Raw genomic sequence first — 72,089 nt, forward strand, 5'->3', positions numbered from 1 at the left:
AGTTGAAGTCTCGTGAAGGTTTGCTTAGAACGTACCTACAAAGTTCTAGGTCAAAATATAAGCTCATATTCCATCAAACGTGACATGTGCAAAACAGTTTAAGCTCACAGCAAAATGGAGATGTCAATCTAGCTATCGAAGGCACAATCCTAGCACTGATAACAAAAAGACATGTGATAAGAGTGTAAAGTGTATCTACACATGTGTAAAGAAAGATCTGAAGTCATGACTACTAATCACCAAGAGATAGTTTCTCAGGCTAAGAACTGAGGTCGAAATCTAGCTAGCTGTCCGGACTTTACGAGAATTGTGAATGAGTTGGAGGTATTTCACAATTACTCGCGTTGTACATCAATGGCATACACCCTCCTTGCTTATTACAACAAAACAAAAAGATGACTATTTACATGACTCTTATTTACATTGACAATCTCTTTTTATTTTTGGAACAAGAGATGATGGAATTGATAAATACTTGATTTTTTTTTTTGTATTTTTCTGATTTTTTTTTTTTTTTTTTTTTTTTTTTTTTTTTTTTAACTGAAGGAAACACTTTTGATAATTACAAAAGGAAAAAAAATTACATGACACTTTGCAAGAGGTAGCCCTTTTTGATGCACCCAGTTAAATTCGATGGTTGTCTTTCTTAATGTAACCTCCACCTTCTATCCCAACCAACCAAAGAACAAGCTAGTCCAGTTTCGTTCAGTATTCTAAAGTGATTGGCAATCGTAACTTCCTATCAAACACCTTGAAGATCGAGGCCATACATGTATTGGTAGATCGTGCGCGTGCAAATTTCTTATCACTATGTGAATTGTGCTAGAATCAGGGTGCCTAAATATCTAGACTAAGACTCCTAAAAATACATATTTGCACAAGAGTCAACATTTCAAGGTAAATGAGCTCCATTTTTATGATTTTTCATTTTTTAATTTTTTTTAATTTTGATTTTTCAATTTTTTTGGAATTTTTCAATTTTTTTCAAAAAGAAGAAGGAGTTCGTTTTCAATTATAGCAAATTATCATGGTATCTACTCTATACCCCCAAACCTAAACTAAACATTGTCCTCAATGTTTCAAATATGGAAAGAATTATAAAACAATATATGAAGAGGAACATGCTGAGTAGAGTAAAAGGAGAGAGAATACCCGATTGTACGGTGGCAGCTCGATTAAAACTCCGTTATTCAAGGCAAAAATCCATCATATTAGCAGTCACAATGGATGAGCACAAAATATACAAAAGGAAATTTAACTAACACATTATCTACAAGAAAATTTTGGTTTTTAATGGGATTGGACTTTGGAAAAATTTGGTTTTGATGGGAAAACGAAAAATTTTGGTTTTTAGGGAAACATTTGGAAAACTGTTTGGTTATTTAGGGAAAGAGTGGACCAGTTTAGTCCACATAGACTGGGTCCTCCAGGTGGTTGTTTCAATGTCGGGTGGAAATGGCTCAAGGAATGGCTTTAATCTCTGCCCGTTGACTTTGAAAACGTTCTTGTTGGAGACATCCTCCAACTCTACAGCTCCATGAGGAAAAACTGTGCGTACTAGGTACGGACCCTTCCATCTGGAACGCAGTTTTCCTGGAAAAAGATGTAATCGGGAGTCATACAGCAAGACTTTCTGACCAGGAGTGAAGGATTTGCGCAGAATACGCTTGTCATGAAATATCTTCATCTTCTGCTTGTACAGCTTGGCACTGTCATAAGCCTCATTTCTCAATTCTTCCAACTCGTTGAGTTGAAGTTTCCTTTGAATTCCAGCTTCGTCCAGAGAAAAGTTCAGCTCTTTGATTGCCCAGTAGGCACGATGTTCTAATTCCACAGGTAGATGGCACGGCTTTCCATACACTAGACGATAGGGGGACATGCCAATTGGTGTCTTATAAGCTGTTCTATAGGCCCACAAAGCATCATTCAATCTCAATGACCAATCTTTCCTGGACGGGTTGACCGTCTTCTCCAGAATGTGCTTAATTTCCCTATTAGACACTTCCACTTGTCCACTAGTCTGAGGGTGGTACGGAGTAGCAACCTTGTGAGTTATGCCATACTTGCGTACTAAAGACTCAAAGTACTTGTTACGAAAATGTGAACCGCCGTCACTGATGATAGCTCTAGGGGTACCAAAACGTGAAAATATGTTCTTTTAGAAATGAAAGTACCACCTTGTGGTCATTTGTTCTGGTTGCTATGGCTTCTACCCACTTAGAAACGTAATCAACTGCGACTAGGATGTACAACTTGCTGTCAGACATGGGAAATGGACCCATGAAGTCTATCCCCCAAACATCAAAAATCTCCACAATCAAAATGGGGTTATAACCGGAAAAGCCATCTAGAAAACAGTAGTGACTGTGTCCAGACACACGTTCTAGCATTTGGTCAATGAAAGGGAGCGGGAAGTGATCCTTCCTTGTTACTGTGTTCAACTTCCTGTAGTCGATGCATACTCGCCATCCTGTGATTGTACGAGTAGGGACTAATTCATTCTTGTCGTTCTGAACAACAGTAATGCCTGACTTCTTAGGCACAACTTGAATGGGACTAACCCATTTGCTATCGGGAATTGGGTATATGATACCCGCATCAAGTAGTTTCAGGATCTCTCCTTTGACTACATCTCTCATGTTAGGATTAAGTCTCCTTTGCATTTCCCTCGATGGTTTGGCATTCTCTTCAAGGTTAATGTGGTGCATGCAAATGGTGGGACTAATTCCTTTGAGATCTGAGATGGTCCATCCTAAGGCCTCTTTGTGTTCCTTAAGTACTTCTAAAAGCTTACTTTCCTGTTCCGTGTCTAAACATGATGAAATAATGACAGGTAAAGTATCAGAAGAACCTAGGAATGCGTACTTCAACGTACTAGGCAATGTTTCAATTCAAGCTTGGGTGGCTCAACAATGGATGGAATAAGCTTGGAATCAGAGAATAGGGGTTGTTCCACTTCATATTTCCTTTCAGTGACGTCCATTTGAGGTACAGATTCGAGCAGAGATAGGACGTCACTACAGTATGCATCATCATAGAAATCAGGGTTAAAGTTCTCCATACATGCTTGAAAGGGGTCAACGGATAGAATGTTAGTCAACGAATCTTGCATTAATCCTTCAATCATATTAACTTCATGCACATCATCATCATCAAGATTCACAGGTTGTTGACTAATATCGAACACATTCAATTCTACCGTCATGTTACCAAAAGACAGTTTAACACTCCATTCCGACAGTTGATGATCGCGTTGGACGTAGCCAAGAAAGGACGTCCTAAGATGACAGGAATGTGACAGTCTGGGTTTTGTACAGGTTGAGTGTCTAAGACAATGAAGTCTACGGGAAAATAGAATTTGTCAACCTTGATCAAAACATCTTCACCACTCCACGAGGAATCTTGACAGATCGGTCTGCCAGTTGTAGAGTGATAGATGTTGGTTTCAACTCCCCAAGACCTAACTGCTCATAAACAGAATATGGCAGTAGGTTAACACTTGCACCTAGGTCTAATAACGCTTTATTGACCGTGTGTTCTCCTATAGTGCAAGAAATTGTTGGACATCCTGGATCCCTAAACTTGGGTGGAGTTTTGTTCAGAATGATGGAACTCACTGCTCAGCTAAGAAAGCACGTTTTTGCACATTGAGCTTGCGCTTTTGAGTACACAAGTCTTTGAGGAATTTGGCATAAGCAGGGATTTGCTTGATTGCTTCAAGAAAAGGAATGTTGATGTTGACTCTCTTGAACAGATCTAACATCTCATTGTAATGGGTACTTTTCTGTTGATAGATCAATCTTTGAGGGGGCAACAGGAAGATGAGTTGGCAAAGGGACATTCACAGCAGTAGAATTGTCAGATTTTCCAACTTGCTCAGATTCTTTGGTTTTCTGGGGTTGTGGAGACAACGTGGAATTTGTATCAGATTCATTAGGTTCGCCTACGTTGTTCTCGATGACTTTACCACTTCGGAGGGTGGTAATGGCATGGATTTGATCAGGTGAGGTTTCAGTGCAGGATGTTGTGCCTGTTTGAAATATCCTCTTTGGATTTTGTTGGGGTTGGCTCGGAAGTTTACCCTTTTCTCTCTCACATATTTGATCCATCTTTTGATCTAGATTTTTCTGACTTTGCATCAAACTCTGGAACATTTCCTCTAAGGTGGATAATCTCTTGTCGGTATTGTGTGAGGATATGATTGTTGTTGAGAGTTTGATTGTTGTTGAGGGTTTCTCGGGTGTTGATAACCTTGATTGTTCTGATATCCCTGATTGTTTTGATAGCTCTGATTGGGTTGAGATGGTCCTCCTTGAGTGGGTCCTTTTGACCATGAAAAGTTAGGGTGGTTTCTCCATCCTGGATTGTAGGTCTGTGAATAAGGGTTATGCTCTGGTTTTGAAACATGGCATGTGCCTGTTCAAGCCTAGACTCCTGGACTGCAAGCAAATCTGGACAATTTTGGAATTGATGGTTGGGGTCGTTACAAGCAGCACAAACAGATGAAGCGACATGTTCTCGGAGAGTAGTGGTGGAAGGTTTTGAATTTTTATGTAGTTCTAACTCTTCTAATCTCCTAACTATTGATGCCATGTTTGCTCTACCCTCAAAATCCGCTTCAATCCTAAAAGCCTTTGCTTCGGATGTAGTCTTTCTGGTTTCACGGATGGATTCCCACTGTTGCGTCTTTTCAGCTACTTCAATCAAGAAGTCCCAAGACGCGTCAGCAGTTTTATCTACGAATAGACCATTACACATCGACTCAACCGTTGTTCGGGTGGACACATCTAGACCTTCATACAAAATTTGCACAAGTCTCCATTTTTCAAAACCATGATGGGGACATTGGAGCAATAATTCATTGAATCTCTCCAGGTATCTAGCTAAGGTCTCACCTTCTAATTGCACAAAGCTATTCAGACTTTGACGAATTGTCGCAGTCTTGTGGTTCGGGAAAAACTTTTTGAAAAACTCCTTTATGAGGTCATCCCATGTCATGATGGATTGAGGCTGTAAAGCATAGAGCCAGGCCTTTGCCTTATCTTTCAGGGAGAAAGGAAAAAGCCTTAACTTCAGGGTTTCGTCGGTCATTTGAGTGAAACGCAGAGTTCCACAAATTTCCTCGAATTCTCTCACGTGGTGGTACGGGTTTTCATTCTCAACACCTCTAAAAATAGGAAGCATCTGTATTGTGCTTGATTTCAGCTCATAATGGCCATTAGCCTCGGGTAGCACAATACAAGAAGGTTGACTGGCTCTAGTTGGGTACATATAATCCTTGAGGGTACGTGGTTCTCCCATTGTTTCTGGTTGATCTGGACTGTCTCCCTCAGAACTTAGAATTTCGATAGGTTCGTCTGGGTTAATTCTAACAAGTCTGTTTGTCTGGTCTCTGTAGGTCACAATCATGTCCTAGTAGGTACCTTAACTAACATGTTGGTCAGACAGAGCAATCGGAAACAATTTGGCCACAAGGGTTATGAAGATTTGGTTTTGAATGGGTTTTGGTTTAAAGAAGGGGTTTTGTTTTTGGTTTAAAAATTTGGGCTTTGGAATTTTTGAACTAAACCTAGCATAAATTATCACAACTCATAAAAGAAAATAAAAACAATAATAATAATTAAAACAAACCCATAAAAGAAAAAAGAAAAATAAAAGAAAAATAAAGAAAACAAAAAATTATTACAATCCCAAATAAAAAAGAAAAAGAAAATAAAAATTATTACAATCCCCCAAATAAATAATTAAATTAATTATTACAAGCCCAAATTTGAATTTAAATGAGGCCCAAGTGGGTTAACTCATGGGTTAGGCTTACTTGTTTTTGGAGGGAAGCCCAAAATAGGCTTTTAGTCCCCTTTTAGTTGCAAGCCCAGTTGGGCTTTAGGATCGTCCTAGCAGCTCACGTCCAAGCCCAGCAGAAGCAGCGAAGCCCAAGAGCAAGCAGCAACGAAGCCCAGCAGCGAAGACCACGAGCCCAGCAACAAAAGGAGGCAGAGCCCAGCAGCACTTGGTGAAGCCCAATTCAGAAAAGTACAAGCCCACTAGAAGAGGGCAGAGCCCAGCAGCTTCACTTCAGTTGGCAGCCCAGCAGCTTCACTTGGCAGCAGCAGTTGCTTTGGTTCACCAGCAGCAGCAACAGCAACAGCAGCAGCAGACTTTGGCTTGGCAGCAACAGCACATCACAGCTTGGCAGAGAAGGCACCAGCACCCAGCAACAGCAGCAACAACAGCAACAGCATCAGCAACAGCAGCAGCAGGCTTTGCAGCAGGCTTTGCAGCAGGCTTGGCAGCAACAACAAATAATGCACAGCTCCAGCAGCAGTTAGCAAGTGAACAAGATAGCAATGAACACACACAACTATGCAAGCACAACAAGGCCACAACAGCTATGAAAACTTCAAAAATATGGCAGCCAGCTCCCCGGCAGCGGCGCCAAAAACTTGGTGTGATTCTAAGATGCACACAAAACACTTGCAAGTATACAAGGTCAAGATTTGTAATAAAAGGGGGTAGGGGTTTGTCCACAGGGAGGAGCATATAAGAAGTTTTCCTAGGCTAACAGAGTGGCAATGCACTATGGCAGGCAAGCTAAAGGCAACCAAGGTTTCAGGCAGAGAAAAAGAACACAAGGTAAAGCAATAGAGAAGCAGGCTAAGAAAGGCAACACAACCAAGGCTTGGAAGTAAAGCAGCAAAGAAACAGCTAAAGAAGCAGCAAATAACCAAGGCTTGGAAGCCAAGGGCAGGTTGAGTTCAGTGCACTGACTTCAGTGCACAATAGCTACAAATGCATGAAAATGAAAGGCAAGAAAAGTAACTGAAATACAAGCATACAGGACTGAAATTAAAGTGACTGAAATTAAGATTGACTGAAAGAGAAGTGGTGGTAAGCCAAGGCTTATGATCCACCTTGTGTCCTAATCAAGTGACATGGTCTAGGTTATGTTCAATCCTAAGCATACACTAGAAATGGAAGAACACCAACTTGCTCACTAGTCTACCCCTAGCATTGGCTGTCTTTTGACAGTACAGCCAATCACAGGCTCTATGAGCATTGGCCTCTCTCAAATACACATTCACAACACAGCAACAGGAAGTAACCAACTAGCTCATTCACACTTGACAGTGCACAAGGCTTCACTGAGCCTTGGCCTGAAGATGATTAGCTCATGCTAACCATGAAGTGACAACATGCATACACTAACATAGATAATTCATACATAACTAGCACATATCAGATAATTCAACACATAAGCAACTTGCACTGTTAACTGAGAAGAACACTGAAAAATAAAATTTGAGCCAATTCTCTACTGGCTAGTCCAGAGAGGTCAATAGTGTCTTTCTAATGCTTCCCCCAACACCAATTTATACCCATTACACAAAATTAGGTTTTCCCCCAATTTTCCCCAAAGTCAGTAAAATTAGGTTTTGCCAATTACCTACTGTTGATGAAATTCTCGCTCCATCTCGTCGACCCATCCTTCTATTTCTCTTCCTGAGTCATCTCCGCTCCAATTGCTGCTCTAACATCAACTTATATCTTCAATTTCTCACCTAGGGTTTCAGTCGGCAGAGATGAGAAATTGAGGAGATTAGTTGATGTAAAACGTGATAGTGATGATGGGTTAGGTAGAGTGATTTGGGGAGAAATAGTGGAGTGATTTGGGGTGAGGTGGTGGTGATGGAGACGGACATGGTGGTGGTACAGAGTATGGTGGTTCTGCAGAGGGGGTTGATGGAGGAGATGGTTCGATGGAGAAAGGGAAGGGTGCGTTTGTTTGAGGTGTAGGTGCTCGGTCGCTAGGGTGTGAGGCGAGTGTATCGAGTTTGATGATCTGCGACGCTGAGCCGTGGGATAGGGAGATGAAAGATTAATCTGACGGTGAGATGAAGTGAAGCTTGTAGCGACCGCTGGATTTTTTATACAACGAAGTTAACGGCTCTAGATGGGGTTAGGTGTTGTAGTGTAAGGCGGAGATATCAAACGTTGATGAACAGCAAGGGAGCGACCGTTGGATTCAACTACCATCTAATCTGAAGGCTTGGAATTTCAGCGCTGTGGTGCTCGGCAGAGACTTCAGATTTTGATGCTCTATGAAGGAGCGACCATCGGATGCTTCTGAGAACTGATCTGATGGCTGAGAACGGAGGCGCTTTTGTGTGTAGAAAATGAGGTTGTGCGCACCATTCTTCGCGGCTTCCTTGCGTAATTTCTCCCGGCTTTTCACTACTTTTCTGCTCTTTTCGCTCCGCGACTCATCCGAACTTTATTTATTACCTAAAAATGCAAAATTAATTAATAAAAATATTTATTCTTGAAAACAATGAAAATACAGAATATGGGATAAAATGTAGAATTAATGCATAAAAGATGAGTTAAAATGCCAACAAAAAGGGATAAAAATATACAATATTTGGCACTCATCATTATCCCATTTTTTTGAAATGGCTAAACTACCCTTAAATGATTAGCGTTAATGATTAGTTAAGTTAAGTTAATTAGTTTGTTTAAGTTAAAATCAGATTTAAGAGTTAAAATTTTTGGGGGAAAAAAAGTTAGTGTTTTTGTGTGTTGAGAAGAAGAAGAGGAGTTTTTGTGGAGAAAATTAGAGTTTTTATAAATGAGTGATTGTAGTGAAGGAAATGATGTTGGTGAAGCTTCAAATAACAAACATGATTGTGTTGAAGGTTAAATTGTCTCAACTATTGGATGTTTGATGAACAAATGTTAATAGAGGAAGCCATTAATATTGGTACAAATGAAGGAACCAACCCTCAAAATGAGGAATCCTAAACTCAAAATAATCAGGTAAACATCTTATACCCTTCGATTTGTGTGTTTGTTGCTCCAAGTGGTCAAATCATCCCCACTATGAAACAACTCAGTGTAATGGTCGTCAGAGTCGGGGGGTGTATACCCAAACAACTATGTGAGGTTGTCAATATATTGACACTACTAATAACGACTCAAAACCTGCAACTTTTCCATGTTATGAAAAATCGTTAGGGTAGTGTGATACAGATTGACGACCGTTTTTAGCTAGGTCACCCAGAGTCGTTATGTTTTTTGGTTAACACATGAACGACTCTAAAACCAAAACTCCATGTAAAATTTAACACTTAGGGTCGTCATACTTGTAGTCATACGGTCTGGATCAGACCAGGGACATACACAAAAAAGGAACATACACAAAAAAGGAACAAATCAGTTGAGTGTTTCATGCTATCAGAAAAAGGGTCGTCACCTTATTATTTAAAACAGAAACGACTCTAATAGAAAACATGACGACACTAACAAATAATGTGACGACCTATCAATATTTTGGACAGTGAGTATTTCTGTTTTGCAACTAGGGTCGTCAACTAAGAGTAACGACTCTAATCCAAACCATAAGAGTTCAATGATGACTCGAATATATATATTGACGACACTTCTAATTTTTAAGACAGAGAGACTGTTCTTAGCAGAATTAGGGTCGTCAATAGATTCGATTACAGAGGTAACGACCCAAATCTAGGGCAAAAAATTGTAGTAGCAGAATTAGGATCGTTAACTTAAACATCATATAGCTTAACGATTTTTCATAGAGTTAACATGCATATGAAGAATCGTTAGGGTTTAAGAAAATACAGAGTAACGACCCACTCACCGTAACTGAAAAAATCGGTCCCACACCTCAATTTCACAATCAAAACTCAAGAAAAAATCAAAATAAAGGAGGGTCTTAGTTCACTTACTTTCTAATCGGTGCCATTTCTTCTTCTAATTCTCTTCCCGGATTAAAGTTTTTCGTATCGACGATGATTTTTTTTTTTGTGTCGTTAATGGAGGAGAGAGGGAGAACTCGGGTGGGACTTGGGAGAGGAGGATAGATTTTTAAGTAGTAAGGGTAAAACAATATTTTCACCACCTTTTAGAATCCTCCTAAATTTTTTTGTGTGGGTATAAATTGATCGGTCCCCTAATTGTTTTTAAAGACCCCAATTATACGAGGTAAATTTAACTTTTCCCCAGATATCTGGCAATAATAACTCCCCCCATCTACCAACTAACAACACTCTGAGCAGCCACAGCTCAGTCTGGTCCCTAGTTAGCAATTCGGGATTCGGCAAACGTACGGAACGACAAACGTACGAGTATTATACGGTTTTGTAAAATCCAGATTCGGTCCAAAATTCGGTCAACGGGACGTGATTCATCAGTAATTCGGAACGGCATACGTACGTGTATAATTCGATTTATAAATATGAGTTCGGCTCTGAAAATTCGGTATCTATATATAACAAATAATTTGTATTTATAAGGTCATAGACCAATTTTTATGCATATGTGTGAGTTATTTAAAGAAAAAATAAACTTAATATGATGATATTAATAATATATACAACATTAGTTATCCAAGAGGACGTCGTATGGTGGTTTAGATGCTTGGTTAGTGAGTTTGAGATCTCTCTCACCTTCACCTTCAAATCTCTTCAGTCGTTTTTGTTTCATAAAAATTACAACACGTCTAATATTCGGAAGGCAGTAAAGCCCAAAAAGTGGAATCTTTGAAAAGTAAAAGCTAAAGAATTTATGGCGAATTAAGCAGACGTATCATTCGGAATACGTAAAATTTGTGAACGGTTCGCGAATAATCCGGGAATACCACATAATATACGACTTGTGTTCAGAATTACAAACGTACGCGAATAAAACGATAAAATTCGTGATACGGAAAAATTCGCGAACTTACTAACTAGGGTCTGGTCCATACATCTCTCTTCACTCCCTATTGGAACCCCACCGCCATTAAACTACTGTCCTTCCCTGGCTATCAAATGTAATGTAATCCTTGGACCTTGGCATTTTTAAGTGAAACTTATGATTAATTAAACAAGTAAATAAGCATTTTTAAACTTACAAATTACAAATTTTTTCGATGAAGACAAATTAGACAAGTTCTTGTGCAGAAATTATGAACCACTAGTCTGCGAAAATTCTTCCAAAGACTTTTAAAATCAAACAATCGCTTATCTACTCCTCATATCAACTTATCCACCAAATTTTCCACTTGCTTCTAAGAAATAGCACACGTAGTTTCTCAGTCCAATGATACCACCCTTCCAGAGTAGAAAGTCAAACCGGACGAAGAGGTTTTGGTCAGACATTTTTGCTGATAATGGGAGCAGTCTTTTGTCTGTGTAAAAGTCCAAACTCATCGACATCTCCCTCTTCTTGTCTCTATAATTCCTTAAAATTCATAAACCACTGTAAAATCCATTCATGATGTCATCGTAAACCAAGTAAAGATATTTTTTTTTTGAAGTCATTAAAAGTCCAAGTCAACATAAAGAAAGCACCACAAATTTGATGACACCTTTTCCTTGTCATTGCAGGAGAGAGTAGATGGCAGCGATTGACTGGCTTTTAAGGCATCCATAACTAACCCCACCAATAATAACATTGACTTGAAGACCAGTTTCAACCTATCCTCCTCGCTTTCATTTCAATAGAAACCTCTTTTAGCCTGTTTACACTCAAATCCGTCACTACTTATACTCAAATCTTGACATCACATTGAAGAAGAAGAAAACCAAAAACGTCCCAACAATCAGAATCAAACAACTAGAATCTTAGAGTGAGGAACTGCTTCAGCTAGAAATAGCTAAAGCCAATTCTATCTCAATCTTACTTCCATTCAGCAGATTCAGTTGAATTCTGGATCATGGCTAATCAGGCTGTCGGTTTCGCTTACCATCCGTCATCCCCATCTGTACCAGACTGGCTTAACAAAGGTGATAACGCATGGCAAATGACAGCATCAACCTTGGTTGCACTACAGAGCATGCCTGGATTAGTGATTCTGTATGGTAGTATTGTAAAGAAGAAATGGGCAGTAAATTCAGCTTTCATGGCACTTTACGCCTTTGCTGCTGTGTTGATTTGTTGGGTTTTACTCTGTTATCGAATGGCGTTTGGTGATGAGCTTCTTCCTTTCTGGGGAAAAGGTGCACCGGCTCTAGGGCAAAAATATCTTTTGGGCCGAGCTAATGTTCCTGCAAGCACTCATCGTCATAAGGATGGATCAGTAGAAACTGGAAGGAACGAACCATTTTATCCCATGGCTACTTTAGTGTACTTCCAGTTCACTTTTGCAGCTATTACTATGATATTATTAGCTGGTTCTGTTCTCGGTCGTATGAATATCAAGGCTTGGATGGCTTTTGTTCCGCTTTGGCTAATCTTTTCTTACACTGTCGGCGCGTTTAGTCTTTGGGGTGGTGGATTTCTTTACCAATGGGGTGTCATTGATTACTCAGGCGGTTATGTTATCCATGTCTCTTCTGGAATTGCTGGTCTTACTGCCGCTTACTGGGTAAATTTTGACAAACTTCATTTTCATGAATTGATTTAGTAGTCGGAATTCACCTTGTTAACGAGTAATTAACGGCGGCTTGTTAATTTATAATATGTAGGTTGGACCAAGGGTGAGAGGCGATCGAGAGCGATTTTCACCAAACAATGTTTTGTTAATGTTAGCCGGAGCAGGATTATTGTGGATGGGTTGGTCTGGTTTCAATGGAGGTGCACCTTACGCTGCAAATACTAGTGCTCCGATTGCTATTTTGAACACGAATATATGTGCGGCGACAAGTCTTCTTGTTTGGACAATTCTAGATGTCATCTACTTTGAGAAACCTTCTGTGATTGGAGCTATTCAGGGTATGATGACCGGTCTTGTTTGCATTACTCCCGGAGCAGGTAAATAGCTCATCAATATATTATGCTCTAGTTTAATTAGTACTTAATTAAGATGAAGAGGGTTTAATGGTAATTTGATTTATGGTTGGTGTAGGGTTGGTTCAATCGTGGGCTGCGATAGTGATGGGAATACTTGCAGGTAGCATACCTTGGTTTACCATGATGATACTTCACAAGAAATCTACTTTGCTACAAAAGGTACTATTTTGACCATTATTTCATAAGTTCATTTTGCTTTTCAATATTTAATTAGGTAGTGATTAGTGTAATGTGATCAATGTGGCTGTAATTGATTATTATGGTCTTCTATTGTAAAAGGTTGATGACACATTGGGTGTGTTTCACACACACGCGGTAGCCGGACTATTAGGTGGGGCACTTACTGGGTTGTTCGCCGAGCCGGTTCTGTGCGATCTACTCTTACCTGTTAAGGGTTCGAGGGGTGCGTTCTACGGCGGAACCGGTGGGATGCAATTCTTAAAGCAATTGGTTGGAGCCTTATTCGTGATAGTATGGAATTTGCTATCAACTTCAATTATACTGCTTCTCATAAGGCTGGTGATACCATTGAGAATGCCTGATAATCAGCTTATGATTGGAGATGATGCGGTTCATGGTGAAGAAGCTTATGCACTTTGGGGTGACGGTGAGAAATATGATCCAGCTAAACATGGTTCATTGTTTACCGAGCAAATTAGGCCTAATCAACATCATGCTAATAATGGTGCTATTGGTGTTACTGTTCAATTATAAGCTTCCATTTTAATTTTTTTTAGGGTATGTGTTGATTCTGTATGGTAGTGCAGGCATGGAAGAGACTAGTGTAGATATGTTTTAGTTGTTGTAAGTATGATTGTGGGACTGAGTCATGACATGTTAGGAATTCAAGCTTATGGTCTGGATGGCTGATGGTTAATACAATCAATAAATGAATGGAATTCATGCTTCAATTTATTTCATTTTGAATGGAATTCTTAATGATGACCAATGTGGTGTTATTCGTCTAAGTTTTTCGTTTGACAATGTCATGATGTTTCAAAAAATTTAAAACTTCAATATGATTTTCACTTCTTAGTATGAAAAAGAACGGTTAATAAAAACATTTGGCATTGGCAAGAAAGTTTAGCAATACTAGCCGCTACCACTTGGGCATCCAAGCAGCCACTTACACATCTGATACTAGAGGGTGACAGTCAAGGACAAGGAGTCACAGTTTACCTGCCTGCGAAAAGAAAACATTGTGGTTTAGTCTGAGCTTCGTTTGGCACTGGAGACAACTTTTAGTATTAGAAATTTAATTTTCCAACAAATTCACATTTCACATAGTCTTCTGCGATTCTTTTGAGTCTGTCAGGATTCTAGAAGGACTGGCATCACTATTAACCTCATCCAACCGAGTATGAAAGGCATCATGAAGCTCTGACTTCAATAGAGAATGAAATCTGGAAACTGTCACCATTCACCAACCGAGTATAAAACTGTACAACAACAAGTTACAAGCTTCAACAGCACCAAAATGTGATACATGTGTCCTATTGCGGACGAACGTATCACTCTGGCCAATTGAGGTTTTGTATGCAAGCTAAACGGAGAATGATAATAGTTCCAAAGAAAAACACACCAAAATAAGAAAAGAAAGAAAGTTTACACTTCACACTACCTTTACTTTGGGCCTTGTTTTTAACTTGTCAAGAAAGAGCACTAATAGTTCACACCTTAAAATAGAAATTATTCTTCACACCCCACTACTTGGATGGTAAACTCCCCAATGTCATTCGCCTGCAATAATCAGGGAGTGTTCACACAAGTGTTCGCAGCGGTCAGCTAGATACCCCTTTTTTTGCAGCATTATACTCAAGTGAAATCCATTAGCAACTGTAGCTTTATAAATAAAGCCTTCACTTGTTTCTTCTACTCAAGTGAAACCCATCATAGCTTTACAGTTATTTCAACTCCGGCAGAAGTGCGAATAAAGTTGATGTTGGAAATATTTTGATACATTTGATTAGAATGGCATCTGATCATGAAGTGATTAAAACTAGAGATTACGACAAGAACATCGATAAAGTCGGAACAGAAAATCTCGAACGCATATGTGAAGTAGGCCAGACACCGCCATTTCTCTTCATGGACACGATGGGTGACCCCGTTTGTAGAATACGAAACAGCCCATTGTTCAAAATGCTGGTACGTACCGTACGTGATCATCATCTTCTGTCGAAAAATTAATCTTATGCAGCTATATATGTCTAACGAATTATTTACGAAACTTTGATGCAATAATTTAGGTTGCTGAGTTCAATAACGAGTTGGTTGGAGTCATTCAAGGTACTATAAAGATTGCAAACTGCTGCAGCAATCTTAAAATCGTCGGTTACATCTTGGGTTTAAGAGTTTCGCCACTTCATCGAAGAACCGGAGTAGCTTCAAACTTAGTACGGAATATAGAAGAATGGTTTGTTGCAAATGGAGTTGATTTCGCGTATATGGCTACGGAAAAGGACAACAAAGCCTCAGTAAAGCTCTTCGTAGACAAGCTTAATTTTGTCAAGTTTAGTACTCCGTCAATCCTAGTCAATCCAGTGAGCCAATATCACAGCAAGTCTATATCATCTAATATTCGAATTATGAAGCTGACGACTGACAAAGCAGAAAGTCTCTATAGGAAGTTTATGGGAACAACAGAACTCTTCCCATATGATATCGATAACGTCCTGAAAAATAGTTCAAGTTTGGGTACTTGGATTGCTTTTCATGACGAATTTAGGAGCGAATTCCGATCAGATTCTCCTCCACCGAATAGTTGGGATATGCTTAGTGTTTGGAACAGTTGTGGTGCTTTCAAGCTTAGGGTTGGAAATGCACCAATAACTTGGAAAATGTATGGAAAAACTTCGAGGTTTATCGACCGAGTCTTCCCATGCATGAAGATACGTTCATTATCAGACATTTTCAATCAATTCGGGTTCTATTTTATGTATGGTTTGTATTGTGAAGGGCCTGATTCCGGCTTACTTGTTCATTCTCTATGCCAATTCGTTCATAACCTGGCTAGAAAGTGCAAGGACTGCAAAATTATTGTTACAGAAGTTGGAGGAGGTAATATTGAGAAATTAAAGGTGCATATCCTACATTGGAAAACATTGTCTTCTAGTGAAGATTTGTGGTGCGTAAAAGCCTTAGATTGAAGAGCAAAATACCATTTCTGAATTAATAAGATGCACACATCCAAGAACCATTTTTGTGGACCCTAGAGAGGTTTGAAGAAATATCAAATAAATTTCGGATTTTCCTGTAATTTTATGTGGCTTGCTGCCATCCAGTAGTGAGTAGTGTATATGTTACATACAAGTTTGCTGCCTGCTGGTTGATTGCTAAATGCTCATCATTGAGCATATTAATTGCGTCGTGTTATGTATGGGACTGGGCCTTTTCGGCACGGGATTTGATCATTGTCTATTTTGTTCATCGTACAAAATTTACCACCAAAACTCATCAACACCTAACGGTACTACCCACTAATTTGTTTATTTATTTTTTGGAATGGGCTTCAACATACATACAACAGTCTAAAACGGTTGGTAGAAGGCTGGAACCTCAAATCAATCACATTCTCAAATATTGTTTACATTCACATTCCACATAAACATTGCTCATATTCACATTCCACATAGAACTTGAAATAGTCACAATTAAGTAGTACAAATATGCTTTATTGAGAGGATTTAGTTGTTTAATTCTGTATATCTTCAAAAAAATTAGTTTAATTAGATAAAAAAAACAAACAAATATTACCTCAGTAACGATAAATGTTCTCTTAGATTACGTAGTACAAACATGGTTAATCTTTATAAAATTTATGTTTTGTAATTCATACTATCCTTTAGGGAAAAAATGGTTAATTTTTAACCAATTCCTCAAAATTTTATGGGCCTATGCGTAGTAGAACACCATTTCATTCACTTCTTCAAAACAAAGTAGTGTCCCTACTGGAAAAGATATGAATCATCAAAGGTCGTTCACCAAATCTGTAACAAAGCTGAAAACACAAAATTACTTCAAAATCAATCAGATTAATCTTACAAAATCGGTTATCTTCAGGAATTACTTTTCTCTCTTTGGTGATACGAATTATTCCAAATTTACATAGATTTATGTTTATTCATTTTCCTAAAGTATAATAATTTGTAATTTTTGATCCATTTGTTTTCTTATCTTCTCTCTTTACTTATTATCATGAACTATTTCTCAATCATGCATAATCACATGAAGTCGAGGAGAAATGGCATAAACAAAAATCATGGCAGAAAAAAGGGAATAAAGAGAGATATAAGAAACTAAATCAATTTACAATTTGGTTCGCGTGTAGCCTTGTTTATGGTCAATTTTTTTATTTAAGTTTCATCTTCTTTCCTACCCCGAACAGACAAATCTTAAACTACAGCTATTGATTTATCTTTTCCCTGTAAAAATATGGACTTTAATATTATTTTAATAAAAAAATAAATTTTAAAACTAATATCAAATAAAAAATAATAAAAAAATAAAATTAACCAAGGGTAACTAAATAATTTATCTATCTTAGGACACCTTTCTCATCCTACTACCACTACTTCTTCTACCACCGCCACCACCATTAACATCATCACTCCACCATTCTCACCAACTACCACCACCATTACCCCAACGCCGATCCACCACCCCCGCACATTATCATAACCACCATTAATGCTTACTGATTTAATGTAAGATAAATTTATTATGAATTGTATCAATGGTAATATATCTATTTGATTAACTAAAAAAACATTTATTATGAAATATCAAAAAAATATTTATTATTCAAAGTTAGTTAAACTGGTCATTTTACAACCGTAGATTTATATTTTCCAAGAATGATTCCAGAGCGTCCTTTATCTTACCTAATTGTTCGACCTTTCGTTGTTTCATTTCTTTAGTTATTCAGCCGCACCGTAACGACACGGCCTTCATAATAAGTTAAAATATTATGTCAATTTTAACCCTTGTATAAACTAACAATTGTTGTCCATGTTTTAGCATTTTTTTATCAAATAATTGAGAAATTAAATCAAGGGTAGTTAACTATGCGTTTTTAAAAATAAGTAATTTTCTACAACTATTGATTTATCTGCTTTTGGGCGCGTGTAGCGGTGGGGATATGCGTATTCTTATAATTAATTATGCGTATTTACCTAAAAAGAAGACATGGTTTAGTTGATAATTTCATAGATATGTCTGCTTTTGTCATTTGTATTAGCTAATAAAAATATATTTGTCATCATCATTAGTAGAATAATTTATATATTATCATTTTTAATTTGACATTTAACAAAATATTATCATGGATAATTAATAGACTATTTATTATGAAGAATTATGGAACCTTAATGACGTGATAACTTTTATCCATTAGATGCATTTCTAATTTTAATCACAACCATCACTTTTGACAAACGATTACATCCCTAGATTTATCTCTTGTGAGGAAAAATTTGAACCACTTACATAGGCAAAGTTATCCAAATTGTGATTTATATTCTTGACAAAATGCTATTCAAGTGAAACAATCCTGCATGTTAGTAACAATACAGAATAGCCATTTTACTTCAGTCAAATTTTGTTAAAACAGAATAGTCATCGAAGTTGTAAATCGAACATGGGCGGGATTGAGAAAGGCGCCCATAAAAAAGAAATGATTTTATAGTACATAAGGCCCATGAAAAAAAAGTTGTTTGAATAGCACATAAGATAACACTTTTGTTTTAGCTAAGTCATAATATTAAAGCCAAAAACAGTAGTTACAAGTAATTACCAGGGGACCCGAGGGTCCCGGGCCCTTATCTAAAGGGCGGACGAAACCTCTAAAAATCGTAAAAATAGAAATGGGAAAAACAGGCCCTTACAGGAAACTGTAAACACCTATAACACCTTTTAAACTTCAAGCATAACCACACGAACTCCAAGCACTCTATAGATTACTCGTGTCCGTAGCAATCTTCATGCTAGCAACATAACTTCACTTAAAACTGCGTTTATGTGACTGTAAAGGACCACGCACTTTACTACTCCTCGATGTAGTACCATTAACTGATGTTATAGCCAACTTCGTATTTACCAAATTCAAGATTTTTCGAGCTTCTTCCTCCGCATCAGGGTCAAACCCTTTATCTTTATTAGGAGAATTTATTGTATACCCCTCTGGAATGTAAGGTACAATCGCTGATCGATTAATATCAGCATCCATCCTCTCATTATAATCTGTATCAACTTGTTCCACATCCTCATTGACCACCTTCTCCGCTAATTTATCAATAAGATTATTTACTGCATCATCAATAATTTCTTGAGCGAACTTTGATATTGCTAGTCCCTCTTCCTCCAATCTCTTCTTATTCATATGTACTTCCTCTTCCGAGAGATTCTCTTTAGCATATAAGAACAATTTTAGTGTTGTTCTGGAAAGCCATATCTGGCAACAAAACAAAGTGCAGTGTTGGTTGCCAAAAGCTATATTTGTTGCCAAAATTTCATATTGCCAAATGAAGATTCTATATTTGAGAACTCTTTTTGGCAATTTTCAAATAACGCTATTATAAAGTCCGTCAAACTGGAACGTTGTTTTAAATAGCGTTAAATAACAGACGTTGTTTTAATAACCGTGCAGGAAAGGAGACGTTATTTACAACAGCGTGTAGATGGGGCGGCGTTTAAAAAAGCGTTTTATGGAACGCTCTTATTAAGAGCGTCTGGTGCAAGACGTAAATTATAATACCGTTTCATTTGGCAGACATTGTTTAAAATTCTTATTAACCTCTAGAAGGAATTTATAATCACTTCTAACCTCTATAAGGAATTTATACTCACGTTAGATATGAAAAGGTTTTATAAAATCCGTTTGACTGAGGCGGTTTTATTAATAACGTTTAGGATGAAACGGTGATTTAAACTGAGTGTAATTATAACAATCACTCTCCCGCTATATCACAAACCAAATTTCCAAAAAAAAAACATATATGGGATAGAAATTTGCGAATATAGAACCTCAACACTAAAGTTGCTCTAAGGCGCCAATAAAAAATAAAAAATAAAAAACATGTACCATATAAGAAGTAAATTTTCAAATTAATTGAATTGAAAATCCAAATTTATGATAGCAAAATTTGATAATAACTTTTGTAATAAAAAAAATTACCATTCACATGAAGCATAAAGAACTTAATTCGGAATCAATTCAAATAAAAACATTCCTTAAATAGGCACGTTTCCACCAGTTTCATGTTTTGCTGAAATGATCTTAAAGAACGTATAACAAATTCATTTTTCGCGGAAAAATTAGTTTACCTTTGTTGAGGGTGAATTTGTGTTTAAGTTCTACCCGTCCTAACCACACCAAATGACCTTACAATGCCAAGAATAGTCAGAGAGAGAGTCATTTTCCATTGTATCTTGTCCTTCTTTATATAGGCTTTCTAAAAAGCCCCTTCTTTTATGACATCATGCCATGTGTCATAAACCTCCTTTATTACTTATAAAGCCATTCCTTAATTGTTGTAGTATTTTTTAAGGGATTCGTTTCTCGGACTTGAATAGATTTTTAAAACATAAATATATACAAAATTGTCACAGGATCAAGAGTTACTAGGATTCAGGATTCCACCATAATTATTCATATAATTATTATATTTTTTTCCAAACAGTTATAGTTCAAATAAAAGGACTCTCATTCTTGCCAAGGTAGATTTTTAGAAGATTAACTGTAAATCGAAAGCATGGCATATCAAAAGTACTAAGACCAAGCATAAACCATCAAAAGAAATGACAATCAATTAAGAAAAATCATAAAACATTTAATAAAAGTGCAAGAAGTCATAAAAGAATTAAATATAATTTTTATATGCATAAAGTACGGCTTCCTCCATCATCCCAGTGTTGGGGTTTAGCCTCTCATATTAATCATGTTCTCAAAATACAATTTTATAGCCCAACAAGTTAATAAAATGATGAGAAAATGTTAAACAGAGATTTCGTAACAGTTATAAGCGTTACAATTGCGCTGTTAACTGTTGCGTTGCATAAACTTAAGTGTAGGAAAGAACGATACATACACAGCGCTGTAAACAGCGACACAATAGAACTGCTGCGGGAACTGTTGAAGAACGACGCTTCTGTAGCGTCAGTTCTTCATCTTCTTCCTCTCGCCAGCAGCAGCAGAAACTTGCACTGTGTGATTTTGTTTCGCTTCTCTTTGCTTCCTAGCCTTCCCCAAACTCTCGACCCCTCTTCCCAATGACCGATACTTGTATTTATAGTGTTTTGGAGCAAGAAATCCGACCATTGATTGCGTATATTTTCTCTTTAATTTGATTATTCTTTGCTGCCCAAAAATGAGAATACTTACCATTTATAGAATTTCCACACGTTAACTCGCTCCCAAAACGCTCCAAATTAGTTTCTTCATGCCTCAGAAGCTTTCCCGCACCTCCACATCACTCCATGCACAGCAGAAACACACTTGAGCTCGTGTTCAGTGTGTGTTGCTCTGTTTTGAGTTTGGTGAATCGAACCGAGAATTCCATCCTAAATTGATCGATTCTGACACCCATACTGTGTTCCTTAAGCTATATCACATCTTCCTACCAAGTTTGAGCCATTGAATCGTACCACAATACCTTCATTTTGTCGATTGAAATTCTGCCAGTTGATGAACCAATTTTCCCGCCAATTTTATTTTTTCAAATCGTGAAGAAGGTGTCCCCTTAGCAAACAATGGTGTCCCTTTAGTAATTTGAGTGGAAACATCATTTTTGGGGTGTAAATATCCATGGGATGCCCTTATCCAACCAAGGGGTGCCTTTTGCAATTCTTCCGGGATATTTTCCGCACTTTTTCGGGGTTCCTCCGGGACATTTCCAGGGTACTTCCGGTACACCTCAACGGAGCTCCGGACGCCGCATTTTTAGCCAATTTCGCCACAAAACTTTATTTTTCCAAAAACTCCTACAAATAAATAAAACAACATAATAAGTACAAAAATGGGTACTAATACTATATACAATTGGGCTATATTAGACACATAAATGCGTCTATCAAATACCCCAAAACTTATTATTTGCTATTCCCGAGCAAATTAAAACTACAAAATAAAATTCTAACTCACTTTCGTAGGCATCGTCGATTGCATTTAGCATATGCAATAAGCCTTTAAACCCCTAGGTGGCCCTAGTGGCCGAGTTATAGTCTCGGGAGGGCTTACCAGAGATATACCCACAAAATCATTACTCCATACCCTAACTATCTACGCAAAATTTTGGAAAGCACTAAAGAACCTCCTTGGTTGGCATACTTATTAATTACATGAGGAAGTACCCCGATGCGAATTTCCAATTGTTGTATACGAGTTTGCACCCAAGTATACTAAAATTCATATAAGTTACAGAGCTCTACTAAGATAGTTTCACGATGGACATCATATTCGGAGTCAGACTAATCATATGGATAGAAAAAGAGATGGATATAGAAAAAATATAGACGGTTTTGATGTTAACTAGGTGAACGATGTTTCTCATATCTGTCTGAAGGCCACTGCCAAAATAAACCTATCCTAAATGACTGAGATAGTCTGACTAATATCAAATCACTGGAATATACAAGGGAACCAGTGTTCGATAATCCTAACTCTAGGTCAACACAACTGGCATATACAAGGGTTCCAGTGGTCGACTTTATTGAATTTTATTCCGTTTGGTCAAATGGTCTGGTCTAAAACTTTTTTTTTTTCATAACTTTTTTTTTTCAATCATTTTTTTTTTCAATACACAGTCACTCTATTTTACCCTAGCAGTGGTAACAACCTGAATCGTGAGCCCCCCCTAAACACCTAGAGAAACATAGTTTAAAAATAAAATAAAATAGAAACAGAAATGAAAAGGACTCAACGAGATATGGCGAAACTATCATGTTATTTCTAACACCTGAGCTCTGTGCTATTATGAATAGACTCTTTAGATGTTTCCATCTAGTCAGATTGGTCCCTTAGCTCCTAAAACCAAAATGCTTCCATCCACTTAGATTGGTTAGTGCCATCCTCAATACGCATAAATTTCTAGGCTCTGGAGTTTATTTATTACGCAACTAAAAGTTTCTCCCAATACCCCAAACTTAAATCTAACATTGTCCTCAATATTCTAAAGATAAAATTAAAAACATGAACAAGGAGAAACGGTTACTATTTGAAGTAAAAGAGTTAAGGAAGGATATTACCGTGTTGCGTGAGATTGGGTTACCTCCCAAGAAGTGATAAGTTTAAAGTCTTCATCCATACTAAGAAAAAGTTTAGTCAACTCAAACCATATAACAGTAATCGGAATAACTGTAGGTCTTTAAAACCAAAAAGAGCTGACAAAAGGAGACTGCCACAAGCCAGAGAGTGATAGTCTTCCTTAGAGCTAAGATCCAACAGTTCAGGTTTAAAAGTCTGGAAAAACTCAACTGAAAATAATAATAACCTGAATAACTGGGGGTCCTTAAAGTCAATCATATTTGACTTATACAGCTGACCACAAAGAGAGTGGTGGTCTTCCTTAAACAGATGTGTCGACCCTAATCTCCGAAAATAATTAGGTTTAGTCTCAAAACTTAAAAATTGACACATTTTAAATTCATATGTTCCCACAATTGGTAGAAAAGTTTTTGATGGGAAAAGAAAATCGATTTTGGAATCATAGCCTGGGTAAACCACATCAACCAGAGGATGGGTTTCTGACGACTGAACTTCCTTATGGACATCATTAGATTTAGGAAAACGTTTATGAAGATAATATTTTAGAATGGTCGAGGCATTGATGTCAAGTCCCAAGTGAGGGACCTTTTTAAATGTTAAAGCACACGGAGAACGATAATCACCCCCAAACTTAGATTTTTCGGCGTCTCTAGATAGACTGGTCACAATCTCCCTAATTTCTAGGTCATCAGATTCCTGAAAATGGGCAATTGATTCTTCTAAGTCAGGTTCAACCTCACTAATCTATACGAGTTCATCTAAGACTATTGTTTCTAAATCGTTCGACTCGAAAACAGTACTCTCGAGATAAACTGGTTCCTCGAAACCATCATCGGCTTCGTAATCATCGTCTAAAACGGGGGTATTTCTAGTCAAATCCCCATCCTTTTGAATAGGTAAATAATTATAAAAATTATTTGGATTTGAACTAGAAATAATATAATCACTATAAAGCTCAATTGAATTACTCGATTCCTGATTACTATGCCTATATATTCCAGATTCTTCATTACAACTATCCTCATCATCATAATAGTATGAAGATGATTGAACCTTATCTAAATAAGTAGTGTCTTTTATTCTACCCTCGTCCTCTGAATTAGGCAAATATTCACTATTGATATCAAGGGTAGAATTGGAAACACTATTTTGGAAATTTAGATTATTTCGAGCAGTTCTTTTCTGGCCCTCTAACAAAGACTTCTGGGCCGACTCACATGAATTCCTGACATAATCTTGGAAATCAGGTAAAGAAAGTTCACTCATTGCATTCGTTTCGTCCATAACGTAGTTATTCATTTCTGCGAACTTACGTGCTGTCTCAGCTAACTTACGATTCGACTCAAGTAAAGATGAATTATCAGAAATTTTCTCGTACGACTGATGGGGGTGAGGATAGTGATTGGGCTCACCATGGTATGACCATAACCTTGAAAAGGTTGGCGTTCCCAACTACTATTCCCACCATGGTCATAAAATTGATGATGTCCATAATCAAATTCAGGTCGATATTCATTGTATTGGCTTCTATCATACCAGTTCGACATTTTTTTTTTAATTGCAAGGGAATTCTACGCAATCACAAACAATTCCGACTCGACTCCACCAAAGCAAACCTAGAGATTTCTAGCAAACAACAAGCATGATTGCTCACTTAGATTGTTTCTAGACTAGCTTCTATCTCTCGAAGGGGAATTCGTTACAGTTTAAGCAAACCCCTCTGGAATCAGTCCGAGTTAAAGTAAGTTGAATCAAGGCGAGGGAAGCTCGGTGGAGCTTTGATACCCAAGGCCTCACCGATACAAGGCGGCGCAGTCACGCATTCAACTCACAGATACCATCAAAAACTTCGAAGTATGCTTAAAAGGTGACCAATATCCTTCGAAAAAATTTCCTAACAAGCTCGATACCCTATAGGTCTCTTTCTAATCAAGTTTTAAGGCTTAGGTTCGCGTTCGGTTTCGTTTTCCTAAGGCGGGCAAGAAGGGAGCGGTGATGAAATCCGAACCCTTATCTTGTCTAGGCCATGCCTTTCCCTTTACTAGGAATATAAAAACAGTCCGGTTCGTCCTCAAACAATGAATCACCTTAAGGAATACAGTGACTCGCTTACAGGAGATTCGCGAGTGTTTCGATGGACTTACCTCTCGTACCAGACGGGGGATGAACCGTTGTCGTCGACTTGGGACACGAATTCTATGTCGTGTGCGAACCCGATGGGCCGAGCTGATATCGTAATCACCCTCCTTCCCTGCACACAGTTTATATATAATTTTTTTTTTAATACCCTTCCGTAGGGTTAAAAAAATAAAGTCCAAGTGTTTAAAGTCCAAAGTCCAAAATAAATAAAAAATAAAATAAAATTACAGTTTTCCTTACACACTCTAAAAAAATTAAAAATTAAATCCTAAATTTTATTTGTCCTCTTTTCTTTTCTTTTCTTTTCGCTTTAAGCTTTTCCTTCCAAAGTCCTTAGCACTCCGCTTCGAACCTGCAAATCACAGACACAAAAACAAAGTAAAAAGGAACAAATAATAAAAATAAAACATAAAATAAAAATAAACCTAAAAAATAAATCTATATACAAGTCCGCGTCGGCGGCGCCATTCTATTGTAGTATTTTTTAAGGGATAAATAAGGGATTCGTTTCTCGGACTTGAATAGATTTTTAAAACATAAATATATACAAAATTGTCACAGGATCAAGAGTTACTAGGATTCAGGATTCCACCATAATTATTCACATAATTATTATATTTTTTTTCCAAACAGTTATAGTTCAAATAAAAGGACTCTCATTCTTGCCAAGGTAGATTTTTAGAAGATTAACTGTAAATCGAAAGCATGGCATATCAAAAGTACTAAGACCAAGCATAAACCATCAAAAGAAATGACAATCAATTAAGAAAAATCATAAAACATTTAATAAAAGTGCAAGAAGTCATAAATGAATTAAATATAATTTTTATATGCATAAAGTACGGCTTCCTCCATCATCCCAGTGTTGGGGTTTAGCTTCTCATATTAATCATGTTCTCAAAATACAATTTTATAGCCCAACAAGTTGATAAAATGATGAGAAAATGCTAAACAGAGATTTCGCAACAGTTATAAGCGTTACAATTGCGCTGTTAACTGTTGCGCTGCATAAACTTAAGTGTAGGAAAGAACGATACATACACAGCGCTGTAAACAGCGACACAATAGAACTGTTGAAGAACGACGCTTCTGTAGCGTCAGTTCTTCATCTTCTTCCTCTCGCCAGCAGCAGCAGAAAGTTGCACTGTGTGATTTTCTTTCGCTTCTCTTTGCTTCCTAGCCTTCCCCAAACTCTCGATACCTCTTCCCAATGACCGATACTTGTATTTATAGTGTTTTGGAGCAAGAAATCCGACCATTGATTGCGTATATTTTCTCTTTAATTCGATTATTCTTTGCTTCCCAAAAATGAGAATACTTACCATTTATAGAATTTCCACACGTTAACTCGCTCCCAAAACGCTCCAAATTAGTTTCTTCATGCCTCAGAAGCTTTCCCGCACCTCCACATCACTCCATGCACAACAGAAACACACTTGAGCTCGTGTTCAGTGTGTGTTGCTCTGTTTTGAGTTTGGTGAATCGAACCGAGAATTCCAGCCTAAATTGATCGATTCTGACACCCATACTGTGTTCCTTAAGCTATATCACATCTTCCTACCAAGTTTGAGCCATTGAATCGCACCACAACACCTTCATTTTGTCGATTGAAATTCTGCCAGTTGATGAACCAATTTTCCCGCCAATTTTATTTTTTCAAATCGTGAAGAAGGTGTCCCATTAGCAAACAGTGGTGTCCCCTTAGTAATTTAGGTGGAAACATCATTTTTGGGGTGTAAATATCCATGGGGTGCCCTTATCCAACCAAGGGGTTCCTTTAGCAATTCTTCCGGGATATTTTCCGCACTTTTTCGGGGTTCCTCCGAGGCATTTCCAGGGTACTTCCCGTACACCTCAACGGAGCTCCGGACGCCGCATTTTTAGCCAATTTCGCCACAAAACTTTATTTTTCCAAAAACTCCTACAAATAAATAAAACAACATAATAAGTACAAAAATGGGTACTAATACTATATACAATTGGGCTATATTAGACACATAAATGCGTCTATCATTAATATAACCTTCTTCTTATTCACTAATCCCTTCCTTGTCCTTCCCTTTTAATGAACACTTTCTTGCTGAACTTCTTTTGTTCTTTTTCGTTGGGGGAACCCCAAACCCGTTAAGGGTGTTATTTTTCAGGTATCAACATTAGTCTCCTGACTATTGGATCAATTATCAAATGATCCAATAGTCAAAGAACCCTTTTTGAGCGTCTTTCTTCACGATCCATAGACGTGGTGGGTCTTTTCCTTTTGTTGAGTTTACGATCGTGGGCGACGTTTAAACTCCTTGTCATGCTAAGTCTCTTCTCTTTTCAGTTTCTGACGGTTATCATTCCCCATGCATAATTTCCACGTTCAATCCCAGGGGCCCTTTATATATAAGACTGTCAATTCGTTTTCCTTTCAATCTTTCTTCTTCTTCTTTTCTTCCATACACTCTCCATGCCTAGCAGCTCTTCCAGTATCTCTTCATCTGAGGAGTCTAGTGAATCCGACCAGCCCATGAATGAGGACCCTGAAGAAACCGATTATTCCGATCAGGACGAGATCATCTTACCCGCCCCGACGGACGGTAGGTTATACACGATTGCTGAATTTACGAGCGGTCCTGCCTTAAAGCGCGCGCTGAGCTAAGAGAACTCCGCGGAGGTAAGCGCGTTTTCCCTCTAGACGACATCCTAGCCTCTTGCCTTCTGAATCCACCCGTACTTCCTTACCCTTCCGCTCCTGGATGGCTTTTGCGACCCGAGTCAGAGACCATGGACGCTTCACATTTAAGACTGTGTCGCGGAAGGCCATCCATCATGGTGACTACGATCTTCCTGCCATCGATATTTGATCTAAATCGAAAACTCACCCGGTGTGGCCGCATTGGGCATCCCACATACGCTCCAACCCCAGTCATGCTGCTACTCTCCGAAAGGAAGTCATTAATGAAGCTATAGACTCGTTTTTTAAGCGGGAAGTAAATCGGTGCATTCGTGATATAACGCGGATTTTCTGCCGCTGGCCTCCTCCCGTGCATACTCTCCTCACGGCGTGGGGAGAAGCCACCATCGTTTTAGAAGACGTTGTCGCTCTTACAGGGTTGCCAATTCACGACAGTCATTCGTACGATGAGGCGGCCGTCTATGGAACGCTGAATGACGAGGATAAAGAAATGTGTACCTATTTTTTGAAGTATAATGATGATTCCCGTCGTGAACTAGTAAAGAAGAGTCAAGCGTCATTGGGGAGAGGCAGGGACAAGGAGGCCACTGACACAGGTAAGAAGGGGGCATCTTCGTGCGCTCTGAAAGGAAAAGACAAGTGGGTGGAGAGGAAAGCTCCTCGTAAGCGCCCATCTGGCGATCGCCTGCTGTCTAGCTCCATCCACGCGTATGAGGCAATTCATGGTTCATCGAATCCGACAGAAGCTGGTCCTGAATGGTTTGTTAAAGTTAACCATCGCGCTTCTTTTTCTCTTTGGTTTTGCCACGTGCAAGGAGAAGAATCTCCGTGCGGAGCTAGCCGCCTTCATCTTGTTTTGGTTTTTCCACGACGTATTTGAATACAGTCCCCATGATACTATCAAGGGTGAGATCGTGCCAATGGCAGTGTTTTTGTCTCGCATCGTCTCTTTTCCGCTGGCGCCAATGTTCTTAGGTGGTTTGTACCGCTATCTTGATCTGTTCTGTCGGGATCTTCAGACGGTAGGTTTATCCCACAAAATCGAGACATATATCCCGACTTCTTTTATGCAGGATTGGTATTGGAAACACGTTCTTCCGTGCGTGCCTGAGCCTAACGAACTCGCAATTCATCGTGAGGAATATGTGTAGCAGGATGATGGTTCAGTCAAGAAGCTACCCGTTACTTACGGCTACCCGCGGATGGTCTTTGGAACTTGAAGGGGAAAGTATCCCCGGGTGATCTTGGTAAGCATTTAGACGTTGCCAAGGATTTCGAACCGTTTCCCTATTGTAAATGGTGGATTTTCGACAAGGGATAAAATCATTAAACCATAATTATACATGCTCCTGATCCAGCAATCAGATGAGTATTGAGGCTCATGTCTCTCATTGAAGCATGAAAGCTCATGCCACAAGAATCTCTGACTGAGAATAATGTCTCTCAGAGCATATGTAGATGTGTAGTCTCTCAGCTGAGGCAACGACATATCTCATGAATACTGAGAAATTTCAGTAATTAATTCCATATATAATCGAAAGATTGGACGACTCCTAGACATCTTGCATCCTAGTATAGAGCCATAACGTCTTCAGGATGTAACAATGTTTTCCCTGATTATATAAAAGAAATATGACGCTTCAACAAGCACATGTCGCTAAATTCCTGAATAATTAATGCTCATAGACGATCGTACTAGTATAGAGTCATCAATTAATTATTACTAAATTATTAGATTCATTAACTGAATCTCTGGAAAATATTCTACATTATTCATAATGTTTCGTTACTTCAATTCATGGCTCTTCCCAGCGGAATTCCATGGGCTAGTAATAAATATTCGATATACGGGCGTCCGAGCAGCTATCGAGTAAGCCCCGACTAAAATGGTGCAAGTGTATTCAGCAATAATGCGCAAACGAGCACCTGAATGCACGAACGAGCATTCCAAAACACGAAGGAACAATGAACCTATGTAAAATAGAAAGAAAAATAATAATAATAATAAGAAGAAAATATGAGCAAAGGCGTCAGGGGATTGGGCCTACCAGCCGACAAGTCACGCCGTGGCCAGTCACACGCCCAATTTTATATTTTATTATTATTCCCTGATCTCATGAAAATCCCTTTCATTTGAACAAATCTCCTTCGTCTCAAGGAAACTCCCCAGTCTCATGGTGTTTCCTCGTGTCAAAGAAATAATAAAATTCAGGAAAGGTGTCGCGGGACCGGGCCCACTAGCCGTCCGGCCATGCCCTAGCCGTGGCCGAACCCACACCTCATGATTCCTTGTTATTTTATTATTTCCCTCATCCCATGAAAATTCCCTGATTTCATGATATTTTCCTCAACTCATGAAAAATAATATAAAATTAGGGAAAAGCTCACGGGACGGGCTCATTGGCCGGCCGGCCATGCCCTAGCCGTGGCGGGTCCCACACACCCTTGTCTCATTATTTTAATATTATTTGTTTCCCTCATATCATGGAAACTCCCTCACTTCAAGGAAAATCCTTAGTTTCAACAAACTCCTTGATTTCATGATATTTCCCTTAAATCATAAAATATAATAAAATTAGGAAAAGTGACATGGGATCGTGCCAATTGGCCGGACGACCATGCCTTGGTCATAGATGGTCCCACACTTCATGACTCTCTATTTTATTATTATTATTTACGTAATCTCATGGAAATTCCTTAACTTCATAAAATTCCTCAGTTTCATGGTATTTCCTTCACATCAGGGAAAATACATAAAATGGGAAAAGGTGATGCGGGACCGAGCTTGCTAGATGGCCGGCCATGCCCTAGCCGTGGTCGGTCCCACACCTTGAAATTCCCTATTTTATTAATTATTTTTCATCATCTCATGAAGATTCCCCAGTTTCAGCAAAACCCTGAATCCTTCATATTTTCTCCATATGTTTCTTAAACGCGCATCAGAAAATATTGAAACTCTCAGGACTGAGACACAGACATTATGGGGACACAGGCATGTCTTCTTGACCGACCAAGGCCATCTCTAAAGCTTGCAAATAGCGTTCCCTCATGTTTTAATAATTTTGACCTAATTTTCCTAATTGCTCATATTGGGTCCAAACTCTTCTCAAACAACTTAGAATTTGCTCAAACGACTATCAGCTGGTACCACGACCACCAAGAGCCGGTCCCATGACCCTTGTTCGGTCCCTCATCTCTCCATAATCAGGTTTTACTACCTGACGCTCACGCGAGCACTATTTTAATAAATGATTAAACCAGCATTTAATCATCCTTTCACCAACTAGTCTTCAAGAGATTTTTGGTATTTTTCTCATTTGAGCATATGGGAGTGACAGGGTCGACTCCTCATCCCATGTAGCCGGTCCCTGTGGTTGATTTTCAATAAATCATCAATTGATCAAAAAATAGGGTTTCGAATCCAGAGCTCTGCAAAAACATAATTCTGAGCAGATTCAAATACTAATAATTTTATGTTGGTCCCATGATCAACACTTTAATAATTATGCTCGGCTCAGATGTCAACATTTTAAATTAATGTTTGCTCAAACGAGCAATATTTTCTCAGACTAAGGAATATTGGTTCAACTATCAATATTCAACGATACCAACAATTCATCAAACGAGAAATATTTTCTCAGACGATCTCGCTCAGATTAAAGAATATTGGTTCAACTATCAATATTCAACGATTCAACAACATTTGCTCACCTTAAGTTATCAACATTTATTCGAAAATATATCTTTGTCTCACCAGACATGTTCAATTCATGAGTCTCAGAATATTTGTAAATCACATTCGACTCAACAATACAAGGACTCATCGTCTCATAAAGTCAGTAACTGACTCCACAATCACGAGATGTCAATCGTGTCACATGGGGGATATTAACTAGGTTTTTGGTCTGGCGGTCTACGACACGTGCGTTCATGCACACGACGAGAATGTGAGCAAGTCGTGCAATCAGTTGGAGGAGTTAGCAAAGTAGTGGGTGTAAAATTAACCATGTCTCCGCACGATGAGCAACTGGTTTTGACACGATTTCCCACTTCCTCACTCTTTGACTTCAGTAACTGTCTCACTTGTGGGTTCAAGGTATTTACAATTATAGCAATATAAATAAGTCTCTGAATCATGATTTAAACAACGGACAATCTCTGGTTTAGCAGACAACACGAGATTGACAAATTCAATCAATCAGAGCTATCTTATTTCTTCACGCATAATACACAACACACCTACAGTCTTTGATCACCATTTATCTCACACATTTCTCAGCTTCCCTCCTACAGATCAACCCATCCTATCTTGTGACTGAATTAAATCTGGAACGTCCATTGTCTTGGTTTAGGCCGGAGTCCTACAGATTGATCTCTCGAACTTAAAACACAACACTCCCTTCTTGCAGTGCATCTGTGTGAGGTTGAGCATTTGCTCGGTTCAAGGAGTCCCCTCCGCAAGGTCATCTCCTCAATTCCGTAAAAACCAGAAAATCGTTTTTCCCCATCTACACCTATCAAGACGGTCGATCAGGTCTGTCACATTATGATTTTGTTTCCCCTTTAACATGGAATTGGACTCGACAAAGACCTTGTCAGAGGAAGATTTCGATTCAGTTATGGCAGTGTTTCCTGGTTATCTTCCTGGTTTCTATGCTGGTAAGTTCGTCGCCGTATCTTACAACCCCGATCGCACGGCTCGGCAAGTGGGGTTCAATCAAGGGGTTCCTCATAGGTTTCCCCATCCGAAAAATTCTAGAATCGTAGATATTTTCTCTAGCTTCAAACGTTACGTCTTCAAGGAGGCTACTCGTTTGTCTGATCGCGGGATCGATTTTTCGTTCAAGCATCCTATCTCTGCGTGGCCTTTGGCATTTACTGAAAGGGCCCACGAGTATCACGATTTCCTACGGTGTCGAGCTTTGAACTTCCTTTTACGCGAATCATCTCCTCCTCGTGACTTGACCGCTCAAGATCTTCGAGAATTTCACACCTCTGGCCGAATCAAACTTGATAATGTCGTAGCTGCTGAGCATCACCTAGTTCCAGCTAACAAAGTTCGCTTGGATCCTGTGGTGACCTCTTGGGCCCTACCCGAGGGTCATGAGCCTGGGAAGCCGAAAAAGGGGTCGTTTTCTGATTGTAATCCCCCGCGGCTAAATATGAAGCCGCCTGTTAGTCCTTTAGCGCCCCAGGTATTTGTTATCTCCTTTGCCTTAAATTTTTGTTATTTACCACTTCGTTCCCCCTTTATTTATTTTGATGAGTTGGGCGGCGGCAATCACTTCCCCAAGAGACTCCTCCTGCCAGTCTCCTAGGGGTGGAAGCCCCCCTCTTATGTGATGGAGGAATACTTGAATATGCCCGAGTGTGACTAGACTGAAAGTAGTCTAAAGAAGAAAGCTAGGCGGGAGTCGAACCAGTCGTCTGTTCTGCGCCCTTGTTCCTCTGCTAACACCGCGCCTTTGCAGCCTCGTAAAAGCCATCGGAGGAGCGCGTCGCAACCTCCCGGGGATATGGGTGTCAGCCCGACTCCTTTGTTCGTGGATCGGCTGAGGAGTCTAGGGGTTAGCCTCCCTACTGGTTCTGGTTGGGTGTCATCGCGCCTTCATATATCATCAGTTCACCCTCTTAGGGATGAAACTGTACGTGGAAGGGGGGAACCTCCAGTATCTCCTAGTGTCGTGCTGCAAACAATGAGCCCTTCTGGGACCAGCCGGTCAGTTTTTGGTGGGTCCCCATCCCACATGACATTAACCGTTAATGATCCTGCAGGTAACTCTCTATTTAATACGTGTCTTTGTTTTTGTTATTCCTCTCTCTTTGCCTTTCTCTCCTCTCTTTTCTTATAAATTTAAGTTATTTTGCAATGGTGCTCATTTCTCATTTGTCAGGCTCCACTAGTGGCTCCGAATCGTCTTCTAGTTCCTACGCCTCTCGTTCTGAAGTTGTTGGTACTCCGCTAGGCTCATCGGTTCCCGAGGTTGGTTTTCCCTTCCCTCTCTATTCTCTTTTTTTTTTTGACATGCTGTCGTTGGTATTAGGATATGGGTAAGAAGCGAAAATAAACCATGAAGCCTGATATGGATGGTACCAGGCGCGTGGTCCCTAACGGCGAGGGATCCTCCAAACAGACTAAAATGGATGGCGGCGGCTCGTCTGTTCTTTCAGAGAAGCAGACTGATACTCTTGTGGCTGATATACCAACCACCCCTGTTGTAACAGAAGATTCCGAGGATGCGCGGTTTCGTTTCCCTTTGGTGGTGAGCGCTGCTGAGGATGGAGTAGACCCTGCTACCCATACTCTTGTCTACGGCTTCTGGCTGCCGACAGTTTTTGCTGCTGCCTACAGGGATATTGTTGAGCATGGTGGCGGTCATATGGCAAAAGAGGGCCTCTTAGTCGTTCCTTTTTTGTGTTATATGACTAGAAACCTCTTGGAGATCGCAGGCCACCTTACGCGCGTGGGGGATGATCCCATTGACGTGACAACTCTACGTGGTTGGGAAGCTGCTGTGCAATTTGCGCTTAATGTTACGTTCCCATTGAAGTGGTTGGAGGAGCTGCTGGCGAAGGTGAAGGGACGGAATGATCCTCGTAGTCGGCTTACGAATCAAATTTCTCAGCTGGAGGAGGAGTTGAAGAAGCTCCCAAAGAAAACTTATAGCAAGAAGGAGGTGTTGGATTTATTGCTTGTTGATGTTGGAGTGGATACTGATGAGGTGTTGCGGGTGGAGGCCGCCGAGGCAACTGTTCGAGCTGAGCTTGGGGAGAAATGGGAGGAGCTGGAGAGGCTCTGACTGGCTTAGAGCGCTTTGTCCCTGTGCCAGCTTTTCTTTCATTTCCCTTTGTTGGGATTGCCATTAAAGTGTCGTGATTGTTGCTTGTTTGTTTTTATGTTGTGGGATATTCTGTGGTGTTTGATTGTCTTTCTGTTACTAGTATTTCATTATATTTTAACTAACTGCTTTGGTTGCTTATAATCGTATTTATTGGGTATATGTCGATTGCCAGATGATTATACTATTCCTTTCCTTTATAATCGTATCCATTGGGTTGCTTATAATTGTTTTTTTTTTGAACCGGGTAAGCCAAACGTTGTCAATCGCACCTACTTCCCGTTATTTACTTTGCAAGGGTGTTGTCCGCGGTAGGTAGGGGTGATACGTGTCTGTTTTGTCGGTGAAATACGTCTGGAATCCCTGGGATCCGGGTGTGCTTTATCAGTCAATTAGGCGCCTTTAGCATTTCTGAGAGTTTTTTCCAAGTTTGGTAGTTAATCAGGTGCCTTTGGCATATCCAGGGCCTTTGTATGTCTATTGGTCAAGCATTCGCCTTTTGCGGGACGGGCGAGGATAAGGCGTACCTACTCCCTTATTTTAGTTCAAAAAGGTGTTGGGTTGAGTGGGTGTTTGGGAAAACGTACGAGCGCTTTTGGATTCTCTTGGTTCCTTTATGAAGCGTCGGTCGACTAGGCGCCTTTGGCGTTCCCGAAACCTATGTGGGTTTATCAGTCGACCAGGCGCCCTTGGATTTTCTGAAACTACTTGTGGATGTCAGTCAATCAGGCGTCTTTGGCTTTCTTGGGACATTTTTTGAATTGGTCAGTCAACTGGATTTTGAGACCTTTTGCCAATTAGGCGCCCTTGGATTTTCTGAAACTACTTGTGGATGTCAGTCAATCAGGCGCCTTTGGCTATCTTGAGACCTTTTGCCAGTCGACCGGGCGCCTTTGGCGTTCCCGAGACCTTTTCTGAACTTGTCAGTCAATCAGGCGCCTATGGCTTTCCTGAGACCTTTTGTCAGTCAACCGGACGCCTTTGGCATTTCCGGGACCTTTTGTGAATTTGTCAGTCAATCGGATTCCTTTGGATTTCCCGAGACCTTTTGTCAGTCAACCGGGCGCCTTTGGAGTTCCCGGGACCTTTTGTGAATTTGTCAGTCAATCAGGCGCCTTTGGCTTTCCCAAGACCTTTTGTCAGTCAACCAGGCGCCTTTGGAATTCCCAGGACCTTTTGTGAATTTTTCAGTCAATCAGGCGCCTTTGGATTTCCTGAGACCTTTTGATATACTTGCCCGTCAAACGTGAGAGAAAATTTTCTTACCAAACGAAAGTGTTTACAACTTGGGGGGATATACTCTGCATTATCTTTCTCTCTCTTTTTTGGGTTAGTGGCGAGGGAACGGGTCATGGGCAATCATCTGTTTTGTCGTCTCTAGTTCCCCAGCTGCCCGCTTGCGTTCAAATATGCTCTAAATGGCAAAGCATTCCTCCATTGGGTGCCCCATCCTTCGATGGTAGTGGCAGTATCTGGCCGAGTTTTTATCCATTTTGTTGATATCCACCGTGGTCGGGGGTAGCTGAATTTCTCCTTCGGCGATCCATTGGTTCAAGAGTCTAATTGTGCGTTCTTTGTTGCATGAGAGAGTGGGTAGTGTTTTATAATCGCGCCTACTTCCTCCGTTTCTCCATCGGCTTCTTCCATCAATCTGGGGTTGGTCTCTATTTTCCTTTTTAATGTTAGGTCTTAAGTTGTGTGGGGTTCCCGACGCAGCACTAACCGTAGTACGCCAAACAGAATCTGTAGGTGCCCCTTCTATGCAGTCGGCGATCCTCTCAGCTGCTTCTTATAGTTCTACGAAGGTCTGGAATCTGAAATTTATTAAACTCCCTCTAAAAGCTGGGACCATTCCTTATACGCATATTTTGACAAGCGCTTCCTCGTTGATTTCTTCATGACAGTCCAATGTCAAGCGTCGGAACCGCAAGATGTATTTTCCTACTTCCTCGCATATTCGTTGCTCGCTCTTGCTCAGATATATCGCCATGATCTTCCTTTTGGCCGAGTAAAACTTCCCAAGAAAGAGCGTGGACAAAGTTTTCCAGGAGTCCACGCTTTCTTCTTTTAGGTTGTCATACCAAGTGAACGTTGTTCCCGTGAGTGACTTGGGGAATTCTGTTAAGAACAACTTTCCATCGGTAGCCTTGTCGTTCATTGTTGATAAGAATCGGCTGAGATGCTATCGCTCATTTCCTTGGCCTTCATACACTTTGAACTTTGGAGAGATGTAGTCTTCGTTTGGGCTATTCACATGGCAATAATTATCTTGTTTTACCACGTGATATTTCTGCTCCAGGTACTTGGATGTTTCTTTTTGTGACGTTACCGTCGTCTTGTCACCTTTGTGTTGTGCGCTCCCCATTGCCTCTTCGGAAGTACGTTGTCATGCCATTACTGCCTGTGTTATCCAGTTTTCAAGGTTTTATCTCCTTCGTGTGCGCTCATCCAATTCATGCATGTTTTGTAAAGTGTATGATATGGGAGACATTTGTAATGACCCGTCCCTCCACCGATACTATCCCAACTTAGCCACTGCGGTCATCTGGAAGTGTGGGGTTTTCAACGGTCATCGATGCGGTAATCCGGCTGAAACTTTCCGGGAGGTCACCCATCCCTGGATTTCTCCCTCTCGGGCACGCTTAGCTGCAGAGTTTTCTGCCAACTCTTGAGCCAGTTGTGCTGAAAAGGACTCGATGTTAGGAAAGAACAAACTATTACTTATATTCCATTCGGCCAACCACTGCCGAATATCGGGGTATTACAATGCCACTACCTTTAATTGGAGCCGTACTCGGCTCCGGAATATGTACAAGCCCAGATCTCCGACGTTCCCTTCCCCTTCATTAGAAGCACCTGGAAAAACCCTGTCCAACGTACCTTCCCACCCTCGGCAGGTAACCCATCATCGGATCTGATACCATTTGTAATGACCGGTCCCTCCATCGATATTGTCCCCACTTAGCCACTGCAGTTGTCCGGAAGTGTGGGGTTTTCAACGGGCATCGCAGCGGTAATCCAACAGAAACTTCATGGATGGTCACCCATCCCTGGATTACTCCCATCCCTGCCAACTCAAGAGCCAACTGTGCTGAAAAGGCCTCGGTGTTAGGAAAGGACAAACCATTACATATATACCATTCGGAGAACCCAGTCGAATATCGGGGTATTACAGCAAAACCTCATGTATTACGGGATCCTCAGTACTGCTGGACACTTCCATTCTCACAAGATAATGTGTTCCATGACATTCTTTTCCGTGTGCATCACGTCGACACAACGCGGTATAGCCATGGCACAATACGACTCAAGTTCCCAAAGAATACACTTCTTGAATAAAGCCCATGTGACAAGCTCATAATAACCTTCCTCTTTATCAGACTGATATCTCTTTCGTTTACTTGCCTTGCGGACCACTAACTTACCAGGTTCGTAATGAACATCGTCCAACTTCTCAAGCGACTGCGCTCCTGTTAGTCCCAGCGGTGCACTTCTATGCTCTTGTGTCTCTAATCCCAAAAGAGTCCCATACCTAAATGGGTTCCTTGACTTAAGGAATAAACGAAAGTTAGTGTACACAATCTTGATGTCGTAACCTAGATTAGTATTTTGGGTTTCGTCTGCGCAACAAACACAGGCACAGTAGCCATGAGTGGTACATTCACTTAAAATACCTTGAGCATGCAAGTCATCAATCCCAAACATCAGAGTGGCTTTCAGAGTAAAATACTCCTTTTTCAAAGAATCAAAAGCTTGTACCCCTGGATGCCAAAGTTTTTTTTTAGCGTGTTTACCAGCGGCCGTAAAAAACATCAATGTCTTGACCCGGTGACTTATGCCCAGATCTCAACATAGTCATCATTTGGAATTCAGACTTTATACACATAGAAGGCGGAATATTATAAACCACAAGGATCATAGGCCAACAACTCCAACTCAAAGTCTGTACACCATGAGGATTAAACCCATCTGTTGATATTACAAGCCAAACATTTCTTCCTTCTGCGGCAATCAACGAAAACTTCATTTTCATTTGTGCCTACTAAGATAAATCGATTGGATAACGCATATATTCTGATGAAACTTGCACTCGAACGTGCCACAACAGTACGTCTGATATCCAAGGTACAGAATACATTTTCTTTAATTTTTCGTCTACAGGAAAGTATCTCAGCACTTTTCAAGGTTCATTTATCACCACATGACCATATTTGGTAGCTTTCAACTGAAACCTTGGAGTTTTGCATACCGGACACTCTATTAAATCCTCATTCTCCTCGTAATACAGAATACAATGATTCTCACAAGCATGAATAGCTTTTGATTTCATCCCCAGATCCTTAAGCATTGACCTCATAGCATCATAGTTTTTGGGAAGCTTGTTAGGTTTCAGAAGCCACTCTCTTAACAAATACAACAAACTATTGACACAGTTACCCGAAATTTTATAAGTTTTCTTCACATTATGCAGTTATACCATAGCACAGAGGATTGTGAGATTTTCTTCACATGAAGGGTACAACTTCTCTGTCGCTAACGATTTGTACCTATTATAACGCTTATCTACATCTGGAACTTCTAAGGGTGATTTTCCAATTTGTGTTCCATCATGGTCATGATGAATACCAAAGGAAGAGTTAATAAAATCATTCAAATTCAAACAATCTGATTGCTTATCAGGCGTTTCTTCGAATACGAACTTCCACTTAGAACGACTTGTTGAAACATCATCTGCTCTCTCACCATGTATTCTCCAGGTGGTGTATGTCTTTTCGATACCATGCTCATACAGATGAGTCCTAACCAGCGAGAATCCATGTCGATGTCTATTTTCACACTTCCTACATAGGCAAGAACACGTTTTTGAAAAAGTACCATTTTCCATTGCAAGATCAATGAATTTTCTAACCCCTTGTATGTATTCTGGGTTATAATTTTCTGTTACGCATCCAAGATTTATCCACAAATTTTGACAACCTACAAACAAGCAAAATACTATGTCTTAGTAACCTAAGTTTATTAACTAAACCTAAAAATGTCACAGATGTATCAACATATTATAGTAGAATATAATTCACAACAATAATCATCAATTTCTAAAACTAATAAACCCCAATTGTTGAAAAACTGACGATTAAGAAAACAATAAATGGAATACCTTAATTAGCTGAAGATAACCCAGGAGAATCGATAGATTCAGAAATCTTAATGAAATCGACGAGTCACGGAAGAATTGGTTGAATCAATTTTGTTGATGAAGTTTCCTGCAACTGAATCTCATATTGAATCTGATGAAATTTCTGGTGAAATTGATGGCGGCTGCGGGGATATACCAAGAAGTCGGTGAGATATGAAATAAATGGAGGTGAAAGATATAAGATATAATAATGTCTCAGCCGTTTTTCTATCAGCTCTTAAGTTTTTTATCTACCTCCCAACTGATTCTTATTCTAATTTTCAGACATATTAAATGAAAAACTAATTTCAGATGATTTTAATTTTGTTTTCGGATTTTAATTTTTTTTTCTGATTTTCGGTAATTAAAATGAAGAGTTATAATGGGAAAAAATGTTGGAGAAAAAAGCCAAAATCGTTGGGTGTATGGATAGCCCTTGAGTGTGAGAAGAAATTGGGAGCTGATAGTAGTAATAGAGGCGCTAATAGTAGTAAAGGAGGGTAACAATGTAACTTGGCAATTTAAGTTGAGGATAGGAAGGTAATTACCCACAACCCTGCCGAAACTATGTAACGGATACCAATTATTGCAACGATTATCCAATGTTACAAAGTTACCAACGTCGATACGATGTTGCTTAAAAAAATCCGTTACAAAATCGGGCGTTACAAAATCCCTGATTTCGTGTACTGATAGTCAATCACACAAATTATCTTGTTGTCGTATTGTCCCGATCTTGTATCCATAGACAATCACACAAAGTGTGAACCGATTTGTTGTATTGTCTTGACTCAGTCTATAGACAATCACTTTCGGTAGAGGACTTGTAGGTGGACAAATAAAAGATTGTGGTGTATTTGGGTACCCTCGTCTTTTCAATTGATAGTTTTATTCAAAAATAGATCTTATACAAGAAATAAATCAAAATTTGATGTCTGTTTTCTTAGTCTAATTGTGTGTCTTGTGAAGATCGCTTTCAAATTCTAGATTCAAATTCTTCTGAGCACTTCCTTTTTCAATAGAAGATTTGTTCATCTCAAACAGTTGAGAATGCAGATCGCGAGTACTTCTTTTGAATCCTTTGTCATTAGATCATGATGTCTAATACAACTTCTAACAGTAAGAATCTGTTTTTCATAAAATCTTGAAGATTATCATGTTGTGAGACATCTTTGAGTTTCAGTCATAACCGATGCACAAAGTGCTAAATTATCTAGAGATGACCCTTCCTTCACCGATTTCTCCATTGATGCAAGATAGTCTTCTTTCGGACAAGAAGAATATATATAATATATGATAGGAGAAAATCAAGAGGTGATATAATTTGGTTTAAGGAAACCGAATATATTTATCCTAAAATTTAAAGATATCGATTATGAGATTATTGTTACCTATAGAGCAGATTTCCAATTTCTACCCGATTTTATGCCTCCTCACGAACAGATTTTGGGGAACAAGTCAGGATGCATTTTTCAACATAATCAATGTGTGTTGAGGTGAGTATTAATCTCACCACCGGTAACAAACACATCCTTAGGATGATTTATAAACATAATAGATTGAGTTCCTCTGTGTTCTTTCTTTCCCTTGTTATTGCAAGAGTCTGCAACTTCTTTAGGAGATCTAATAGACTCATCAGCCTTTAAAATTATTATTCCCTTACGAATTACCTTGATGAATCTATTTTGTTGTATATTTATATGGAAGATTGCATTGTGTTTATTTCCTCCACATAAAGAACTTAACATATTGTCAGAAGAATTACCTTTTTCTTTGTTAACTTCTGACCTCTTTGGAATGTCAACCAATTTTTTTTGCTCAGACTTTACCTCTTGGGTTTTATCTGACAGGGATTTTATAAGGTTTTCAAGTTCTAGACTTAATCTTCGACTTTCCTTAATTCCCAACTGAAGTTTTTCTAAACAGTTCTTTAGGAGTTGATCAAACTCACAAGATGCATCACTGTTAGAATTGGCAAAAAATGCATTCCAACTTGATATTCCTTCATAGGGTTTTTCCTACGGGATATCATCTAGGGAAGAGGTGTAAGACTTGTTGCACTTCTGAGATTTTCTGCTAGAACAACATTTTCCATACGACTGAATCTACAATACTTGAAATATTGGATTTCTTCATCACCTTTCTCATGACAGAAAGATAATACATCAGGACTGGATTTATCTTTCAATAAAACATCCTTGATCCATTATGTTAGGAGTACAATTGTTGAGTTAAGCTCTTTTTCAACAAGTATTTTATCCTCTTGACAACGTTTTTCAGTCAGATTTATACTTACTTCTTTCGAAGGTTGATTTGTATTATATGAGGCATCATATCCAATATTTATGTTCTTCAGCATAGTTTATTTGTCAAAGGTCTTTAACTTTCCTACAAGAGAGCTTCGAGAAAGTATAGAAAGGTCATTGGCTTCTATTATGGCATGTTTCTTAGACTCATATATAGATGGTAATGATCTGATAATCTTGCATACTATTTCCTTTTTAGGTATAATCTTTCCAAGAGAGAAAGAAGCATTGACGATTTTACAAAGTTTAGAGTTAAACTCCTCGAAGGTATCATTATCTTCCATTTTAAGGAATTCCCATTCAGACGAAAGATATAGAAGTCGAGCTTCTCTTTCGAAATCATTCCCTTCAAATACAGTCTCAAGAGTATTTCATGCTTCCTTAGAAGTTTCACATGACAGAACATGAGCTTATTCAAAGTGGCTTGATTGACTAGACACGAGTAGAGAACTTATTCTACGAAGTAACTTTGGAGTTTAATGGAATTTTTGAACTTATAACTTGTCTAGGATTGTTAATAAACGTATTTTGAAGAATATTCATGTTCACTAATGGAGAAAGACCCCTGATCATTATCATCCTCATTGTTCACATTCATATTTGTTTTTTAGTTTTTGCATTATTCATATTTTCATAAATTAAATCGACAACCTTAGCTCAACTCTCCCTTAGCAACGAACCTGCTTATTATTGTGCTACTTGTTAGTGTAAGAAGAGTAAGGAATTTTTTTGTGAGTTTGACACCTCATCATGAACTCTCTCCCCGATGTCTCCTTTCGTATGGAGTTTCCTCCCGATGTCCTGTCGGATTGATCAGAGATTCACACCTTGTCGTTTTTTATTTTTCGACATGTTTGTGTCTGACGTTAATGTCGGATGACTCTTCCGAGTGGTTACTCACGTCATCTCATACCTCCTTTGTTCCTCATAGGAATCGATCTTCATTGGCCTCATTTTATGTATCAGGCAAAACGATGTGTTCATCGTCCGCTAACTTCTCCAGAGGATTTTCCTCTTCATGGACCTCCTTTGGGATAATAGTCAACTCCTTGTTTTTCACCTGATGTCTCAACCTCCTATTTTTATTTTCCAATCTATTATTCCTAAAATCTAACTTTTTCATTCTCCCCCCTTGCGCCTTTTGAGCCTTCATGATAGCCTTGAGGGCAACAGTGTTGTTATCATGCCTAGAGGAGTCATCTTTTCTCATCGTGTTGTTATCTATTGAGTTCAGTAGTCCTCCATTTTAATTTAGATGAATTTCATCTTTATCCTCGGATGAGGCATCTTTTTCGTCGGAATCATATTTATATGTTAGTCCTTCGCGATATTGGTTATCGGACTATCCTTCTCCTGGGCAGATGCTGTTTGGCAGAACCTCTCCAACGATTGTGTGAGCATCTCGTCTCATCACCATTGTCTTACCAGCGTGAGATGCAATAATACTCAATTTGTATTTTCTATCTGAAAAGTGGGCCATAAGTTTGCAGGTCATGTGCAGTTTCTAAGTCAGAGTTCAGATTGTGTTGTAAAATTTTAAGTTCATAAAGACTCGTCGGAAAGTTTTGTAAATACTTGAAGATGATGTTAAAAACATTCCCCAACTGGATAAAGTTTTTATGCCAGGGAAGAGGGGATTTTTTTTCTCTTTTTTTCGAGTAAACTACCTCCTCCTTCATGTCATACCTTTAATGGGTAAAAAAACAGTTCGGACGAGTCATTTTTTGAAGTGTTTCTTAACGCCTAATGATTTTGAATTTTCAACAATTTTATGGTTAATGCGTGATGATATACTCTTTAACCTTTCTTCCTTAATTAGATCTGAGTTTCTAAAAGGGATTTTGGGTTGTTATGAGTTTTTAGAGGTAAAAATACCCCAAAAAGCTTGCAACCTTAGCACTTTTACAACTGTCGTAGTATAATTTTCCTCTACGAAGTCTACTTAGGAAGATCTCTTCCCAACTCAATCGTGGAGGAGGTTTTACGAACTTTTGCAAGAAGTCAGTGACATCTCTGTGTTCGAACCTTCATCTCTCGTGAGCATGTTTAGGAAGGTGATAAAACATCTTAAAAGGACTTAAATCGAGAAGAACAAGCGATGTTGCTTTAGATCTAATAGTTTTTAAGGATCTTTAGGACTTTTCAGCTGTGAAATAAAATAAACCTAAGAAAATAAAATAAACCTAAAGAAAATCTAAATACAAGTCCGCGTCGGCGGCGCCAAAAATTGATGTAGTTTTTCAAGTGGTAAATAAAGTTCGTTCAACTCGAACTTGTGTAGACTCGATTCTACACTTAAATATTAACTCTAATAAATATATACAAAAAGATGATATCAATATCGAAGAAACTGGGACTTAGGATTCCACCAAACTCATAACATAAGGTTCAAATATTAATTCTTTTAAAAATTATAGCTCAACAAAGGTATGAACTCTTATTTTTTCCAAGCAAGATTCTTAAAACATTAGTTGTAAATCCTAAGCATGGGACATAAAAACATCTAAGCAAGCATGACCCATCAAATGAGATGACAACTAATTAACTAAAATCATAATTCAATTTTAATTAGTGCAAAAGTCATATAAGAATTAAATATAATTACCCACGTATGAAAATTGGCTTCCTCCGTCATCCCAGTGTTGGGGTTTAGCTCGTCATGGTAGAAACACGCTCAAAATATTTAATCAAGGATCAAATAGGTGTTTTTATTGAGGAAGCGAATCTGTAACAGATATAATTGTTACAGAATCCACTGTTACAGAGTTCAGTGTTACAGAGAAAGGGATAACATGAATAATTGTTGCAGAACTGTTACAAAGATATTGAATTTGAAATATTAGGCAACGGTTCTGGCACTCTTCTTCCTCGTTCCTGTTGATGATGAACACAACTGCAACTATTGATTTTTGCTCTGCAGCTCCTCCAAACTCTCCATTCGGTCCCCCAACTCCCTATTTTCTTTCTTTGACCTCACCACATGCTATATATACATCTCCGGGAAAAAATATCTCGATTAATCTTTCCAATATTATCTCTTTTCCTCCACCACAAGTCTCGAGAATAATTCTCTCCAAATCTTTCTTTACGCGTCTTCTGGCGTATTTTACACTTTCCAAACTCTTCAAAGGATGTACTAATATCGAAGAGAGCATCTTAGTTACTCATCTAGCCACGTAACTTCCATAAACAGAGAAACAAATCTCTGAAACTTTCTCCTTCTCTGTTTTTACGTAACTCACGTTACTCTCCTATTTCTTCGAAACCAAACCGCTTATCGTTCCTGTCTTGTCGCAAAGTGTTGGTCTGAATTTATTCCCATGAAAAACTCCGGCTATACCTCTCTCGAATCCTTCCCTGAAAACCCAAGAAATCCATCCTCCACTGTTTCAATCAAACTCGGTGATTCGGCGCTACTTGATTAAATCTGATTCACCTATCCACCTTGTTTAACTTTAAGGTGTCTCAACTAATATTAACGATTTTGCCTCTTTAAATCTTGCCGAAAATCCAACCCTAAGTCTGAACTTTGCTGCACAAACTTTCCCGCCAAATTTGAGATTTGAATCGTTGAAGATGACCTCCCCTTATCTGTGACTGGTCTCCCTTAAGCAATTGCGGTGGAAATAGTAATTTTTGGGTGAAAATAACGTTGGGATGACCCTTATCCAAATTGAGGGCCTGAACAATAATTTTCTCCCACGAGCGCAAATACTACTTTTCGAGCCAATTTTCCCGCAAAAGCTTATTTCTCCAAAAACACCTACAAAAATATACAATAATCAAATAAATATAAAATCGAGCACTAACAATACATATAATTGAGATTAAAATAGACACATAAATGCGTCTATCAAATACCCCCACACTTATTATTTGCTAGTCCTCGAGCAAAAATAAAATAAAATCCTAACTCACTGTCGCAGGTTTCGTCGATTGCATTTAGCGTATGCAACAAGCCTTTAAACCCCTAGGTGGCCCTAGTAGCCGAGTTATAGTTTCGGGAGGGCTTAAAAGAGATATACCCACAAAACCTTTACACTCCAGACCTTAGCTATCTATGCAGAACCTTGGAAGGCACTAAAGAATCTCCTTGGTTGGCATACTTATTGACTACATGAGGAAGTACCCTGATGCGAAATTCTAATTATTGTACACGAGTTTGCACTCAAGCATACTAAAATTAATATATAAGTGTCAGAGCTCTACTCAGATAGTCTCACTATGGACATCAATATTCAGAGTCAACAAATCACATGGATAGATTAAGAGATGGATATAGAGAAAAACATAGATGGTTTTGATGTTGACTAGATGAACGGTGTTTCTCATATCTGTCTAAAGGCCACTGCCAAAATGAACCTATCCTAGTGGACTGAGATACTGGTCTGACTAATTTCAACACAACTGGCATATACAAGGGAACCAGTGATCGATATTCCTAATTCTAGATCAACTCCGCTGGCATATACAAGGGAACCAGTGGTCGATTTTATTGAACAATTTATCCCGTTTGGTCTGATAGTCTGGTCTCAATTTTTTTTTTCTTCAGAATAGTTCTTTTTTGTTTTTCTTTTTCACTTTTTTTTTTCATTTTTTTTTCATTTTTGGGTATTTCAATTACTCTATTTCACCCCAGCAGTGGTAACAACTTTATTCGTGAGCCCCACCTAATCACTTAGAGAAACATATTTTAAAAAGAAAACAAAATAAAAACAGAAGTGAAAAGGACTCAACGATATATGGCGAAACTACCATGTTATTTCTAACACCTGAGCTCTGTGCTTTTATGAATAGACTCTTTAGATGTTTCCATCTAATCAAATTGGTTCCTCAACTCCTACAACCAAGATGCTTCCATCCATTTAGATTGGTTAGTGCCATCCTTAATAAACATAAATTTCTAGGCTCTGGAGTTTATTTATTGCAACTAAAAAGTTTCTCCCATACCCCCAAACTTAAATCTAGCATTGTCCTCAATGTTTTAAAGATGAAATTAAAAGCATGAACGCGGAGAAACTGTTACCATTTAAAGCAAAAGAGATAAGGAAAGATATTACCGTGTCGCATGAATGTTGGGTTACCTCCCAAGAAGTGCTAAGTGTTCAGCCAGACTAAGAAAGGATTAGTCACCTCATAGAATCATAAAGTAATAGCCGAAATATCTGTGGGTCATCAAAACCAAATAAAGCTACCACAAATAAAAAGAATTTTCAACCTTCCAAGAAAATAAACAAATAAAGCACACCCTTGTCTAGTTTCATGTTTAAGACAACTACATCTAGCTGTGGTTCAGGTTCAGGTTCTATAACTGGGTCCAAATAAAATATTTTCATGGGTTGGATTTCCTCGTAGCTAAGTTCCTATTCAGGTATTAGAGTCTGGAAAAACTCAAGTAAAAACTTAGAAGCACATAATAATAACCTAAATAACTGCGGATCCTTAAAGTCAATCAAATTTGACTTAAACAAATGTGTTGATTCTAAAATCCTAAAGTACTTAGGTTTAGTCTCAAAAATTAATAATTGACACATCTGAAACATATACGTTCCCACAATTGGTTGAACAATATTTGGTGGGAAAACAAAGTCAATCTGGGTATCATAGCCTCGACAAACCACATCAACCAGAGGATGGGTTTCTGATAGACACATTTTTATGTCTGAATTGTCCTCAGTGTCTCTATTGCTAGTGCTTGATTTTGTACTTATTATGGTGTTTTTATGTTTGTGTAGGTGTTTTTGGAGAAATACACTTATGTGGAAAAAGTTGCTCAAAAAGTGTTATTTGGACTTCCAGGGGACATTTGCTATACGGACCCCAGATTTGGCTAAGGGGCACCCAAGGTTATGCGTAGCCCAAATTCATCCTCAGCACCCAAATTCATCCTTAGCACCCATCTTCTTCTTTTGAATTTCATTTTGGCGGGAAAATAAAAAAACAGAACTGTGTAATTTTCGATCGAAGTTTGACGGAGTTCTGGGTTGATTAAAGGGCTGAAATTTGTTGGGTAATTGTGATATGTCCCAAAAAAAATATCATGAGTGATTTGATCGATTAAAATTGGCTGGATTCTCGCGTAGAAGTAAACAAAGCAACACGTACACCAGGGGAATATTTTCACGCGTCTTCTGTTGCTGGGAGAGTTTGGAATGTGCTGGGAGAATGCTAGAGGCGTGTAAGAGTTAAACAAGGAGAGTTTGTCGCTATAAAACGCGTAAGAAGCTAAAACAGGAAAGAAAATATTTTCTTTGACTGCCGAGAATTTGTGAAGTTATGGAGGAGATTCGATGCATTTTTCGGGTACAAATAGAGTCCCTTGGGTCATATAAGGGGTTACTGAGAGTTTTGGAGAGTTTTGGAGAAGACAGAGGCGATAATCAGAACCACCAGAAATACTTTTCTGCTGCTGCTCATCTGAAGAATGTGAAGAACATACCATCCAAGACAGTCGTTTTTCAACAGTGGAAACGACACACATGCATGGGTCGAGAATCAGCGACGGTACTGTTCTATCGTTCTTTTCATTTTGTAACACATATAACTGTTACAAACCCGGTTTTATCATTGTTTCTCCCATTTCATCATTTTTTCACCACCTTTGAGCAATAAAAAATGAATTTTGAGCGTGTTTTCCTAATGATGAGTTAAACCCAATCCTTGGGGCGATGGAGGAATCCATTCTCTCAAGAATGTGGTAATATTTATTTTATAAATTTATTCAATATTTTTATATGATTAATTGCATTGATAAAAAATAAATTAAATGATTCTTATTAATCAAATGTGTTTTCTCTTGATGATGCATGCTTAGTTTTAGACTCTTGATGCGTTATACTTGCGACTAACATTTGATATTTTGGGAATCTGATTTTGGCAATACTTTAGAATCGAATCAATTGTTTAAATTGCATGATATAAATTAATTTAGAACCACATAAGTATTGATGAATGGTGAAATCCTAGCTCCAACCTCTCCATAATTTTCACAACATATCAACATTTATTTGCTTTATTTCCTTTGTTTTAAAATTAAGTCTAAAATCTATTGCTTTCACAAGTCTCAACGAACTTTTTACTACAACTAAATTAAAAATCACATCAGTTTCTAACAACTTAACTTCCTTATGGACATCACTAGGTTCAGGAAAACGTGTATGAAGATAATCTTGTAAAATGGTTGAGGCACATATGTCAAGTCCCAAGTGAGGGACCTTTCTAAGAGTTAAAGCACATGGAGAATGATAATCACCCCCAAACTTAGATATTTCAGTGTCTCTAGAAAGACTAGTCACAATCCCTAATTTCTAGGTCATCAGATTCCTGAAAATGGTCAATTGATTATTCTAAGTACGGTACATCCTCACTCATCCCGACGAGTTCATTTTCTTTGTCTAATACTAATGTTCCTAAATCGCTAGACTCTAAAATAATATTCTCAGAAGAAACTCGTTCCTCTAAACCATTATTATCTTCGTAATCAAAAGGAAATACTACATCGTCTATAACGGGGGTATCTCTAGTCAAATCCTCGTCCTTTTGAATAGGTGAATAACTATTAAAATTATTTGGATTTGAACTAGAAATAATATTATCATTGTAAAGCTCAATTGGAGTGACAAATTCCTGATCACTATGCTTATATGTGTCCGATTTTTCATCAATATTATCCTCATCATAATCATCATTATAATAACATGAAAATGGTCGAACCTCATCTAAAAAAGTAGTGTTACCAATTCTAACCTCGTCATCTTGATTATGTGAATAACTATCTTCATTTTCAAGGGTACTACTGGAAACACTATATTGGAAATTAAGATTATTTTGAGCAGTTCTTTTCTGGGCCTCTAACAAAAGATTCTGAGTCAACTCACATGAATTCCTGATTGAATCTAGGAAATAAAGTTCACTCATTGCATTGCCTTCTTCCATAACTAAGTTATTCATTTCTGCTAACTTACGTGTCGACTCAGCTAACTTACGTGTTGACTCTAGTATAGAGGAATTTTGCTCGTATGACTGGTTGGCGTGTGGATAGTAATTGGGATCACCATAATATGGACCAAAACCTTCAAAAGTTTGATGTTTCCAACCACTATTCACACTATGGTCAAAGTAATGTCCATTTTGAAAATCAGTCGGATATTCGTTGTATTGGCTATTATAATACCAGTTCGACATTCTATTGCAGGGGTGTGAGTTGTCACACAAAATAAAACCTACTGAAAGGTGATTCGTGGGTGGATAGAGTCTTACCTCCCGTACCAAACGGGCGATGAACCGTTGAAGTCGACTCAGGCCACCGACTCCTATGTCAGTGTACGAACCCGAGGGGCCGAGACAGTATCGTAACTGCCGTCCTTCCCTGCAAAAAAATTATATTTAACTTTTAACCCTTCCTTAGGGTTTAAAATAATAAAGTCCAAGTCCAAAAAGTGTTCAAAAATAAAAAGAAGAATTACAACAATAAAATCATATTTACAGTCTCTAAAAATAAAATAATTATATACAAAATCTTCTTCTTCACTCCTTTTGGATTCCTCTTTTCTTTCCTTCTTTGGCTTTGCTTTTTTTTCCGTCACTTTCTTTTTTTTTTTGCTTTTGCTCAGCTCCAAATCTGAAAGCAAACAAGAAATACCAAAACGCGTAAAAATAACAATAAAAAAATAAAAATAAACCTAAAAAAATAAAATAAACCTAAAGCAAATCTAAATACAAGTCCGCTTCGGCGGCGCCAAAATTTGATGTAGTTTTTCAAGTGGTAAATAAAGTTCGTTCAACTCGGACTTGTGTAGACTCGATTCTACACTTAAATATTAACTCTAATAAATATATACAAAAAGATGATATTAATATCGGAGAAACTGGGACTTAGGATTCCACCAAACTCATAACATAAGGTTCAAATATTAATTCTTTTAATAATTATAGCTCAACAAAGGTATAGACTCTTATTTTTGTCAAGGCATATTCTTAAAACATTAGTTGTAAATCCTAAGCATGGGACATAAAAACATCTAAGCAAGCATGACCCATCAAATGAGATGACAACTAATTAATTAAAATCTTAAGTCAATTTTAATTAGTGCAAAAGTCATATAAGAATTAAATATAATTACCCATGTATGAAAATTGGCTTCCTCCGTCATCCCAGTGTTGAGGTTTAGCTCGTCATGGTAGAAACACGCTCAAAATATTTAATCAAGGCTCAAATAGGTGTTTTTATTGAGGAAGCGAATCTGTGACAGATATAATTGTTACAAAATCCACTATTACAGAGTTCAGCGTTACAGAGAAAAGGCTAACATGAATAATTGTTGCAGAACTGTTACAAAGATATTGAATTTGAAAGATTAGGCAACGGTTCTGGCCTTCTTCTTCCTCGTTCCTGTTGATGATGAGCACAACTGCAACTATTTATTTTTGCTCTGCAGCTCCTCCAAACCCTCCGTTCGGTCCCCCAACTCTCTATTTTATTTCCTTGACCTCACCACAGGCTATATATACATCTTCGGGCAAAAATATCTCGATTAATCTTTCGAATATTATCTATTTTCCTCCACCACAAGTCTCGGGAATAATTCTCTCCAAATATTTCTTTATGCGTCTTCTGGAGTATTTTACACTTTCCAAACTCTTCAAAGGATGTACTGATATCGAAGAGAGCATCTTAGTTACTCATCTGGCCATGTAACTTCCATAAACAGAGAAACAAATCTCGGAAACTTTCTCCTTCTCTGTTTTTACGTAACTCACGTTACTCTCCTATTTCTTCGAAACCAAACTGCTTACCGTTCCTGTCTTGTCGCAAAGTGCTGGTCTGCATTTATTCCCATGAAAAACTCCGGCTATACCTCTCTCGAATCCTTCACTGAAAACCCGAGAAACCCATCCTCCACTGTTTCAATCAAACTCGGTGATCCGGCCCTACTTAATCAAATTTGATGGACCTATTCACCCTGGTTAACCTTAAGAAGTCCGTCCCAACCAATATTAACGATTGAGTCTCTTTAAATATTACCGAAAAATCCAACCCTAAGTCTGAACTTTGCTGCACAAACTTTCCCGCCAAATTTGAGATTTGAATCGTTGAAGATGACCTCCCCTTATCTGTGACTGGTCTCCCTTAAATAGTTGGGGTGAAAATAATAATTTTTGGGGTGCAAATAACGTTGGGATGACCCTTATCCATATTGAGGGCCCGAATAATAATTTTCTCCCACGAGCGCAAATACCACTTTTCGAGCCAATTTTCCCGCAAAAGCTTATTTCTCCAAAAACACATACAATAATCAAATAAGTATAAAATTGAGCACTAACAATACATATAATTGAGATCAAAATATACACATTAATGCGTCTATCACAAGCGATGTTGCTTTAGATCTAATGCTTTTTAAGGATCTTTAGGACTTTTCAGCTGTGAAATAGTTTAGAACTCGCTGTGTCCTAGATCAACTTATCAAGTTTAGAGAAACCAACAGAAAAAGAAAGAATTTTACTTAGGATTTTGAAAAACTTTTGAAGGGAGGTAGAGAAAATATTTACACCTCCCTTTTTCTAGCGCCAAAATGTAGTTGCATAATTCTTGCTAACAATGCCCATAAAGATCCAACGACTAACAAACATAAAGATTCAAGATTCAAAGTAAATACAAGATGTGAAAAGTATGAAAGTAAATAATATCACAACTATGTAACATGGTTCGGCCTTGTAGACCTACATCCACAGTGAAGAAATATATCTTTTATTATTGAAGGTCTTACCCTTTTTAGAACTACAAATATCTCTCAAACTTCTAGTTCTCTCAAACTTTCTTTCTAACTCTCTATGGATTACTACCATTCAAGATTACATGTCCATTTCCTTCTACATGGACTGGTATTTATAAGCAAAGTAAACTTCTCAAGATATGATAAGGTGCTTCCGGGCTTATGACGAGATGGTACATATCTTCATAACTCGGATTGGGTCCTTATGACTTCTCTTAGAAGTATGTCGTGCTGCTTCTTCTCTGAGTCTCATCGTATTGCTCATTATTCGGGTAGCACTATATATCACCCTTGATATGAGTTTCTGACACGATGTACCTTTGTTTACAGTTGTATCACACCTCTTCATATTCTCATTAAATGCATTTTCTCCTTTTAGACTTGACCGTCGGTATGATTTGACTAGACCTTATACGTGTCCTTCATGAGGCAAAGCGGTGGATATCTTGATTCTAGTGTAATCACCTTGGGCCTTTATTTGGTGTATCTTTCACACCCTCTTATCATGTGATCAGCTCCTGTGATGCTTACACGTGGCGATGGGGTATTTTAGGCTCACAATTCTGGAGTCGATGGAAAGAAAACTAACTTCAAGCATCTATCAATATCAGAGACTCTAGAAATAACTTCAAATATTTCTATATAAACATCACTTACATAGATTATTTATTAATCGAATTGAACTTCAGGACTGAAAAAATAATCAAAACCCCCACAAATATGTTCAATCACTCCTCGATCCTGAACCTAATAACCCTAAGATTATTCAGGTCAAAGTTGGGTAAAAACCGTTGTGTGCATTATTGCACTAACTAGCTTGGGGTTAAGATGTATGTATTTTTTTTATCATTGCCTAGTTTTGTGTTTTTGGGACAGGCTCTGGAGTCCTGTACTTTTCTCAAAATTAAAATTAAATAAGAATTAAAATTAGATAAGAAATCTGAAATAGTTTCAGAAACAACTTGTTTTAATCCAAGGAAAAATTGATGATTCTACAAGAAAAATTATATTACAATTAATAATACTCCGAAAAAAACACATGTAAAAGCACAAATTTTCCTGCCTGACTCTTGGTACTTGAGAGTGAGAACTCGACCAAGCTTTTAGTAATGTCAAACTGGAGTCAAGCTCATATATGAATAACGTCTTCATGAAGCAAAATCACAGCGTGAATGAATCTGATTTTTTTTTACCGGCCACATAACAAAATATACTTCAGCTTGGATCCAAAAACATAGATCCCGAGATTTTTCAATTCCTAAGGAAATGGGCATCTTTTTGCATGACTTTTCATGTCATCCAGGTCCTTTTGCGGCAAGCTACACCTGCAACACTTCAAATCTTTGGGTAAAGATATGTGAATTATTTTCCTTTTCTCAGCCAGCTTAAAGTAACATCATTTTTGTTGATAAAAAAATCGTTATTGAATTAATTCCATGTCTCCTCGCTTTTTACATTCGCAAAGTCTTGTGATATGATGTAGAGGTGTAGCTACCTCATAGATGGAACCTGCATTTTCACATGAAGATAAAAAATAAACTCAATGAGATTAAGAATAGAAAGTGTGAAGCTTGGAATCTGATAACTATCAAAATCTGAGATCTCACCGAGTGAAACCCAAGGCGGACTATGGCATATAGTTTTTTTTTTACATAATCATCAACAATTTTGATCCCTTTCCAGTGCATACTGTGAAGTAAAGCAACATCACCATTTTCTTTCATTAAATGTTGCAGGTCGTCACGATCTTCGCCTCTTGCGATTACTAAAATGTGTAGTTTCGACTGTAAGAAAACTAACATGTATATAGGTTGTAAGTCAAAACCCTAGAATACTCTCATTATCCCACTATTAACAAAATCCTAATTTGTAGGAATTAAGTCACACATTTAAATGTGTTTAGTATTTCTTTCCTAAAGACTAAGCACTTAACAAACAATTATTCTTCAAAAAAAAAGAACAATTATTCAAATTTCTAAATATTCAAAGATCAAACATAATTATTCTAAATCTAATATTTGAATTATAATTCCAACACCCTCCCGTTATTCAAATATTCTTCTTACACTTTTTATGATCTATCAGCATTACCATGAATTAGAAAACATCAAGCATCACCATCATTATCATCATCGTTATCAGTAACATCTTTGATTGTTTGTCATCTTCATCCGTATCATCATTGTTAGCAGATCAAACTCAGCATCATTTCAACCAACCCAACATATTATGCAAATCAATAATCTGCATCTTCATCATCATTATCATAGCATAATGTTTTTCTTCATCACGATAATCTTTTTTTTCTCTCAAAATCAATCTTTGCACTCACAATAAACAAAAATGAGAACCCTTTTTTCACAACAATTTTCCTTCTGAAAATCACACTTTTTTACTAGATAAATCAAATCATTGTTTTTTTTTCTTAAACAAATTTTCTTGTAACTCTCCCTCAACTCAATTCTCTGCCCCATCCCTGATATCATGTGGGAATTTTCCAACATAGTAAAGAGAGGACTGAGAGACAGATAAAACACGCAGTGAAATAAAATCTACATTGGTAATCTTTCCGCATATTTCACAATAGAGAATTAACCTTTATATAGGTTGTAACTCAAAACCCTAGAATACTCTCATTATTCCACTGCTAACAAAATCCTAATTTGTAGGAATTAAGTCGCATATTTAAATGTATATAGTATTTTCCTAAAGACACTTAACAAACAATTATTCAAATTTCAAAATATTCAAAGATCAGACAGAATTAATCTAAATCTAATATTTGAATTATAATTCCAACACCCTCCTGTAATTCAAATATTCTTCTTAAAATTTTATTATCTATCATCATTACCATGAATTAGAAAACATCAAGCATCACAATCATTAACATCGTCATTATCAATAACATCTTTGATCGTTTTTCAACTTCATTGGTATCATCATTGTTAGAAGATCAACCTCAACATCATTTCAACCAACCCAACATATTATGCAAATAATAATCTGCATCTTCATCATCATCATCATAGTATAATATTTTTCTTCATCAAAATAATCTTTTTTTTCCTCTCAAAATCAATCTTTGCACTCACAATAAACAAAAATGAGAACCCTTTTTTCATAACAATTTTTCTTCTGAAAATCACCCTTTTTCACTAGATAAATCAAATCATTGTTTTTTTTAAATAAACAATTATTCAAATTTTAAAATACTCAAAAATCAAACAAGTTTATTCTAAATCTAATATTTGAATTATAATTCCAACATACCTGAGTTTTGAGACCCTCAACTTGAGTAGCATATGGTTGATTGCCTTGGCGCGTGGATCTACATGGTAGTAATATTCGTATCTGGTAGTTCCATAACAATAAGGATCGTCATAACCCGATGGCGCATGTTGAGACCCTAGTATTGGTGTTTGAGGTGGCGGCATTGAGGATAGATACACAGATGATTATCCTTGATTTAAATCTGCAAGTGTTTCTGTCAACAAGTGTTATTAGTGTCAAGTACAGTCTTTACAGTAAGAACTTGGTGGTGGACTTTCACGGTATTGCCATTTCAAGATGGCTACGTCTTTACTCTCTTATTTTTATTTTCTTTTGGTAATATTAATATTTCAAATGTTAAAGTTCAATTGGTCTTTTATCAAGTTTTGGAGAGAAGAAAAGCTAGGATTTTGGAATGATTTCATCACCGTAATTATTTCTCTTCTTATCTCATGAATTTCATTAATCCCATGAATAGCTAAACTTCTTAGTGATTGGGAATGAATTCTCAGTTCTAAATAATTCTTCACCAATCTGATGCCACTCCCAAGAATAACATCTGATGCCACTCCAGAATTATCAAATTATGTTAAACAATTCTTCACCAATCTCTTCCACAATACTGCAGAGTAAGTAAATTTATTGATTTTTTTTTTGCTCTGGTAAATCAACATTTTTATTACGTGGTGTTAATCCTCTAAAAAGAAATCTTTGCTCGAGTTCTTTAATCAAATGGTTTACTGTACTGGACATTATGTTAGGAAATTAGGGTGGGATCAACAACAAGGAGAGAGCCACTTGGACGAAATGTTGCGTGGAGAGGTGTTGACTGCTCTAGTTATCTTCGGACATGCTCCAACAAGAAGGGAGGCTTTGCGACGTTTTCATGCATATGTAGATGATAGAAATACACCACTTCTCTCTCCCAACACGAGAAAGGTTTGTCGAATGTAAATCGTCAATTTTTGTCTCCTCGTGTCACTTCTCTTGTTTTCCCATGTGTTTTCTTAATGTTACTTGCTCCTACTATTTTGTTGGCAGCATATGTTGCTGTTACGCAGACCGTTGCCACCTCAAATAGACGAGGCTATGACGCACTTCTAAACATTTATAGGGAGACTGATCTAAGCCACGAGAAAACACGTATTTTAGGTACTTCCATCAAGTTATTCTGGTAAATCGTTCAGTTGTTTCTCCCTCTATATTGTTGCTGAATATTTCCTCCCTTATTGCAGGTTCTCTTGCCTCTTGTCCTGATCCTAGCATTGTACTTGATGTTTTGAACTTTATGTTGTCATCTGACGTAATCGACTTTTTATATGATTACGTTGAAGGTTCATTTTGAGTGATCAATGAACTCTCCATAAAGGTTTTGATTCATTAATCAACATTGTTGTGTAGGTTCGACGTCAAGATGCATATTGCGGTTTAGCTATAAGTTGGGAGGGTGTTGAAACTGCATGGGGTTGGCTGAAGGTACTTTTTTCTTCTTTAATCCTTTGAAATCATAAATAGCGTGCTTCAAGCCGAACACTGAACTTCATATCTAGGACAACTCTTTAACTCACGATATGTTTTGTACAATGATTTGTTGTTAATGTTATCCAGGAAAACTGGGATCACATCTTGAAGACTTATGGTCCTGGTTTCATACTGACACGCTACATTTCCCTCATTGTCTCACAGGTAACTCTTGAGTTCTTAATCCCATTACGTTTTTTTCACCACAAACGTTTTTATTAATCTTAGCATGTTTTAATTTTTCTTATCCAGTTACCATATAGTGTTACCCGAGCTACTCCCAAATTCTAATCCTAATTGATTTTTATAATACGTTTCTAGCCCATTACATTTTGCAATTTTTCCTTACAGATATCTTTAGGATTTCAATTAACAGCAACATGTCTACAGGGAAAGATGTTTCTTTTGATTGTTTGAAAGCCCATAATCATACATAGCTCTCGTTCTTAACTGCAAAATATATCCATTTTTTTCAGTTGTCATCCCCCGATAAAGCAGCTGAAGTAGAAGAGTTCTTTGCTACACGTACCAAGCCTTGTTTTGTCAGGGCTTTGCAGCAGAGTCTCGAGTGGGTTGACATCAATGCAAACTGGGCTCGAAGTATTCGGTAGGAGAAGTCTTTTGAAGAAGTAGTCAAGGAGATGGCGCGCAAGAATTACTAATACGGTGTTTCTCTGGCGGAGACCCTTCTAAAACAATTTAGATTTTTGTAGGCAATGCTAATAAAATTTGATGGTTCACTTACTATCCATATCCGAACATGTCAAATGCATATAATAGCCATCATGGTGTTCTAGTCTTCAAGACATGTGTCATTGTTGGATATCTTGATTGTGATGCTCTTAGGATGCAGAATAACAACAAATAAGTAACCAAGATAGCAAAAAGCAACTTTCTAAAGGAGGTCTCAGATTCAGTTAATTTGCTGAGATATCGAACCCCAAAAACAAGGCTTTTAACTAAAAGTGGCCGGAAACATATGGTACTACTAAACTTGGAGGAATTTATTTGGAGCTATTTTCCAAGTGCAACTAGTAGTATGTATGGGTAGTCATCAGGAAATTCCACATTCAAACTTATATCTACTTCTCAGCACCAAGAAAGAAAACATCATCACTACTCACTAATGGCTGCTGCTGCATCTCATCATGAAGAGATCTCCCATCCATTTCACTGGCACTATGCCGATATGGACGATAAAAACTTCCAAGTCCATGGCAGAAGTCTTCTCTTTATCATCATCATCTTCTCCCTCCTCCTCATCCTGTGTCTCTTATGTCTCTATGCTCGCTGGCTATATCGATACCGCAGATCATCGTTTCCGACCACAACCACGACCGTAATGGCAACAATCAACACCACTCTTCACCCAGACCCTCCGTGCGGTGACTCGTTAAGTGGGCTTGACCAGGATACTATTAACAGCTTCCCGGTCATCTTACACCGTTCAGGCGATCCAAACTCGGCGGAAACTCAGTGTTCCATTTGTCTGAGCATACTTCAAGATGAAGAGAAAGTTAAAGTACTTCCTGGTTGTAATCATTGTTATCATCTCGAATGCGTCGATAAGTGGCTCAGTACTCAATCTAGCTGCCCACTTTGTCGAGCTTCACTGGTGGTTAAAAAGTCGCTCCCGGAAGCAATAACACTCCCTTGATTGACTCACGACTCAGACCAGCGATTTGTACAAAACATATCTGAAGTTGCCAACTTTTTTTGTTTTTCCGTCGAGTCTTATAGTTGCAGTTTTCCCGAACTTTGAATAGCAAATGTAATGTAAACTTTGAAGGAATAAGTAAATGTTTGTTTTCTGATTCAGAGAGAATCCGACTTCCTAAATAGTACAGCATATCGTAGTCCAACGTAAAGTTCTCTCGTGTAATCCTTTCGGGAACATGACTTGGTCTAGCCTGAAGTAGTTTTTGCCCAGCAATCAGCTTGTAGTTTCTTTCTGATGTAACGGTTTAACAAATAAAGGCGTATGCGGTCGGCAAGCTTCCCGATATTGTGTGTCTTTATAAGGCTCGGACTATATATGATGCAGGTTTTATGTCAAATTCTGTTATTCGATCTTATCTCTTCTTTTCATTCCCCTTGACCATTCAGACACCATTTATGTTGCAGTTGCACTACCTTTTTCTTGCATCCTTTTTTCTGTTGCATTACTTTCCAAATTATATCCCAACACAGTTGATGGATTTATATGATTTGTTTCGAATATGTTGGGTTTACGTACACTCGATGGTGCTGTGGAGTTTGTAGGAATGTAGAAGTTAGAAGAACTATACTGCACTTGTCTTGTCAGTGTCACTAGCCAAAATAAAATATACTAATAGTGTACTTGGATTTTGGGAAAGTTTTTTTTTTTAAAGTATCGAGGAAATTTAAAAATTTGAGATTTTTTTTTAGAAAGAATCCTAAGAAGGAATCATAGGATAGACTCTTGAGAGGGAGTTTATGTTTCTTGAGAACTTCCCCGTCTTGGTTATTGAGTTATAACTCACCATGGATTCAGAGAGAATTCTGAATAGTATGTGAAAATTGGGATCGTTTACTGATTTGATTGAAGACCCCTAGAATTTACAAGGGTCAGATTCTCAAATATTTTTTAACACTACAACCACATCTACTGCTTGTTTTTCTTATTCTTGGCCAGTGAGCTAAACAGGTCAGGTCGACATCTATGTACCAGTTTAAGGACTAAAGATGACGGATGGCCAAATACGCCAACAGATCTCTTGCCAGCTAAAGTCAGTCCATCAGTGAGGAGGTCCAGGAATGAGCAATGTGTCAATAGCAATCAATCGCAACAGACACATTATAAGCTCATGCATTCCTGGTAGCATGTCAGAAGCTAAAGCTCGCACGGTAGTCCTCCCTGCTCGTGTCGTTGATGCATCGGTCAGTGGGAAGGAATCTAGTCAGACAGTGATGCAACTGTCCCAGGATTAAAATCAGGCCTAGATTCACGGGCCTAGCACAATGGGCCAATATCCACCTTTCGTATTTATAGACTAGGAATCACACTCATACGAGGATCCCCGTGACCACATTCATAATCATGTTCATGCCCTTTGTTATTGTCAACCTACATAACCACAGGCAGAAGCTGATCAAGGTCACAAGAACTGTCCCGCAGTGTTCACATGTTGCTCTAACTTTATATTACTGCTAACTAACTGTCAAATTCAAAGGCAAAAAGAAAAAAAAAAAAAACAGAACTGAGCAGGCAGGAATTACTGAACTGAACTGAAATTTTTGACCATTAAAATGTCTAAAACCAAAAGTAAAATTATGATGTTTATGTACATTTTGCTCAAACAATGAGCTCAGTTACAGTAGTTGTTAACGGAAACAACTTATTATGTTCGGACTTACTTCTACTTAACATTCTCTTTAACGAACAACCCAAAGATGTTGAAGGTAACAACGGTAACGACGACGTTGATAATGACGATAATGTCCTTCCTGCTGGTGCTGACGATGAATCTTTTACATTCTCTATATTTGAATTGGAGGTAGCTGAATGATTTGAATTTTCAGTAGGAGAATTTGGGTCGGTACTGACAACAGCCAACTCTGCAGCTGCTTCATCTTGAACTCCGGCTGCTTCCGTCGGTGTAATCGTTGACAATGAATTGATCACCGTTGTCGCTTTATCCGGACCGACCGGAGCTCGACAAATCGGACAACAGGAATGCGACTGTAACCACATATCAATACACTCAACATGAAACACATGACTACACTTGGGAAGATTTCTTCCCATTTCATCTTCTTCAAAACAGCTCAAACAGATTACACAATCCAATCCATTTTTATAAAGATCAGATTTATAAACGAACAAAGGGAGAGAAGAAACGACTGAAGCGTCGAGACCGTTCATTGGCGAATCAACGTAAGTGTCGTCGTAAATAGTGGTACGTAAATGACGATGATGTAACGTGGTTGAATCAAATACATGAGATTGCTGTCTTCTTCTTTGTTGCGCTTGTCCGAGTAACCACCTTGCATAAACATGAAGTAACAGAACAAATGATATTACAACTAGTAATGATACAATCGCCGCCAGCATGACCTTACCGTCGTACGAATTGATGCTCGGGAAAAACCCTTCGGAGCTTTGTGGTGACTCAGGTGGAGTTAACAAACTGGTTCTACCCATTTGAGCTAGCAATGGCAGAGCTTTGAATGAAGTGACTTTGTAGAAGTACTTATAAATGAAGGAAGTGAAAAGAAGCCATAAAAAGATAGATCCTTAAAAATGGAATCAATGTGAAAATTTTATATGAAAGTCTCATTTTATACAAAAAGATGGAATTATGGGATTTTGTGCTTAAATTTGTAGCTAGCGTAAATTAACAACTAAAGCCTATTTTTTTTAGTAGAATTCTGTAGGGATTAGAGAATTTAATATCGGTTGTCCAAGGTTATATTTAGCTTTCCCATGGATAATGGGATCTGATTATTGACTTGATATGTAGAGTTTAGTATCTAGTGAAGACTCGTGAAGGCGACGGCATAAACAAATAAAATTTTCTTTATAGTTTCATGTGAAGAGTTTTTTGCTTTTTTTCTTTTTTTTCCATGATTTATAAGGGCTTATACGAGCCTTACTAAGGAGATACCATTCGGTCGATCCAACGATCGGAAACGCTTCAGATCATTTTGTCTTATATGGAATGGTATTCTCTTAATAGAACTGGTATCCGTCTTTATAAATGATGTTTTTGTTTTGATTTCCTTTTTTTTCATTCTTCTCATTTCAAATTATGATTTCTAGCTTAAACTAAGGTATTTTGAGTTCAAGAAAATGAGTAGTATTTAATCGAGCTAACATTTTCTCTCGACAACTTTCAGCTTTCAAGGGTCAAAAAAAAGGATTGGAAAAAGATTACTCAAGGAATAAAGAAGGGGAATTTTGGGGTCTTGTGCTTTTTTTTTTTGTCCTTCACTATTCAAAAAGCCAAGAAAGTCGCTTCAATTTTGAAAAAGGCACACTGTAACAACAGGGGCCAGGGCTCTTTCTCTCTACAACAACAACAGCTGAACGTTAGGTGCGATGAACAATCTTCAGTGGGTACAGTGTTTGAGCATAGAAAAGCCAACTCTGTAAGGATGATAACAAACGGGGGAAATGAAACTTGAAAGAGAGAGTGAAAGATTGATTAGACCAATGTATTTAATATCGGATATCGGTTCATCTCGACCGGGACCGATACACTGGTACGATTTTATAGCGGGGATATTATCGTTGAAATATCGGTTCTACATTTAGAGACTATAATTTTATATTAAACATTTCTCCACACATTTTCGGATAAGATATAATAGATAACATCAATTTTATCAAAAAAACAAAATAGTAACTTTAGTAGACTTGCTTCGAGAGCTACATGCACCTCTACTACCACTTGGAAGACTTTCTTCGCCAAAATTACTCTTAAACTTTATAGAAAACGACCAATCCCGTCTCATATCAGGAAATGTAGGAAAATTTCGTATCGACCGATACGGCCGATATTTGACCGAAACGGCCGATATTCGACCGATACGGCCGATATTATCGGGCGAATATCGTATCCCCGATATCCTTCTTATCGTATCGTTCTGGGCCGATATCCGAAATATCCCCGATATATCGGCCGATATTGACTACACTGGATTAGACTCGTTTCACAGTTACTGTGCCATTGTACCCGAAAAAGCACAAAGAAAGAATCGTCCAGCAAGGTATTAGAAGTTAGAACTATTCATGAATCCTTATTTTGGGCATACCAAAATCTTTCAAGGCATACCACATGAAGACAAAAAAGGTTGTGAAATAGCAAAATCAGATTACCCCTTAATCCAATTTTTTTTAATGGCAAATCTGCCCTTTACGATTAGTGTTAATAATATTGATTAGTGATTAAATATTTTGTTTAGTGATTAAGATAATTTTCAGAATTATAAAAGGTTGTTCAGATGAATTTTTTGATCATGGTTCGGCGAAACATGTTGAGGTTCGGCTCACATCTATGAGCCGAATCTACCAATTGATGAACGGTTCGGCTCACATCTATGAGCCGAACAACATCCTGAATAGCCCAGAAAAATAATAATTACTGGTTCGGCTTATATTTCGAAAATCGTATGAGCCGAATATCAATTTGTTATTTTTTGGGTTAAAATATTGTTATTGGTTCGGCACATATTGAGAATATCGTAATAGCCGAACCTCATAAATCTGTTAGGTTCGACACATATTATGATTATCGAATATGCCGAACCCCTATGCATCTCTATATGTGACTAGGTTCGGCTTGAAATTTCATGAAATTTTAAGCCGAATTGTTCATATACACTTACAGGAAGCTTTTGTGATGAACAATTCGGCTAAAAATGCAACTCAATTTTAAGTCGAACCCAACAATGTAACCGTCATTTAATCGATGAAAAACAACAAATAGGAGATTGGGTTTGTAAAACTTACTTTCTTATCCTTATTTACGGAGTTGGAGATGCAGTTGGTTCAGTTTCTGGTTCAATTGGTGGTTGATTTTCAGTTTCTACACCTTCATCTTCAATTGGTTCTTCTTCTTCAATTGATGGATTAGAAGACGATTTGGTTTGCCTAGTCCCTAGTTTTCTTTGTACGAGTCATTATGTGGTTGAGTTTAATCGACGATCAAATTTTTACGAATCGACAATTAATCACGATGATGAATTTTTTTCGCAGGAAGGGGAAGAGTTCGGCTAGAGGAGGAAGAAGAAGAAGAAATGTTAAGGGAAACTGATTTTGATTAGAAAACCGATTTTAAATTTTTATATTAAGGGTATATAGGTAATTGAACTATCCATAGGATACCCCTTATAAGGTCACCCAAGATGGGACTATTGTTTTGTATGCCTTGAAAGATTTTGGTATGCCCAAAATCAGGGTTCCTATTCATACAATCGAATCAATATTTGCAAGGATTTTATACTTGGTTAGTTTGGGCCTACTACTAGAAGATAAAACCAGTCATTGTGAAGTAAAATTGAAAACTCATTATCCAATTATTTTCTAGAATGGATGATCTACCCCTCATTATTTTCCGTTATTAATAGTTGTTTAATTTTGTGAACCTATGAATCAACTAATATTAATATATCATTAAGACATGGAATTCTTTTTCAATTTGTTGGAAAAATATAAATCTAGAATCAGTAGATGTTCATGTTCTTGTAGACCAATTAATCTTAATGTTTTTGATCCATAAAAAACATCAACCAAGAATATGTGGATGCTCATGCACTCAGAGACCGATTCTAGGTTGATGTTCTTCATTCACGAAGAACACTAGAAATGGTGCCGATAGTTCCCCCATATACCGATTTTAAAAAACTATAACTCGAGAGTTTTTCTGTATATTTTTTTTGTTGCAAGGATCGTCTTAGATAAATGTCCATTATCTACCGATTGTAAATCCGGCATTTCTTCGACTCTTTTGTTCATAACTTCTCCGTCCGACGTCGGAGTTACCTCATTCTTTTCGGCGTTGAACTCGTATTTTCATTTTCTATAATATAGACATAATTTTTTTTTGGATTTGGACAAGTTCTAATTAGTCTTGGATCCATGGATTCCTTACTTGTATCACATACTCTTAAATTAAGAAAATTGGACATTTCCTTTAACTATAGTCTATGTGAATGTTCACATCAACCGATTCTGGGTTTAATATTCTTCAACCACGGAGAACATCAAGTACAATCGGTCGACGTGATCTTGAATATCGACGGATCTATGTGGGATTCTTTGTGTCTACTCTTAATAAAAATATGTTTAAGCCCCAACCCATTACATAATAAAGGTATTGTATGATTGGGGTCCTAATGTTTGTCTCAATATGGGATTTACCACTAATGTCAGCCCAATAGATTTTTGACGCTCCTGTGTTAAATTTACCCTGGTTCGTCCCTACCAATAACGTAGACTTGAAATGTATAACTATAAATTTTAAGAAAGAGGTAATGTTACTGTCGCTTATAAAAGAACTTGAATGTACATCCCTGGTGCTTTAAAATACGCATCCGGTCAAACCAAATTTTCCTGGAAAACTAAGAACAGAAGCGTAGAAAATAAAAATATAGTAAAAAAAAAGAATGACTTGAGATTCACTCATGTATTCATTGATAATTTTAATGTGTTATATAACTATAATAAACGTGTCTCCTTTTTATATGAAAGGCTTGAACTCTAGTTCTAGGAACCCTAAATTAGAGCAGAAAATTTGTATGACGAGTCACTTGACCACATTTCTACTACGTCTCACCCGATTTACAAGATCAGTTATGTCCATGGACTTTAATAAACGGGGATTGTAATCAACACTTAATCCGTCAAATCTAAACCAAAGTCGTGTCTATTCTTAATAAGAGCATGAACTCGTTACATAATAAAGATATTATATTATTTGGGTTCTGATCATTTTTCTCAATAGGGGATATACCACCAATGCAATGATAGACGCATTTATGTGTCTATTTTGTTCTCAATTTTCTGTATTGTTAGATTCGATTAAGTACTTATTGTGTTATTTTGTGTTCTTGTAGGAAATTTTAGAGAAATAAGCCCTTGCGGCGAAATGGGCTAAAAAAGCAGTGTTTTACACCCCGGAGAAATGTACCGTAGGCACCCCAAAAATGCACCGGAAGCGTCCCAGAAATGTCCCTGAGGAACCCAGAAAAATTACTATTTCCACCCCAATTGATATTCGCACCCCAGCACTCTGGATAAGGGGCACCTTCTTCAACAATTTGAATTTGTGTTTTTGGCGGGAAATGAAATTTTCAACTGGCAGAATTTTGATTGTCAAAATGAATGGGTTAGAGTGCGATTCAATCGCTGAAAATTGGCAAAAAGATGTGATTTTGCATAAGGAACAAAGTTTGGGTGGTGGTTTCGATCAAATTTGGCTGGAATACGTGTTTTGATTCTCGAGTTCAAAACAGGGCAAGCATGCACTGGAGGATGATAATCACTCGTCATGGAGAGTTATGGACGTGTTCTGATGATGTGGAATGGCTCGAGCATCACTTTGGGTCGTGAAGAATCGATTTGGAGCGTGGAGGGAGGAAGTTTACGCAAGAAATTCCAAGTTTGGTAAGAAAATATTCGGAAAATATTGTTATTTACTTCCCGCATAATGAAGAATTATATTGGAGTTATTGGCGAGATTTGGAGCTGTTGTTGGGTATAAATAGGCTCTTTGGGTCTACTAGAGAGGGTGTCGTGAGTCTGGGGGGCTGAGGAGAGCCAGAGAAGAAGAAATTCGAGTTTTGCCAAACTCGGTTTCTGCTGCTGCTGCTGCTGCTGCTGATGAACATGAAGAACGGACCTGCAACAACAGTCGTTTTTCTACAGTGATAACGACTCACACATGTGGGTCGTACATCAGGCAGTCTTATTTTCCACATCGTTTGCGACACAGCCGCAGCAGTCTTATTTTGTCACTGAGGGTCGTAGGTCTCTGATTTTATTGTATTTCTCATATTCTCATCATTTGTAAACCATTTTTGAGCCATAATAAATTATTTTGAGAGCATTTTTACTATGATGAGCTAAATCCCTCGTAACCAAGGCAATGGAGGAAGCTATTCATGCAACATAAATGGGTAAATATTTTATTTAATTATATAATTCACCTAATCGCTGCTTTTGCAGAGTTTTAAATTATTTGAATGATTGTCTTAATTATTTGTTATTCAGTTTGATAGGTTATGCTTGGTTTAATCTCTTGATAATCTATGCTTAAGGTTTACAAATAATGTTTGAGAATCTGTATGATTGATAGTGAATTAAAGATAAAAGAGGACTTAAGAATTGAATAGAGTTTTGAAATATTTATCATTCAATTTTGCATAATAATGGAATCTAGTGTCTTGGTTACCTCTCGCCCACTTTGTTAATATTTTTGTATATAATTTTATCAAATCTTTAAATTTAATCTTCACAAGTCCGAGAGTTTGAACCTCATTACTACAACAACCCACGAAAAATCATTAATCAGCCAACCCAATAGATTTTTGACGCTCTAGTGCTAAATTTACGCTGGTTCTTTCTTACCAGTGCACTAGTTTAGGTAGTTTTCCTTTTCATGTCGTAGGTGTGGCTATTCAAAATGGTGTTGGGGCCCTGTTAGAACACTGCTCGGTCGAACTCGCAAGCGTTGCTATCTCAAGCTTGTTTGTCAATGTTAGGGATCAAAACTATAAGTCTTGATTTCTAGTCTACTTATGGTGATGTCTCGGACTAGGATTGATTGTGTAGCCGAGCATTAGAATTCACGGCGTTCATCAATTGAAGACGAAAACCTACTAAGGAGAGCTTGTGGAACTTCATCAACAAAAGGTATGTGGAGACTAAAACGCATCTATCACTTGGAAAGTCTATTTCTACTTTATCTCCTATATGGAGACAAAAGTCGTATTACTACATAGTATTCGATTATGCACATTTGAGATTTCGAGCTGAGTTTAACTCACTTACATATTTCTCGAAATATGTGTTAGTAAGCTTTCCCTTCAACCAAGTTCATCTTATATTCTTGACGAGAGTCAAAAGATGATCATGTGAAAATTGTCGAGTAACATATTACATAGTTTGTGTGATACAATCATTTGGTGTAGACTTGGAATTTTTCGTTATTATCATTTCAATAACTTGATTAAAATAGAGTTTAGAACTATTGGATATAAACATAGTATGCGTACTTGCATATATATAATCCATGTCCGAGAACCATAGTATGCATACCCGTATGGGTACTGGATGGTTTGTGAAAGTCCGGGTACCAAGTACACATACCGGTGCGCATACTTGTGTAAGGTATAAGTCCATAATTTTCTATTGGGTTATGGAAGTGTACTAAGGTATGCGTACCTGTTCGCATACTGGCGAACCCAAACTCATTGTGCAAATATTAGGGAATGCATTTTATGCAATCCGTGGCTATAAGCCTATAATGTTCATAAATTTATTCGAGTGAATCAAACCGATTTTGTTTCAATTGGGATCTTGTATACTTCAATGAGAATATAGCAATAAAACAAATCTATAACTAGTTTTAGTTGAGTCATTTATATATTGTTATTAAGATGAATAAGGTTGATATGAGAGTGTTCATATAGCTAACCTCGGTTAACTACTGTTGAGCCAACATAGTATGCACATTTAGTTACAGTTACTCAAACCTAAATAATGGTATATGTTTTTTTGTGTATAACAAGCTAAGTTCGATCTAACGGTTGAAAGATATTAGCTTGAGTCTAATCAGGTTTTCATCTAACGGTGAATATTGAATGCTTTGTTACCAAGGTAACTTAGATTGCAAACCCAGATTTGAAAACTATATAAGGGAGAACTCTAACAATTGGGAAACCTAATCCCCACACTGATAGACGCATTTTTGTGTCTAATTTGTCCTCAATGTTCTTATTGTTGGAACTCTATTTTTGTACTAATATTGTGTTTTTATGTATTTTTAGGAAATAAACATTTTTGGAAAATTCGGCTCGAAAAGTTACCCGGGGCACCCTTGAAGGACAATTGTTATTCGGACTCTCACTATCGGTTAAGGGGAACCTCAATGGACACCTGCTATTCGCACCCCAGTTCAGGATAGGGGGACACCCTTTCTTCTTCGTTTGAAAACTGTTTTTTTGGCGGGAAATGAAATTCTCAACTGGCATAAGTTTCACAAAAATGAAGGGGTTACGGGTCGATTCAATGGCTGAAATTTGATAGAGAGATGTGATATAGGTTAAGGAACACATTTTGGGAAGTGGGTTCGATCGGAATTGGCTGGAAAACGCGTGATGATTCACACACCCAAAACAGAGCACGTGTACTGTAACACGAGCAAAATTAAAGTTCTTGTGTGCATGGAGGAGTTATACTAGCGTTGAAAGAATTCTGAGACGTGGAGAAGGATAACTAGAGCGTGCAGGATCAAATCTAACGTGTGTAGAAGCCAAAAATAGAAATTATTGTTAAATATGGGCAGCGAGCAATGACGGGATTAATGGGAGATTATACGGTGTTATGGTCGGATATTTTTGTTCTAAAACACTATAAATACAAGGCTAAAGAGTTTAGCAAGTTTGGAGAGTCTTGGGGAGAGTTTAGGAGCCGAGAAGAATCGAAAGAAAGTCACGCAGGAGAAAAGCTTGCTGCTGGTGCAAGGAAGAACACGAAGAACATAATACCCTCAGGGACAGTCGTTGATTAGGGTTGCTTAATTGCGACAATACTCAATTCCTTCCCCCAACTTCGGAACAACATCACTTCTGTTGTATCGTTCTTTTTAAACGCTTTATATGCGTCGCAAACACTGTTGTAACCGTTTTTCTCCATTTTCTCTTGATTGTAAACAACTTTTGAGTATCAATGAATCAATTTGAGAGGTTTTTCATCATGAGTAGCTAAACCCAATCCCAGGGGTGACGGAGGAATCCTTTCTCGCAATATTTATGTGGTAATTTTTATTTGATTAATTTTTGCAATATTTATATATGATTAATTGCATTGAAAATAAATGATTTACATGATTTTTATTAATCAAATATATTTTCTCTTGATAATACATGCTTAGTTTTATACTCTTGATGTATTATGCTTGCGATTAATCTTTGATATTTTGAGAATCTGCTTTTGGCAATAGTTAGAATCAAAATAATTATTAAATTTGCATAATAAAAAATAAATAAAACTACATAAATATTGTTGAATGGTGGAATCATCACCCCTATTTTCTCCATAAAATTTATATCACTTGTTAATTGAATTTTCTATATTTCTAAATTATTTAAATCTAAAAAAAATTATTCCCTTCACAAGTTCGAAAAGAACCCCTTTTACCACTATCTACAACAACTTTTGAAAATACATCAAATTTTTGGCGCCGTTGCCGGGGACCTGTGCTTAGGTAGAATTTTTTTGTTTAGGTTTATTATTTTTTTTTCCTTTTTACGTTTCTTTTTGTCTTTGATTTGCAGGTTCGAAGTGGAGTACTAAGGACCTTGGAAGGAAAAGCTTAAAGCGAAAGGAGCGAAAGAGGAATATTTTTTTTTTTATATATAGAAAAGAGAGAAAAAAAAAGAGATTTTTATATTTTTTTTTAGGTTATTTTTATTTTTCTTTTGCACTTTACTTTATTTGGACTTTGGACTGGACTCTTGGACTTTATTATATTTTTTTTTAAACCCTACGGAAGGGTAGTTAAATACAAACTGTGTGCAGGGAAGGACGGTGATTACAATATCACCTCGGCCCCTCGAATTTCGCACACGGCATAGGAGTCGTGGCCCGAGTCGACGACAACGGTTCATCCCCCGTCTGGTACGGGAGGTAAGTCCAATCGAAACACTCGTGAATCTCCTGTAAGCGAGTTACTGTATTCCTTAAGGTGATCATTGATTGAGGACGAATTTGGACTTTCTTTATTTCCTAGTAAAGGGCAAGGCCTGGCCTAAACAAGATAAGGGTTCAGATTTCATCACCGCTCCCTTCTTGCCCGCTTTAGGAGAACAAAACCTAACGCGAACCCAAGCTTTAAAATCTGATTAGAAAGAGACCTATAGGGTATCGAGCTTGTTAGGAAATATTTTTGAAGGATATTGGTTATTCTTTTAGCATACTTCGAAGTTCATGACGGTTTCTGTGGGTTGAATGCGTGACTGCGCCGCCTTGTAATGCGGTGAGGCCTTGGGTATCAAAGCTCCACTGAGATTCCCTCGCCTCGATTCAACTTACTTTGACTCGGATTGATTCCATAGGGGTTTTCTTAAATTGTAACGAATTCCCTTTCGAGATATAGAAGCTAGTCTAGAAACAATCTAAGTGAGCCATCATGCTTGTTGTTTGCTAGAAATCTCTAGGTTTGTTGTGGTAAAGTCGAGTCATCCTGTTGTGTGATTGCTAGAACCTTCATGTTAGGATTTTTATTTCTTTTTGATTTTTTTAGTGTATGACCGAATAGGACTTGGAAAAGAGATACTCTAGGTCGATTGATTAGCGAAAAACCTAGTAGTTCTCCTGATTTAAGCAGGGAGCTTGAAGATTGTTCTTTTGAGAGCCCTGTTTTTGGAAACTTCAGTTTTGAGAATCTGCGTCTTTGTGAAGAAAGTTCTCCTAGTCCTTTGGTAGTGCCAGAAATGGCAACTTTAAAAGATTTATTGAACCCAACTAGGACCTCTCGTCCGTCTTGTATCAAGTTAGCTGAAACCGAGGCAAATTATGAACTCAAACCTGGGACTTTACAGATGCTCCCAACCTTTTTAGGAAAATAGAATGAGAACCCCTATTT

General features: G+C 37.9%; 3 protein-coding genes and 1 pseudogene across 3 annotated transcripts; 3 read left to right on the top strand and 1 right to left on the bottom strand.

Moving 5' to 3' along the window:
- The first annotated feature begins 11,497 nt into the window (after positions 1–11,497).
- LOC113338988 (ammonium transporter 2-like) lies at positions 11,498–13,709 on the top strand. Its single transcript, XM_026584386.1, has 4 exons — positions 11,498–12,364; positions 12,465–12,750; positions 12,845–12,948; positions 13,069–13,709. The coding sequence occupies exons 1-4, from the start codon at positions 11,714–11,716 to the stop codon at positions 13,501–13,503; spliced, it is 1,476 nt and encodes a 491-aa protein (XP_026440171.1). The 5' UTR covers positions 11,498–11,713; the 3' UTR covers positions 13,504–13,709.
- A 1,051-nt stretch (positions 13,710–14,760) lies between these two features.
- Positions 14,761–15,938, top strand: LOC113338770 (probable N-acetyltransferase HLS1). The gene is made up of 2 exons (XM_026584156.1): positions 14,761–14,937; positions 15,039–15,938. Exons 1-2 carry the CDS (start codon positions 14,761–14,763, stop codon positions 15,936–15,938), a joined length of 1,077 nt encoding a protein of 358 aa, XP_026439941.1.
- Positions 15,939–56,353: 40,415 nt separating this feature from the next.
- Positions 56,354–58,418, top strand: LOC113338945 (annotated as a pseudogene).
- A 2,644-nt stretch (positions 58,419–61,062) lies between these two features.
- Positions 61,063–62,113, bottom strand: LOC113338230 (RING-H2 finger protein ATL5-like). The gene has a single exon (XM_026583685.1). It carries the CDS (start codon positions 61,919–61,921, stop codon positions 61,073–61,075), a length of 849 nt encoding a protein of 282 aa, XP_026439470.1. The 5' UTR covers positions 61,922–62,113; the 3' UTR covers positions 61,063–61,072.
- Positions 62,114–72,089: the final 9,976 nt, after the last annotated feature.

This window comes from Papaver somniferum, unplaced genomic scaffold (genome assembly GCF_003573695.1).
Source record: "Papaver somniferum cultivar HN1 unplaced genomic scaffold, ASM357369v1 unplaced-scaffold_19, whole genome shotgun sequence".
Taxonomy (NCBI): Eukaryota; Viridiplantae; Streptophyta; class Magnoliopsida; order Ranunculales; family Papaveraceae; genus Papaver; species Papaver somniferum.

Bases quoted from the DNA above. Each gene is read 5' to 3' on its own strand.
- LOC113338230 (XM_026583685.1), bottom strand. From the start codon at position 61,921: ATGGGTAGAACCAGTTTGTTAACTCCACCTGAGTCACCACAAAGCTCC.
- LOC113338988 (XM_026584386.1), top strand. From the start codon at position 11,714: ATGGCTAATCAGGCTGTCGGTTTCGCTTACCATCCGTCATCCCCATCT. The intron at 12,365-12,464 runs GTAAATTTTGAC...TATAATATGTAG, and splicing joins GTCTTACTGCCGCTTACTGG to GTTGGACCAAGGGTGAGAGG. The intron at 12,949-13,068 runs GTACTATTTTGA...CTATTGTAAAAG, and splicing joins AATCTACTTTGCTACAAAAG to GTTGATGACACATTGGGTGT.
- LOC113338770 (XM_026584156.1), top strand. From the start codon at position 14,761: ATGGCATCTGATCATGAAGTGATTAAAACTAGAGATTACGACAAGAAC. The intron at 14,938-15,038 runs GTACGTACCGTA...GCAATAATTTAG, and splicing joins GCCCATTGTTCAAAATGCTG to GTTGCTGAGTTCAATAACGA.